Raw genomic sequence first — 72,089 nt, 5'->3', positions numbered from 1 at the left:
CAAAACCATAATATCTAAAAACGTCTGAATTAGATGAAATAGCACTTGCCACACTGACTGAAACCATCTATAACAGTCAGAATATTGTACATAGTATATTTTTTACTTTAATTCAAGGCTGAAGGATGCTAAAACAGATTTCTTTCAAGCAATCCTGTTGTTCTCACAATAAGGCTCGAAAAATAATTATGTCCATACCTATCAAATGGAAGGGGCTGCCCACCATCCATAAGCAGAATGTCTCCGAGTGATATTTGAAGTTTGTTTAAGTTGAAAGGGACTGTTGCATAGCCAGCAGCACAGGCAATACGTCCCCAGTTCGGATCTCGTCCGTACACAGCAGCCTTGAAGCATAGGTACAACAGACTAGGTAAGGTAAAGCTTGATTAATAGAGACATGAATTCAGTATGCAAGACGTGACAGATATATTACCTTGACAAGAGAAGAAGATGCTACAGAGCGTGCAACTTTTGCAGCTTCAGCCTCATCACTGGTACCTTTTACATATACCTGCAGGCATATTTAAAATAATATTTAAAAACTTGTGATATCAGTGTATTACAAGCTGCAAAATAAAGAATCTAATGATTATATTATGTAGTGCAAATTAACCATATTACCCACACAAGGTCTTGAGGAGGAGGGGGAGGAGGGGGCAGGAGCAAGGGAATGTTAGTAAGGTATAAAACACTTCCAGAAGCGGCATAGTATTGGAACAGACTGAGTCAATTATAAGAAGATAAAAGACTACGTGAATCTTTTACTCAATGCAGTCACTGCATTAAATCACAAGGGCTCCATAGATTGACTTTATTAAGGAACCTCATCGCTTGATCCTCTATCTTATACTCTCTTTGCCACATCAGTTTTCTCTACTTGATAAAATCCAATCATTGCCCATCTCCAATGAAACTTCCACCCTTGTTCCTCCAAAGCACATATAATTATCAGCATACCCTTCAACCACAGGATGGTTGTGATGGAAGCTATGGCTCACAGGATAGTAGAGAATAGAGATACTTGTCCTGTCATCCATGTGTAAAGTGATCTGCAAATGGAAAGAAATCTCGCGAACGATGGATCAAGACCAACTCACCCTTAAAAGGTAAATTTCATAACATGGGTTTTCTTTTAGGGGTTAAGTTCAGTTAGTACACTATATTTTCTGATTTGACTGGACGACAAGTGAATTTTGTTAAGAATTAGGTGGTACTGCGAACAGAGGTCTAGGAGAGTGTTGAGATTACTGACAATGGTCAACTACGGTTAAATCCAAGCAAATCTCACAAATAAACTCAAAGAGTTTGTATTTGATTATAGGGTGAAAGGCATCAACTATAGACTTACAAAAGATAACGCGGTGTACAGATATTGGAACCCCACGGAACCAGCCTTGAAGAGGGTTTCAGAAAAAATTAGATACATAAAATCTTACAGTTCGGGACACATGAGGTGAGAGTGTATTCCCAAGGGAGCATATAGTGTAAGTGAGGCTTTTGTACTCATCAGTCCAGGAACCTGTGAGGATGATGGTAGTATTCATACAGGTATTTGCCCCAGAGATTGGATCCTCAATATAACTGGTCTGGTCTCTGGTTCCACAACAACATAGTACAAGATATGGGGCATACTTTTTCTAATAGCTTTCACCACTTGCAAAACGACCATGTTAAAAATGATGGAGACAAGAGCAAGCTGGTAACGAGACTGCAATTCTTCTAGGGTTGACACATTTACTACTCGGGTACCATGTCTTGAATGCTTTCACAGAATAAAATCAAGTAGAAAACCCCATGTTTAAGATCGAAAGGCTATACTTGGGAATAATCAATCAAAAGGCTGAGGCCAAGGTAAAGGCTAGTTTGTAAAAACTTTTCCAATATTCTAGGTGGACTGAACAAGCTGGCTTCTATCGTGTGACTAAATCAATCAATCAAAACCTTAATCCCATAAATAGGGTCGGCTACATGAACTAAATTTGATTATTCCGTGTAATCATCGAAAAAAGATCCTCCTCCTCCATCCCTCCCTTATGATCCAATGCCTCATCCTCATGCAAATCCAAAAACTTCATATCCTTCCTAACTCCTTCCAACCAAGTCATTTTCGGTCTCCTTCTCCCTCATTTAACCCCTCTATGGTCCCACACTTCCACTCTTCGTACCGGTGCAGCTTCAGATCTCTCTGCCTTACATGCCCAAACCAACGTAGACGATTTTCCCTTAGTTTGTCTGCAATGCCTACCACACCTACCTTCTTGCAAACAACCTTGTTTCTGATTATACTTGTTATAGTGTTTCCACACATCCACCTTAACATTTGCATTTCCATAACCTCCATCTTTTTTATGTGCTCCTTCTTAGAAGCCCAACATTATGTACCATAGAATAACACTCGTCTTATGGTAGTCCTGTAGAATTTTCCCTTTAACTGTAAAGGAATGCTTTGGTCACATAAGACTACCGTGGCCGCTCTCCACTTAAATCACCCCGACTTAATCCTATGGGCCATGCCTTGATCAATGTCACCATTTTTTTGACCCAAGATATTTAAAGCATTCACTCATGGTCAAGTCCTTTCCATCCAAATTCACCACCTCATTGCTTGTCCCCCTCTAAGTACCAAAGCGGCATACCAAATATTAAGTCTTACTCCGACTTAGCTTAAACCCTCTAGATTCCAATCTTTGCCTCCATTGCTCCAACTTGGCACCAACTCCATCTTTAGTTTCATCCACCAAAACGATATCATCCGCAAATAACATACACCATGCGACTTCATCATGAATTGCTCTAGTTACTTCATCTAGAACCATGATGATTCAAGGGAGCTCATGAGAGGAATTTCCAGGAGCCAATTATATAAGCATGGGGTCTTTGTCGTGGCTTTGGCATGGATTCCATTTGCTTCATCTACGAAACTGCTCAAGATTCTATATCTACTTTACAAAATATCAAGCATATACTAGACCAGTAAAATAACCCACAAAAATAGATTAAAATGAGAAATCAAGAGTATCTTCCATTGGATTCCATAGCTCCACCTCCATCTACAGTTTCTCAAGGTTCTATCACTTATCAAAAATTCAAAATGTACAGTAAAAGTGCAGACCTCTATTAGACAGGTTGCTCCTTCTCCATCCCAAGCAATCGACTTTGCAAGACCTTGCATTACCTGATAAAGAAAGTATGTTCACATCAAACGACAACTGCTATGGAGTAAAACATAACTAAACATTCAGAGTCAAAAGCGGTTTATCTTGATGCTGCCAGTTTATCTCATTTTATTGTCCAGAAAAAAATTCTTTGATTTCTTGAGTATTAAATAAAAAAAATGCTACAAAAGTTCAATTTTTTTTCAATGATGATTAACTCTAAAAAAGCTAGCAAGAATAATGAAGCAAGTTGTAAATGAAAGGGATCAAGAGCCGCAAACATATTAAGGACAAAGATAACAACCAAAATTCATATGTTTACATGATCATCAATAAAACAACTTACCAAGAGAAAATAACAAGTTTGGCTGTTGAAAAAAAGGTGGGTAGGGGAAACAAAACAAAAGATGTTATTGAAATTGGAAGCATGGAGCATCAATTATATTAGACAACTCTTAATACACAGAGATTTGAAGACATATCATTTTTAGTATACATAATAAAAAATAATATAGTGGAAGTTCTCATACAGCATCAAGGCATGACTGAAGTTGTGATGCTTCAGGACCATTCAGGTTTGATATCCTTGACGCACCAGAAAGCCCACTAGCCAAAGCAATAACAGTGTCATTGGTACTAGTATCCCCATCTACCTGCAATTTATGTAAACTTTTCACAGGCCTGGAGCATGTGGTATAAATCACAAGTATAATGAAACATATATCACTATACTTCACTAAGCATGTTTACAGCACAACAAGAAATGAGTATGCATCCCTACATTGAACTTAAGAGTAAATGATGTATAGACAATGCATTATGCAGAAGCATACCAGTCAAAGCATGTCTTCCTAATACAAGAAATCTGCCCCATCGAAGATTTTATAGTTAAGGCTTTTGAAGAATGCCTGAAGCTTATGAAGATTATCTTTCTACAACTTTCATTTCTTGTTAATACTCTCAAAGAGTCCTATCACAAACCCATTACTAGCATTTCAGCTTTCAGCCACAAGCAATGTCTTTCAGAAAACATATGTAGGAGCAGAACACCTTTTCTCAATGAGTAGATTGTTGAACAAATTGAGAGATTACCAAGGAGAAAGAGCTCTTTCAGATTTACTGAAGAACAAGTTTGGTCCCTTGCAAACTGACGCATTTATTTTAAGCCAAAGCAAAACTCTCATGTGGCTGATAAAGCTTAGATGGATCAAACATCACATTTGTTACCATATATGGAATTTTAATTGGTTTTGAGTAAACCAAATGCAATTCCATTCAACCCATTTAATGAAGTCAGTAAAGTAAGTCTGAAAATGGAATGGAATGATAGACAATTAAAACTCTCAGTTAAATATTTGTATAAGAACTTTGACTCATAAAAGTTGTTATAATTTGGTGCATGAGATATATAATGTTTCAGTTATTCTCTTAGGGTGTCCATGTCAACAAATGATTAGCGAACTCATTTTTGTTGTGTAGTAGTATGAATAGGTATTTCTTGTCTGTATTTTTGTAGGGTTTCCATATTCAAATTCACCATCAAAAGGGGGAGATATTTAGTTTGTAGTGCCCCAAGTATTAGCAAGCAATCATAGAAGATAGAAAAGATATGGCAATGTGAAACGTGAGATGAGAAGACCAGGGTTAATAACTATTTTCTGGTAAACTCTTCAAGGGAAAAAAAGAACAAAGGAAAATTCATTCGTTAATGAAGAATTGAAGAGATGCTCAATCTCTTATCAAAAACACAGGCCACATATTAAAGACAACGTTGCAACTAACCGTAATTTGGTTAAAACTTCGACTAACAGCAACCTGCACCATCTTCCTCCAAACGTCACTGTCAACTACAGCATCAGTTGTAATAACCTGAAAGTCATATCGTAGCTTAAATGCAAAGTACAATTTGAAAGAAAAAACATATAAGAGCATCCAAATAATACATACCCCAAGCATAGTTGCCATATTGGGGTGGATCATCCCTGAACCTTTAGCCATGCCTCCAACTCGGATACTAGTCTCTCCAACCTTGAATATCCATTTATTGGAATTAATTAGGAAAGAAACATTTATCAAAGAGAGGAAAAATTTAATAGTTAGGGTAAATGAGATTATCAAAATTTCATGCATAACCAACTGACAGAAGAAAAGTATGGTTGGCAGTAATTTGATATGCAAAAATGGTTACCAACTCCGCATACAATGTTGAGAAAACCCCTATTGGGCAATTTTCAACTTTTGAATTACAATGGCCTACATAAATGGTCTCTATGAATAAGAGGCCTATGAGTTGCCTAAAGAGTCTCTTCACAATTAGCAAAGAATGGCTAAAAGTGAATCTTTGCAATTGTGTAAGTTGATTTCTTACATTGAAAATTCCCCAACCTCCCTCTAGATAAGGGCCTAGTAAGAAGCATTGGACTAATGCTACAGTATGGTATATGTATTATATAAGAGGCAGAGAAATTCATCATAGGAAGGAGGAAGCTATTTTTAAAGCATTTTAAATCGCATTAGTCACTGATGACTGATCCTAAAATTCCCATGCTCCACCCAGAAATTAAAAATAAAAATAAAAAATAAAAATAAAAATAAAAAAAAAACATTAGTGTGTCACCATAGCATCATCTGCTGCACATTACAGATTACAAGACATATCTTAGTTTGATGAACATGTACAAGAAAACGTAATGTTTAGAAATCTAAAATAACACATACCAATAAACTATGGTCTACGAAAAATATTCGAGATAATTGGTCCTGCATTGCTAGACACAAATTAAGAAGAAATCTTTAAATCTCAGGCTTTACTTCCTTTGATCAGTACAATGATTTTCAACCCAGTAAAAGCTCTCTACTCCTCCCACTCCTGAAAACAAGAAATCTCTTACTCCATATTTGTTTTATTTAACTTCCAAACGACATATACACATCAAGAGTAAGACCACATCTTACTCACAAGATATTCCTCATTACCATACCAACTCTTTCCTCCTGTTCTTTTACATCACTCTTTCTTCTGTAAACATAATAGCCCATTAGCCCCTCTTGGCCATGCCTTTAGAGTCAAAACATATTCACTAGTAATCAAGATGGAACTACGAGCACATGTGTCGTTAACATTTTTAAGTGATCCACAAAAGCCATACCCGGAAGTGGCTTAAGTGCTTGACTAGCTCCTGATGTTAGGTTGAGCAGCCTTGAGCCATGTTTTCCCTAATTTACTTCATATGTGCCTAGTGAACAACTTAGAAGCATAAAATGCCACGTGTTATCCCCTACAAATTGGCCCTTGAATGCATCTAACTTTTGCAGTGATATCAAAGAAGTATAAATGAGAATAGAGGAAACACAAGGGGTTAAGAAGCAAATCACTTGAAGTATTACTCAGCTTCATGTAAACCGACATCCAAGTATTAATTCTAGTTGCCTATCTGAATATTCCTAGAGTATCCAAGACATCCTAAAATTTACATAATATGACTCCCAATTGCAATAGGACGATGCAACCATACAAGTTCTGCACAACTTATACTTCCTAACAAAGCCATTTGGATATACTCAAAGCCACTGATAGTGATTTCACAAAGATACGATGGAATATTGGAATCCCTTGGATATTCTAAAGACATCCTTATGAATATCCCCTAGAATGTCCCAAAGATATCTCCATAAAACCTCTTTAATAAATTGGAAGTGCCCCAAAAATATACCCTTAAAAGTTAAAAGTCCTTCATAAATGAGGAATATTCCTTGTTTGATTCCGTAGTAAATCTATCAGATCTAGCCTCATATTCATAGTAAGTGCTTAAACACCTTTTTGATATGTCCAATATGTGAATCAAGTATTTCTAGGTAGAGGAAGTTTTAGGCATACTTATTCCTAACCATATGTTTGAAACTATGGGGATGGCCATGCCTAAGAACTACGACATCGTTTAGCTTGTGACGGGTTACAATAGTGACATACCCATGGAAAGGCATGTTCATAAGTAAGGCTCCATTCACTTCGCCTTATTTTTGCTGAACTAAAATTATTTTTACTGAATTGAAATTAATTTTTCTGAACTTAAATTATTTTTAGTGAACTGAAATTATTTTTTCTAGGTGAAATTAATTTTACTAATGTGAACTTTTTTTGACCGATCATTAATTTTTTAAGGTTAAGTAAACAGGGCCTAACATAATAAAGATACAAGTGAAGATTTTACAATTCAAGTAACTGCAACACTTGCCTTCTTTGAGAAATTGAATTAGGCTGGAAAAATATTGACCTTAATAGGGCCAAATAAACCTTATAACTGTTATAAGTTTTAAGTGAAAAGAATTAGAACCTAAGGGGAAAAAAGCACACAAAGGATATTAATTATAACACAAGAGCTTCAAATTTTTGCTCCAACACTTTACAAACACCACTTGGAAGATTTAGACTTCTTAGAACTTGTAGTTTCCAACTTCAATTCGATGTAAATACCATCGAGTTTACAATTTTTTTTTTTTTTTAGTAAATAAACAAATCTCATGGTTGCTAGAGTGAAAGAGGTGTCTTTAGTACTTAACTTTCAGCTATGTAGATCTAAAACAGTCTGGCTTATGACACGGCTAGTGCAGTAATCTTATCTATAAATAAGAATGTCATCTACCCCCTCTGGTTTCAATTATCTGCAACAAAGACAACTTTTACGGACTCCTAGGCAAAACTTTTAGGGAAGTTTAATAACAAGTTAGGGTGTTTAATTAAGTTGGAAAAAAGGAGGGAAATAGGAGAGAGAAAGTGGTGCACGTGACTTAATTTTGCATGTGGGTACATTTGAGTGGGAAAAAGGAGAGAAAAGGTGGTCCCCTTTGTGTATAATTAAGATAAGTTAAACAAATTTAAAACAAAAAAGTAAGGGTAAGGATGTCTTTTTACACTATAAATTTTACTAAAAAAAGAAATAAAAAAATTTGTTGCAAATAATAGGTAGCTCCCAATTATGGTAAATGTTGCAGATAATTGAATGCGGAGAGAGTATTCAACTTGTAAGCACAACCCTCCAAACCCTTTATCCTGAATTTCTGTGTAGTGCGCAGTCTGCGGCTCTGCACACTCCTTTATTTTTACAAAAAAAATATTAAAACAAAACCATTAACTTCCCATAACTTTCGCTTTTACTGTCAACATTTTTTACTTTGCAAACTTGATATATCCTGTGCATTAGCACGGGAGCATTTGGAAGGAAAAAAAAAAGAAAAAAAAAACATCTTGTAAAACAGAACTACAAATAAAGGATTAACTTTGTACATTTGGTTAATAAACCAGCAAATATCAAATTGTTGTAAGAAAACAAACAAACCAAGGCCATCATGCTATAACGCAGAAGTGAGAAACAATGCTACATTTGCTGGCTGTTCAACACTCTAACCGAGACCAATATTATAAAAGTCACACAAGTGATGAAGGACAGATAAAATATTACCTACCTTGGATTCAATGGCAACACTTTTCCTCACAAGATCAGTAGTCGTGATTGCAACTGCTGCAGAATCTGCCCTATAGATCCTCTACGTAAGTTTAAAAACATTTAAATAAAACAGAGGAAATAAAATTGCTAGTTGATGATAGGTGCAACGAGGATACATAAGAATCCTCTACAAGATTGGGCCTCATAACCATATGTCAACTTATCAACACAAGTTCTGAAAAGGAAACAAAAACACATACCCTTCAATCGTAGGCGACAGAGAACCAACCAGCTTTGGCAGTGCCTCAAGAAGAGCTTTCTGCAATACCAAAAGCCAAAATAGCTATTAATACTTTCATAATAGACCACACTAATTACTTTGCATGAATAGGTCCAGCCAAACATATTGGTCTATCATGAGGTTTGTTAACATCTGCTTTGCAGTATAAATTTCAACAAGCAAACCAATAAAATTGTACCTAATTATTTTCTTTCCTTACCTTCTTAATCCTGTGACCAATTACACCCGTTGATTCAATAAGTATTTCCTCCTGCCTTAATTGTAGCATCTGCAATCGTAGAAAAATATCATCAGAACTCAGAAGATATAAGCAGGAAACACATAAATTTTTTTTTATAAGCACCATGACTAGTATCCTGCAATTGACTGAAGCATCTACTGACCTACCTCAGCCAAGGAACTTGCACATTCTATTACATCTTGGAATCCAGCATCCCCCTGCAATAAGAATTAAGAAAGTATTTAGCCATCACATATCTTATCCACTGCCCATTTTTGCAAATAAAGATGAATGAGTTAGAGATTTTTAATCAACGATCACAAAACAAAAGGATAACCTATCAGTTTAAAGTCTGAATGCAGTGAGGAAAAAGACTACAAAGTGCTTACCGTGGCTGCATTTGCTTGACCAGCGTTGATCAGTACTACACGTGCCTAGCAAGGGAAAAAAGTTAGGACATTAACTAAATGAATTGAGATGCACTCAAATGTAGAAATGTCAGTAAATATTGAAGGCTTCATAAGAAGATAAAGGTGGATAAGTTCTATGGTAAAACAAGTTTATTTTTCCAGATAAGTTATTGAAACAAAAATCTAATCACGAGAAACATCAAATATTCAAGTGACAAACTTATAAGCCTTAAAGAAAGTAAAGCCCATAGCTCTTCAACTGGTTAGTTGATCCTAAAAAAAAATAAAAAAATAATAAATTCAACTAAAGGCCTAAGGCACCTGAAACAAAAGTTGCATACCGTTTTTGATTTCTCTAAAGCTTGTTTGCAATACACAACTGGTGCAGCAGCAACCACATTGGTAGTAAAAGCGCCTGAAAGCAAATAGATAGTAACTAAAAAATCAGTGACAGTCTTAGCCTCAAGAATACACCAAGACAAAGAGTATGAAGCAGCTTTAGACTTTTCTTATATCCTACAGATACTCTCATAGAAAATAATTGCCCAAATCACTCCACTAGAATAATATACATGATAGCATTCTAAGAACTGAAAAGTAATGCTATTCTTTGAAACCAAAAAAAAAAAGTAGGGATCGGGCCTATCAGAACATAGTCTCAGCCCCTTTTTTAAGATACAAGGCGTAGAGAAACTCTAGTATAAAATGAAGGAGCTCGAATATCGGATGGGAAGAAGGTTGAGTTCAGTAACCAAAACATATCAGAATATAGAAACAGCCATGTCAATCACAGACCACATCTAAGTATCTAACCAAAAAAACCCAGTGGGATAGGTCCATAGAGAGGCCAGGAACACCAGTTAATCTCATAAGGTTCCATGAGAGGCAACGCACAATGCTGGAAAATGATTTCTTAATCTTTATGTTTCCAGTACAAAGCACACAACAAACTCATCACAGGAAATTGCATCATCTCAGAAATTCACAAAGAAAAAGTACTGCAAACAACATAACATCATGGATATTACATGTAAGACTTGTAAGAAAGAAAAACCACCTGCAGATATAGCATCTACATCACAACTGACTAGGGCAAGGTCAGGTTTCTCTCCTTGGGCCCTCAAACCACCATAAATACCGGCAGCCTTGAATCCCTTCGCAGCTGTAACTCCCCCAGAAATCTACAAAAGAAACTAAATACTGAAATTTCAAGCTTTTCTTTCTTCATTTCAGATATGGAAATAGACGTCAGAATCTGTCTTGCTGTCCTTTTAACTCAATATTCAGGATCGGCATGACCTAATCGCTAACCCCACTCCCCCAGCCCCCTCAAAAACTACGATCATAAACATGTGAATTGGTACAATGAAACACTTAAGAACTTATAAAATAGTGACACTTTTGAACAAATAATATAAGTAGTAAACTGCATTCATGTACCATTCCATGTGCTGCAAATTAGATAACATTGTTCAGGATAGACAAGAAAACACAAATATAATTCGGAAATCAGTAACCTGCTGCCACGGTCCTTCAGGGATAAGTATAGGAGCTGCAGGTATATAATTCGCTGCATGTACGTCCTTCACCGCATCAGTAGCAACTGACGACATGGAGACTATTGTTAATTCCCTCCTAGACCCAGACGGTCTGCAAAACTGATATAAACCATGTATTTGAAATAAAATGATTCAGGGTAATCCAAACACCATACAAATATCATTTCCAAACTGAGCAACTTAATTATTAGCTGACTATTATAATAATCTTACAATCAAAAAATTATCAAACAAACAAATTCACAAAAACAATTGCAGACCTTTTTGTTGTTGAATCCTGAAAGTTTGACAGAAATGTGATGGAAACAAATCGACATTGTTGAACAAATTTGGACTTGCTGCATTATCAGAAAATGTGCAAACTTCTAGGGTTTTTCATATTAAATTCAAAATCTATAATACTGGAAAAGTGGGGAATGCAGAAAAATATTAATAAAAAAGGAAAAACATAAAACATCAGTGTCTTAGAGCTAAACAACCCACAAATTGAGGAACTAGTACAACTCAACAAGACAATAATCAACATACTAATTCATTCAATTTAATCACTAATTCACCAAACCCATTTGAATTAATCACCAAATTTGACATAATAAGGAGAAGACAATCCATATTAATTTATGTTTCATTATAAAGTTCAGAAATTTAAAATCCATTTGAAAAAAATCAACAACATAAGTTGCAATATATTAATTAATTAATTACTAATTAAAACAATTAACCCCATTTTAGTAGAACAAAAGGAAAAATAAAGGAAAGAGAGGATCATACTTGTATACCGGTGGTGGAATATGAAAGATGACAGTTGCGGCAGTTGACACTGGCTGTAACTGTTAGGGTCAGGGTGAGAGCTTAGGGAAAAAGGCTGATTTGTGTTTTGTTTAATTTTTGGATAGGAGATGACAATAGTGGCTACATGCAACTATGCAAGCTTTAAGTCTTGTAACTCCCTCTGACTTTTTACTCCATAAGAGTTACATTACTAAATTAGATACGGTGCAACGCATAAATTTAACAAAATTTTACTCCGTATAATTATCTACAAGTATAACATTTAGGCACCGTTCACTCAGTAAAAATCAATTAAGTTAAAGAAGAAATATTATAAAATTAGTAAAAATAATTTCACTTCAGTAAAATTGATTTCAATTCAGTGAAAATAATTCAATTCAGTAAAAATAGTTTCAGTGCAGTAAAAATAGTTTCAGTTCAATAAAAATCAGTAAACTTAAAGAATAAATATATTAGAAAAACAGTAAAAATAATTTCAGTTCAGTAAAATTAATTTCAGTTCAGTAAAAATAATTTAAGTTCAGTAAAAAGTTCAGCAAAAATAAGATAAAGTGAACGGGACCTAATTTAAGTTCAGAAAAAATAATTTAAGTTCAATAAAAATAATTTCAATTAATTAGCTATTGTATTATTAAAACCTCTCTCCTCTCTCCTCCTTCCTCTCTCCAAAACCGTAGCCTCCATTGTTGAATTTTAAAGAAGCTTTCCATCGGTTTTTACCGGTGAAAAGCCCCAATCCTAGTTTCTTTATAACTTTTTTAGGTTTTCTAATAATGCTTCCTCCTTTTGGGATGAACTTTTCTCCCTCAAAAGAAAGGGTTTCCGACCTCCTTCGAAAGATAAGGTTTTTTCGACCTCCTTCGAAAGACAAGGTTTATCTCCTCTTTTCGAGGGAGAAATTTTTTAGTTTTGAATCCATAATATTAGATCTAATGGATTGTCGTGAAATTATTTCGTTGGTGAAAAAGTTATCAAGTTTTCGAATGCAGACAGATGAATCAAAAGAAAAACATCCTCACGGCTACAAAGGATCGTTAGATTGTCTCTCCAACAAGGCTGTATTTTCCAGCGATATAAGCGGGAGACGTTCCACAGTGTAAGATCTACTCGACGATCGTAGTTTTTATGAAGGAAAATTTTATTTGATTCAATAACTTATGTATTTGTTAACGTCGAATCTATATAGTAGATATCGTATGACTTTTAATTAATGAAATATTTTTGCTATTAAAAAAAAAAATCAATTCAGTAAAAATAATTTCATTTCAGCAAAAATAAGGTGAAGTGAATGGGGCCTTAATTAGTTACACAATAATTTACACAAAAGTGAGAATTATAGTTTTTTTTCATATAAAAAAATTACTTAATCTTATACCTCTACTTAAAAAAGTTTAGTAGCCAAGCACTATTTCTTGATGACAACATTAAGTTAGTTCTATAATAATTTACCAAAAGGAAAAAAAAAAGTGATAGGGAAATACAATTGTATAAAATACTTCTAGTGATTAAACTAAAATATAATAACAAATTACTATGTAGACTTGTCAATTAGGGTCGGATCATGAGTCATATCGGATTGGATCGGATTACTTCAGGTTACGAGTCAAGAAATGTTCAACCCTTGCCCATAGTTTTGGGTTCGGGTCAACCCAACGGGCTTTGAACATCTATTGAATTTAATTTATTTTTTGCCCCGTGCAATGCCCAGGTTGTTTATTAAATTTTAAGATAAATTTTTAATCTATTTATCAAATTTTAAAATATATAATTTATATAAAATTAGTTAGGGATTAGTGATTAATAATAATGTTGGTGAAAATGCTCGATTTAATACATTACAAAAATAAAAAAAATTAGCAAAAAAAATAAATTAAATAAAATAAATGTTCAGCGATCAAAGCCTGTTGGGTTGACTCAAACCCAAAACTTTGGGCAAGAGTTGAACATTTTTTGACTCGTAACTTGAAGTGACCCGATCCGAGATGACTCATGACCCGACCCTAACTGACAGATCTACATATATAGTAATAAAATTCTATTAGATTGTGAAGTACATTATTTTAACTCATTAGTAATAAAATGTTTTGTTGAAGTTTAGCTTTATATATTAGTTATATGATTTGTCGTTTAAGTTTTCTATTAACAAAAAAAAAAAAAAAAAAAAAAAAAAGATTGTTGGAGGGGAAAAAACAACACTAGGTTATGACACGTGTCATTCTTGGAGTCTGTTTTAGACCTTTTAGTATTATGTTATTGATGATTAATTGATTGATTATAAATTTTTTAAGATGGTCACCTTGCATTATTCTAGAATCTATATAGTTTAAAATTATATTTAGGAAACTAACTGACACTTTTTTTTTTATTGGTGCTTAGAGAGTCACAAGGGAGGGGTGATGAAAATCAATCCCAGAATCACCTGGAATTGAGTGGAGAGCTCTTACCACTTGAGATATCCCTCACTCTCAGCATTAATATATAATAGGAAACTAGCTGACACTTGTTTTTTTAGTGCTTACACTAGTGTTACGTGATTCGTGTACTAACAACCACTTATATTCGTTTTTTGTCGACCTCATGTCAATCTAGGTTGGGTATGGTAACTATCTCTATACAGTCCTAGTCTAATCACATCATATCACTAATATATAAAGCTGATCTCGCAGTCAGGTCACGAGACAACAACACTTGACATTCCAGCTTTTTGTCAAGTGTCGAGCCACGTAGGCGGCAAATAGATATTATTGTGATTAAATTGGATAAATTTATTTAGAATTAAAAAAGTATACATAAAATAATTCATAATTTTTTTGAAATTTTTTTATCTTTTATTAACAATAAAATTTTCATTATAGCAACACACTATATATTATAATTAATATGAATATCTAATTAACAATAGAATTTTACTTCTATAAGAATAACAACGTAAATTTTATTATACATATGGCCATGTATCATTGAATTTTTTTAAAGAAATCTTGTAGCCAGGCCACGAGACAACAATACTTGTTTTTCCAGTTTTTCGCCAACTTTTGCGTCACGTACGTATGTGACAAATAGATATTATTGTGACACACATGATGCTAATTAAGCAATTTTTGGATAGATTTTTAATAATACCTCCATTAATTATTATTTGCAACAAAGGGGTATTATTTGTGAGATATAAAATATTTTTTTGTTGTAAATAATAGTTAACGGAGGTAGTAATAAAAATGTTGTATAGAGTTTTATTATTCAAAGGTTTTTCAATATGGCAGGCCACATGGTGCGGCAGGAGTTACTTGTAGGGTGTTACTGGTTTTATCAAAGGTTACTTATAGGTATTACTTGTATTTTGGGGTTACTTGTATGGGTTACTTGTATTCTCAATAACCCCTACAAGTAACCCCAGACCAAACCCGCATACCAAACCAGTAACACCTAACCAAAACCAATAAGACCATACAAGTAACCCCATAATACACTATACAAGTAACACCTTTACCAGAACCGGTAACACCCTACAAGTAACCCCAGAATACAAGTAACACCCTACAAGTAACCCCTATCGCACTATGTGTTACTTGTAGGTGTTCTTGTATTTTAGGGTTACTTGTAGGAGATACTCAGAAACCAAACTCCCATCCCAAATCAGTAACACCTGACCAAAACCAGTAAGACTATACAAGTAACCCCAGATTACAACACCTACAAGTAACACCCTAACCAAAACCAATAACACCCTACAAGTAATCCCATAATACAAATAACACCTACAAGTAACTACAAGTAACCCCTGTCACACCATGTGGCCAACCACATACAAAAATTTATATTTATTATCACTACACTTTTAATATTTTATATATATTAAATAAATCATAACTTTTAATAAATATCTTACAACTCGATTTTGTTTTCATTATATAAAATTTGTTTCAAAAAGTTATTTAAAATAAGATTTATCTATAATATATTACCTCCGTTTTTATTTAGTTGACATGTTTTGACTTTAGCACTATTCACACAACTCCCTTTGACCGTGTTTTGTGCTTTATACGTAATTAAAAATGTAGTCATGTGGGATCTTCTTGTTACATTCGTCACGTTATATACTTTCAAAATATCAACTTTTCATAATTTTTGCTTATCAATAATTAAAGATATTAATGATAGAATAAGTGCATTGACAAACGTGATTAAAGAAACGTGTCAACTAAAAAGAAACAAATAAAGTATTTAATTTAGTTAGTTAAAAAAATAATGAAAAATCTGTAAAAATAAGTGTTAATTAGTAAAAAGTAATTTTGATTTGGTAAAAATATTTTCCATTCTGTAAAAATAATTTAAATTCAATAACAATAATTTCAAGTCGTGCAATATTGACATCCTAACAGTTTTACATGTCATATAACATAACAACTAGAAGAAAAAAAATTATTATTGAAGATGAACAAGTTATACATGTGGGCATACATACATAGTCTAATCACATCATAAACATCAATGAAAACAACTAAACCATACACAAATCTAATAAATTAGAGAGGAAAAAAAAAAAGAGGATTAAACTACTTACTTATAATAGTAGAATAATTAAGAACTTCCAAGCAGAGCTGAAAAACGAGAGAGAAACAGAGGATATAAGTGTTGTGCAAAGTGTATGAATGTTAGAAAATTAATCGATTGATAATTATAAGTATTCAAGGGTAGCTAACAAATAACAATCAAAGGAAAAGTGGGTAGGTAAAGCTTAAAATAGATTGGCAGGTTGCTCTCTTTTCTACGTTCTCAATTTCTGGTCAATAAATTTGTGTAGCAATTTATTAGTGTCCTTTCTTGGTCTTGGTGGAAGCCGCCGCCTGCCTGGTTCTGTTCTAAGCTTCATAAAATCGCCCTCCTTTAATGACATTTTTATATTGGTGGGAATGTGGGATACTATTAATAAAAAGAAATTTTGACAATTATCACCTTCTGTTATGTCCATTTTAGCAATTACCACTTTCTATTTTTTTTTGTTTTTTGAAAATTACCACATTCTATTTTCAAAATCATCAAAAGTTACCACATTCTTGCCCCTCAACTACCACGTAATGTCATTTTGGGTCCATTCTTTCCCTTCCCTCCCTATTTCCCTCACATTTCTCATTCCTATGTGGATTCTCATCTCCCCTTTCTCTTTTTTTCCCCTAAACCACCAATAATTGTTCGTCAATTTTGATTTAGAGGAGTGAATTGAAGTGTTTTTGATTGTTTGGGGGAAAAAAAGTAAAAGGGGGGATGAGAATCGAGTTAAGAATGAGAAATGTGAGGGAAATAGGGAGGAAAGGGAAAGAATGAGCCCAAAATGACATCATGTGGTAGTTGAGAGGCAAGAGGTGGTAACTTTTGATTTTTTTGAAAATAGAAGGTGGTAATTTTCAAAAAAAAAAAAAAAATAGAAGGTGGTAATTGCTAAAATGGACATAACAGAAGGTGGTAATTGTCAAAATTTCCTTAATAAAATATAGAAAGATCATTCTTTCATGAGTTTAGTGTTCAGGTATTAATGAAAGACGGTCAACGAGCTCATTCGAAATTTCACTCATGTTGATTCGCGCCACTTTTATAGAGAATGTAATAGAACAGCAGACTATGTTGGTATAGTCTTGAGAGAAGATTATCCTAATTTCTTGTTTATCTTTTCATTTTAAAAAAAAAAAAATTATTTAACAGGGATGTCAGTACCCCTAAGTCCCTAACCCTGTCCCAGTGGGGCAGGGTGGGTCTTGGTTTGGTGGGTGTTGGGGCGGGGGTGGATTTTACGTTGTACCCACCCCCATCCCGGTCCTGTTCCAACCGCCTCATCTCCACTTCACACCTATATTTATATATTTTTTAAAACAAAATTACATAGTTTTATACTCCCTCCGTTTTTAAATACTTGCTCCACTATTCTTTTTCGACCGTTTTTAAATACTTGCTCCATTTTCTTCTTTGGAAAGTTTTTACAATATTTAACTAATTTCTCATCTAGTGGACCCACCACATATTTTCTCTTCTCCAATCCTCTCTTATTCTTCCACTTACCCCACTATCTCTATATATTATTATTTACTCTAATTTCCCCTAAAATTCCGCGCATGGAGAAAGGAGAAATGGAGCAAGTATTTAAAAACGGAGGGAGTACTATTTTATACTATTACATACTTCCGTTCAAAAAAAAAAAAAAACTATTGCATACTTTTACACCCCATTATTTTTTTTTTTGACAAAGGATAAAGGAAAGAAAGCTAAAACATATGACTATTATTAAATCAAATAGAATGGGTGGCAGCCTCCCCTGCAATTTGGTGCGCCCTGTGAACTCGCTCCCTATCTGCTTTGTAAATACTACAGTGTTGAAAGGTAGACCCTAGAAGTTGAATCTGTTGCACCAGCCATAAGTACCGGATATCTCCTCGACCATCACCACGTAACAGAGTAACAAGATTAAAAGAATCTGTAAAAAGAATAAGCGATTGAGTGCCAGCATGTGAAGCCCATTGCAAGGTATATAAACAGGCTAAAGCCTACGCGTGAAGAGAAGAGGAACACAACCCAAAATTACTTCCACCAACAATCCTTTCATCCAGAGGATCTGCGTTATCAAGACACCAGCCCATTCCTGCTTGCTTTGTGTCTTTGAACCAAGAGCCGTCAACCTGAATCTTAACTAAGACTGCGCCAGGGAGATGATGCCCTAGATGGGCCACGTGAAAACCAGGCGGGGGCAAACCAGGAAGATTAGTAGAAGAGGGAGAAAGCTCCAAACTTGTGGCAGCATCCATATAGATAGTATGAGAGTGTAGGACATCCAATAGTTACAGACCAATTGGTGTTGTCACCGAAGTATCGGGATTGAAGACCCTGTAATTTCTAAATAACCAAAGACCCCATAGAGTACCAACAAAGGTGCTAATTCTGGGGCTAAAAATCCCATCCGGACTAATGAAAAGTCAGATATAGTCTCGGATCCAATCTGAGAGAGAAAGGTGTCCATGTAATTTTGAGCGGATGCCCAAAGCTCCACCCCTCCAAGATGTTCTAGCAATAGTGCAATCCCTAAACAGATGGTTGAAATCTTCTAACTGTGTACTGCATTGATCACAGGAAACCTCCTGTATGGGAATTCCCCTGCGATGAAGCTCACTTTTGATTGCTAAACCGTTATGGAATAACTTCCATAAGAAAAGTTTCCACTTTGGTTGTAACTGCAATGACCAAAGTATTTTCCAAAATGGATTTACTAATTGAGAAGTAAGCGGTTGAATGAGCAAAGCATAACATGTCTTGATCGTGTAATTCCCTGAAGTAGTCCGCCCCCAAAATCGGAAATCCTCCTTTTGTAAAGCAGGGTTTTCCATAGCGAGAATTGTGTAGGCATCCTCGGCCTGAAAACACTGTTTAACTTAGTCGATGTCCCAAGTGACAGTCTGAGGATGAATGAAGAAATTAATTGTCCAATCCATCGCAGCGGCAAGGGGGATCCCTGATTGGAAACCTGGTGTGGTGCCGTTGACCCAATTTGAGCTCCCTGCAAGAATGGATTTTCCATTGCCTACCTTCTAAATGCATCCCGTTGACAAAAGTGCATCCGCGTGAAGAAGTCCACGGAGGCCATAGGAATCACGACCCGAGTAGCGTCTACCCTGAATTGGGATAGGCGACAAGAAGCAGGCACGAGTTGTGTAGACTTTGGAAATGAGAAGCTGAGGGTGGTTAATAATTCTCTACACTTGCTTCATAAGAAGAGCTTTATTTAAAGTTGAGATACACCGAATTCCTAACCCACCCATCCCTCGAGGAAGATGCATTTTCCTTTTTCCCACCCAATGCATTCCTTGATACCTAGAGTGTGACCAAAAAAATTTCAATAATAAGCCATCAATTTTTCCAGAAATTGAGATTGGGATTTCAAAGCATGAAAGGAGATGAGAAGCCATGGCCACCTAGATCGAGTTAATGAAGATTAACTTTTGTGATTGAGAAAGCCTGACAACATTGAGCGCCGTAAAGCGACCAACAATTTTGTCTACGATAAATTAGAAGTTGTCTTTCTTCTTTCCCATGAAATCAATGGGGGAACCCAGATGGTGATCAAAACCTTGAACATGTTTTATACGAAACATCGCCTTAAATTCATCCTTAGCAGCTATTGTAGTGTTAGGACTGAATTTAATCAGTGACTTGTGGAGATTCAGTTGTTGTCCAGAAATCTTCGTAAAGCGCTGAATAATATCAATAATATTCGAGCATGAAGGAGAAGAGGCTCTGAAGAAAATCATGGCATCGTCGGCGAAGAAAAGATGGGAAATAATGGGACTTTCCTTGGAGATTTTTATTCTCTGAAACATATGCAAGTCCTGACCCAAATGTAGCATTCTGGAAAAAATTGTTGGGAATTATAGGTATTACGCAGCGGAAAAACATGAATCATATTCATACAATACCTAATCCCAAGATCTAATGCATAACACATAAAGAACATATAATCGTACCTTTGAAGCGTGATTCCACGTGCGATCGATCAAGAACAATGGGAGATAAAGAACCCCAAGCGTGATTCCTCTACTTAGTCCACGAGCATGGATTAAACCTCCACTAATACTAGTTAGTTGTGACTGAACACTTCAATCAACCTTCAACGGTGATTTGAGCCACGAACACACCACAACACCACCCACGCGCCACCACACACGCCACCCGGGGAGGAGGGCCATACGGACAGGGAGGAGAGAGAGAGGGCCGAGTAGAGAGAGAGAGAGTTAGGGTTTTTGGGAAACTCGGTTTCTTGTGTGACAATTCATTGTATGTCAATTGTTGTTATACAACCCTAGGCATGGTTTATATTTATAGATCATATCTAGAAATAAAACCATGTCAAGTCCAAAATCCATTAGACTCTTCTAATTATCCAAGCCCAATTATCAATATGGTATGTCATGAACTCATGAGGTCCAATAATGGGCCTCTAACTTGTTTAACCCAATACTCTTATGTGTGACCTTGTAGGATCCATTCTATAAGGCTTTGGGCCATTAAGCTAGCCCAAAGATCAATTGTCATATCTAGCACCAAACATTGACGACCCTATAGAATGAACTTATTATCTCCATAATAGTGATCCTTGATATATCTAGTAATTGCACTTATCGAAGACATAACTCCTTCAAAAATATCCATGCAGAAGAGGAAGAGGTAAGGGGATAACGGGTCCCCTTGACATAGACCACAGTTAGGCCTAGAAACCTCAGAAGTGTTGTCGTCGATGAGGGCTTTATAAGACACAGTAGAAATGCACTGGTGAATCATTTGAAGCCATCGGGCTGGAAAACCATAGGCTTTAAGGACTCGAAAAAGGAAACTCCAGCTGTCATAGGCCTTACTCATATCGATCTTGAGCGCAGCCTACCAGTTTGTACCAGTCTTAAAAGAATTGATCTTTTCTTTTAATTCGTGGGACAATAGAATATTATCTGAAATAACCCTTCCTTGTACAAAGGCATGTTGAGAATCAGAGATGAGAAACGGCAAATACAGACGGATTCTGGCTACCAAGCATTTGGAAGCACATTTGTATATTGTATTACAAAGGCTAATGGGTCGAAGGTGGGTAACCGTTGTGGGTGAGGCAATCTTTGGGATCATGACCAGGAGTGATTGATTCCATTCTTTTAGGAGGAACCCCGTCAAAAAAAAACTGTGGACAGCTGCAACTATCGAATCCCCCACCGTTTGCTAATGAACTTTGAAAAATTCTGCCATAACTCCATCTGGACCTGCGGACTTACAATTTCCCAAGTCAAACATAGTATCTTGCATCTCAGTCGCATTAAAAGGCCTTTCTAGATTACTAATCTGAGAAGAATTAAGTGAAGGAAGATGCAGTTCTTGAAGGACAGTATCAATCTCAGGATCGTAAAGAGGAGTTGAATCACATTTGAAAGTCTCCTTTAGCGATTGAACAACAACCTTTTGAACCTCCTGTTGACCATGTTGCAAAATCCCTTGGTCATCAATCAGGGAAGAAATAGTATTCTTCTTCTGACGACATTTAACTTTTGAGAACATGAGTTTAGAAGAGCAGTCTCCTTTAAGAATCCAGTTCTTTTTGCATCGCTGTCTCCAAAATTGAAGTTGTAACAATATATTTTCCTTAGAATTAACTATATTTGACAAATAGGTCGACGCTTCTGAGATAGAATGTACTGTCTCCCCTTCAACCGAAAGGTCGTAACTGAAAATTTTCCAGTCTACCCCCCAGAACTTCTTGATATTAAGACACCAATTCCTAATTAAAGGACGAACATAGCTCAGTTTCTTAGAGAGAGAAAACATAGGGGAACCTTTAATATTGAGCTGCCATGTTTGGAACACAAAGTCATGGATCTGTTAATAATTAAGGCACCAATTATCCAATTGGTAAAGCCTGTTTGAATGTTGTTGAAAAACAGAATCGTCAAAAATGATTGCAGCATGATCCGAAACAAGAATAGGTTGGTTGAGCAACCTACTTTCAGGGTAGTTTGTAAACCCCATTATTTATAGTGACAACCATATTCAATTTTTTTTTTTTTTTTTTTTGAAAGACCAGCTATCAATGTAGCTCAATAAAAATGCTCACTTATTACAAGTCTAATGAATTCATAAAAATTTAGATAACTGAAAATTAATTATTTTATGTAAAGGGTTACTCTAAGTTCAAATAATTATAACTAAAATATGTTTATACAAGTTCTATTAAGTACCTATAGATTCAGTTAAGGTAAAAATAGGTAAAATACATACATTGCTTTTGTGATTACATATAATTGTGATCTCCTACATTCCTACCTATCGATAATTTAAAAAGTGAAATTGTATTTTTCTTTTTTTCTTTTTGGCTGTTTTATTCAACTACTATACATACATACTTTGCTTTTACGGAATATTTTTTAAATCCTTTATTAGTTATAACCCGTGCATTAGCAAGACACACACTAGTTCAGAATAATATGAAAAAAAAATAAAAGTAGTAATTATGTTGTCATCTTGCACATCTCAATTATTTCTTTACTATCCCAGCGACTGTTTTTTTTTTTATTTATTTATTTTTGGAAATTTTGACAATTACCACCTTTTGTTATGTCCATTTTAGCAATTACCACCTTCTTTTTTTTTTTTTTTTTTTTTTTGAAAATTACCACCTTCTATTTTAAAAAACATCAAAAGTTATCACCTTCTTGCCCCCCAACTACCACGTGACGTCATTTTGGGCCCATTCTTTCCCTTTCCTCCCTATTTCCCTCACATTTCTCATTCCTATTTGGACTCTTATCTCCCCTTTCACTTTTTTCCCCCAAACCACCAATAATTGTTCGTAAATTTTGATTTGGAGGAGTGAATTGAAGTGTTTTTTATTGTTTGGGGGAAAAGAAGTGAAAGGGGGGATGAAAATCGAGTTAGAAATGAGAAATGTGAGGAAAGTAGGGAGGAAAGGGAAAGAATGAGCCCAAAATGACGTCACGTGGTAGTAGAGGGGCAAGAAGGTGGTAACTTTTGATGTTTTTGAAAATAGAAGGTAGTAATTTTCAAAAAAAAAAAAATAGAAGGTGGTAATTGCTAAAATGGACATAACAGAAGGTGATAATTGTCAAATTTTCCTTTATTTTTTTATTTTTTGTCCCATCAATTATTCACAATTTCGCACCACGGAGTACAATATTGAATTTTTTTTTTTTTTTTTTTTTGGTGAAGACGAGGGGCAAGCCCCAAAACAAAGCGAAAGCTAGAAACTAGAAAAAAATAAAAGAGCAAAAAGCATAAACAAAACAGAAAACAAAAAATAAAAAAAGAACACTAAAAAGCGAGACTAAGCCTCATCACGACGAGGGATGCTTCTCGGAATCGCCTTTCCACCCAAATCCTCCAATAAAACAGCACGAAGGTCCACCGGGACCGCCTCAAAAATCACCAACTTTTGGTCAAGAGAGACACCAAAATTGGCAAGCCAATCCGCCACCCTATTCGATTCTCTGTAGCAATGACCAATAGTTACATCCCAACCCTCCCTCGAACATAAAGCCTTACACTTCCTAATGAGGTGAATGTAAGGTGAGTTGGCTGGAGTATCCTCCACCAACATACGAACTACTGCCTCTGAATCGACTCTCACTTGGACCTTTCAGTGTCCTCCATTCCAGGTGATAGCCAACCCTCTCATAACAGCTAGAAGTTCAGCTCGGGTACAAGAACAATTACCACAATTCATAGCAAAGAGCTCCCGAACTTCACCAAACTGATCCCGCACTACCCCACCTGCCCCAGTTGGGCTGGGTTGCCTTTTGCTGCCCCGTCAGTGTTAAGACACACCCAGCCCTGGGGAGGGGTGTCCCATCTAATGAGAACCTCTTCTCTTTTCCTCTTACCTCGTTTGCCGGCCTCCTGCCTATCATAGGCTATTCTGATATCCCCAACACGAGCCAGGATGAAACAACCTTGATCAATAGGGATGGAAGGATTGTTGTCAAAGCACCTAACATTCCTCCACTTCCACATCCACCAACACGCAACTGCAAACACGAGAGGCCACCCCACACTTCCTTGGGCATCAAAACGCTGCAAATTATCAATTAACCATTCAGAGAAGGGCTTACGAAAATCAGGGGCATTAACATCAACTCCCAATTTTCTCCATACAGCTCTAGCAGCAGGGCATTCACGAACAATGTGCTCTGAATTTTCTTCAACATAGCCACACACCATACAGCGAGGATCATCTGTCAAGTGTCTCAAGAACCTAGCCGCATTAGTCATCAACTTGTTTTGGTATGCCAGCCACAAAAAGAAGCAGATTCGCTGAGGAGCACGCACACCCCAAAGAATTTTCCAGTGATTCACATTCGAGTCTTGCACAACATTCACATTCCTAATAATTTTCATTGCAGATTGCATTGTGAAATTTCCATGAGGGGCTCCAGTCCAATACACCGAATCAACCGCCTCATCATCTTCAATTAACTCATACGATTGAATAACTTGAGAATATTTGCGGGCAAGTAGTCAGCAAACTTCTCAAATTTCCAGCCCCTAGTGGAGTCCCATAAGTCATTGACTGTACTCTGCACTAGCTGTCCCGTAGGTTCAACCAACACAATATTGAATTATGAACCACAATTGTACTAGATAGACCAACCTTATTAAGACCCTTTTTGGTTGAAGGGATTTGTTTAGAAAAGAAAAGAAGGAAAAAGTTTTAATATGTTCCTATGTTTGGTTTGATGAATGTCATGAAATTTAAATGAAAGGAAGGGAAGTGATAGAATTTGTTATATACACCCCGAGTGTATTGTCGTACACCCAACTAACCCAAGGTTAGTTTGCTCTTCATTTGATAAATTAAATAATAAACAATTATCAGAATAAGAACAAAACACTTACGGGTGTATGGTACACTCAGGTGTATATACACAAGCTCTCGGGAAGTGATAGGAAAGTCTCTTTACAAATTTTCAGCTTTCCTTTCCTCCAAAATTTAGAGGAATTCAATTGGAAATAGAAAAATAAAAGCATTTTTCCTGGCCTTTCATTACCTTCCATTAACCAAATTACTTCCCTTCATTACCTTTCTTTTTCTTTTCCCTTCCTTTCTCTTCTTTTCCTTTATTAATCTAAAGAAAGCCTAAAAGTTTTGGTTAGTTCTTTATGAAAATTACTTGACTAGATGCATTTTCTTTTGTAATTTGTACTCGTATAATGTTTGGTATACTTTTGTAGGCAAGTTTAAGAACTTTCAAGTGTTTCTTTGAATAAAAAAGGAATCAAATTTTTTAACGAGAAGTAAAAGGTGGGCATCATCCTTCGTGCTGTGTAGGGCCACTGCGGGTCATGGGGTGGCTCGTGTCGTGCCTATTTATGGCGGGTCGTGCTGTGCCTTCTTTTGGAAGACCCCAGTTGCGGGCTGCCTCGGTTTTTCCAATTTATTTATTTATTTTTTTTATTTTTAAATTTGAAAAACAATTAATATATATGTTTTTTGAACAACTTTAAAAATGAGTATATTTAAACAATATGTTTTTGTATTATTATATTACTCTGTATTATTTAGCAAAAAGCAACAATTTAAATAATTAAAAAATTTACGAGAGCGATAAGCCGATAACTCAAAAAATTGACGAATAACTTATTTTATTATATGTCGGTACGATAAATCGATAATACAATAATTTATAATAATAATAGTTAAAAATCGTACAATAATTGATGAATAACTTAATTTTATAGTTTATTTTATTATACGGAATACGGGGTTAGAGAATACAAAAATTCTAGAATAACTTTGAGCGGGTCGTGCCGTGCCACAGGCAGAGTGATTGTGCCACCCGCCGGGTTCGTGCCATGCCTGTTTTTCAAAATTTTGTTCAAGGCACGGCCCACGACCCACAAGTGGGCCACCGTGCCGGGCTCGTATCGCTCACGTGCCGAAACAGCCCATGTCCACCTCTAACGAGAAGTTAGAAGTTATTTCACGTGTTAATAAACTTCCTAGAAAATAAGACATTTATCGAGAAATTGACATGGAAATTTTGGTTTTGTAAAGAATTGGGAGGGTAGTCACCTCATGTCTCATAGGAAATTTAACTTCTAAAGGCCGTCTAACTAAATTTAAAGAGACATTCATATTTTGGATCAACCAAATTTCTAATTTAACAAGAAATTAAAATGTTCAATCGTTATTTGAAGTGAGTTGGAGACCTTGGAGGGACCAAAATTAAAAGATACGGAAGTTTTATTTTATTTTCTAAAAATCATTTATCGCATCATTTACATTACATTTTCGTAATTTTTTTCCTAACGTTTAAAGTTAGTATTTTGTAAATTGCAGCCATTTAAAAAAATAATTGTAAATTGCAGCCCAAAAGTTGTTATAAATTGAAAATTGCAACTTGAAATTTTTTTATTGTTTTGAGTGTCGAAAAATGTTCGGTTAAAGTTTAGCAATCATTTTAGTCTTTAAGCGTCCAAATTGAGCTCAGAATTGGTAAAAAAATTAACGTAAGTGTCTCATTAACAACGTAAAATAGTTTTCCACAAATCGATACATTTTTCTTACGCAAAACGAGACACTATAAATTTTTTTTTTCCAATTTAAAGCTTATTCGGACCCATAAGGCTAAAATAACCCCTAAAACCTTAACCGAATATTTTTCAATACGAAAACCTGTGAAAAAGTTGAATTGAGTTGCAATTTACAATTTATAAGAACTTTTGGACTGCAATTTGCAATTTTTTTAATTTTTTTTGTAAAAATAGTTGTAATTTATAAAATACAAACTTGGCTGCAAATTTGCAATTGGCAATTTTCCAAAAGTTATTGATATTTAACAAAAGCAAACATAAAAATCATGACTTGGTTGTAAGGTACTAGTAACTAGAAGTAGATTCAGAAAAAAAAAAAAAAAAAAAAAAAAGTAGATAAACAATTGAGTTAGGGCCTGTTCTCATACGTTGAAATTCAGTTCAGTTCAGCTCAATTCATTTCAGTTCAGTTCAACTCATGTGTAATGATATTGCTAATGATATAAAGCCAAATTTCATTTTTTTAAACTCTTATTACAACGACGCTAATAATGATGATGATGATGATGATGATGATGATTATGATAATTAAATGATAATAATCAATAAATAATAATAATAATAATAATAATAATAATAATAATAATCAATAAATAATAATAATAATAATAATAATAATAATAATAATAAATAATGATAATAATAATAATAATAATAATAATAATAATAATAATAAATAATGATAATAATAATAATAATAATAATAATAAATAATGATAATAATAATAATAACAATAATAATAATAATAATCAATAAATAATAATAATAATAATAATAATAATAATCAATAAATAATAATAATAATAATATATTTTTCTTAAATATTTAATATGTATATTTGTATATACACATATGTATAATAATAAATAATCAATAAATAATCAAAGATCACTAATCCGTAATTAAAAATCACTAATTAATAAGTTCAGTTCAGCTTTGTTCAGTTCAGTTCAGTTCAGATGAGTTCAGTCAATGAGAACAGGCCCTTAGTCGTACTCGTACCGCTTGAAGCAAATTACAGACTAGAATAATACGTAGTAGCATTAATACGAAGAGTAACAAAATAATTTCATCAGTATCCCAATTCTTTCAGAATCACATAAAAGTACATGAGAGAAACTTAGCTAATTGGAGGATGGAGGATGCGAAAAATTCCCTTTTTTTTTTTTTTTCCTTTTTCTCTCTTCTCTCTCCTCTCTCTTTTCGGGTTTTAGTTTTCTAGGTCGTTTAGGCCGAAAATAGTCGAGTGATTTCCCTCTATATTGTTGGATCAAAAATTAATTCCCATTATACATTGGTTTAAAAATAAATTCCCAGGTACCGTTCAAGTAGGATCGGTGCTTGGTTCAGCTTAGAACCGCTAATGTCGTTAGCGGTTTTATAATAAAACCGCTAATGACATTAGTGGTTTTTTTTTATTTTTTTATTTTTAAAAAAGAGATCCGTTGTTACAGAAAACAGGTATCTTTGTTCTATGAAAAGGACACCTTGTCGGTTGTTGTTTGTTGTTTCTCAAAAGAATACAAACCTGTTTTTTCAAAATGTGGTCTTTTTGCACAAATAAAGGGCCTCTTCTCATACGTTGAAATTCAGTTTAGTTCAGTTCAGTTCAGCTCATCTCAGTTTAGTTCAGTTCATTTCAATTCAATTCAGGTCTGCTCCTAATTTCCTTCTCTTATAAAATATTTAGTTTAGTTTAGTTCAGTTCAGTTCAGTTCAGTTCAGCTGAGTTTAGTCAATGAGAACATGTCCAAAGTGTTCAATGCATTTAAGGAGGGAAAGAGACCTGTTCTTTTCTCTTTTTAAAACCGCTAATACGAGTAGCAATTCTAATACAAAAACCGTTGTTGTTATTAGCGGTTTATGGTGAACCAAAATAAAACCCCACACCAATCCTACGTGGACGGTGTTTGGGGAATTTATTTTCAAAATGATGTATAAAGGGAATTTGTTTTCATTTTACATTATTGTGGGAAACCACTCGAAATAGAATTCCGACCCTTTTTCTTTAATTCAATTTAGTTTTTTTTGTTTTGTTTTACGTTTTGGTTTGTTTGTTTTCTACATATGTCCCAATTTTATGGGTTTTCCCCAATTTTCTCTAAATATGTGGTTTTAGATCTTTATTATTGTAGATGCCATTTGACTATTATTTAATGATATTATTACTTCCCGATTAAAAAAAAAATCACCCTTAGCTAACATAGTCACATAATCTCATTTTCATCAGAAAAAAAAATGCAATAAAATTTGAAAAGTAGTGTCATAAAACAATAGCACAAGTATCTGATGGGAGAATAGCAGCAACTGCATCTTGAAGAAACATACTTCTAAAACTGCTGAGGCAGGGTCCTAGAGTGAGATATAAGCCCAAAATTTCTTGGACACTTAATTTTGTGACCGAAAAGAACAGAACACGAGTACATGAAATGAAAATTCACAACTCTCTTCCAAGTACCATTATAAACATATAGATATAAAACAACAGAAGATCACTTCTTGTTTGGTTTATTAGCAACAGCTTATTTACGTCGTTAGATAGTAAAATCAACCCATCAGAAGAATTAGTTTCATCATTGGATTAAGTAAACATCTTGAATGAAAAGTGAGGTTGGTTAGTAGCAAAATATTATGTATATTAGTGAAATAAGTGAGAATCACAGGAATCAAAGATTGAGTGATTCTTCTTCATCACAAACTAGCAGAGCAACCCAATAAAATACAAATACACTAATTATTCTATTTACATTACTTTCACAACATATATTCTAATAAAACTTTTATAACTACTAAAAAATTGGGGAATTAAAAATTGAATAACTAACCTGATTAGAATGCAACTTGATCAGAAATCAATATCATAATCATCTTGTAAATAGTGTTTATGTAGTTACTATGAATATACTCAACCTTTTATATCTTTCTGATTGTTTACACATGCAATCTTGTAAATAGCTTTAACATAAGGATCCTATTCTGTTTCTTTGAGTATTTTTTCTTGATTTCATCTTTAAGAAGCTGCTCATACCATGTAGGTGTTTTTAGGATGAAAGTTTGTGTTATTTGACATCATAGAAGTGCCATCAACCAGATTTCTGGAAGAACTCATAAGAGCCCAAGTCTCTAGGATTGGAGGGACTGTTGCTTCTGATCACACTTACAGCTTAATAAACCTGGCAGAGACTCGATTTCACTGGTGGATCTAATATATGATTTTTTTTTCAGAAAAAGTAAGAGGTCTAGTGGTTTAGAAACAGAACGGACCCCATTGATCTTCTGGTCGTAAGAATGATAACAGCATGCAACTAACTAGTTGGGTTAGTTCTACCCATTGAATCAAATTACTAGATTGACAACATTAGTATGAAGAATAACAAAGTAAATTCATCGGCATCTCAACTGTTTCATAATTGCACAAGAGTGCACCAGGAAAACTTAGTAAACATGTGATATAATCTCATACAATCTACCCAGAAAAGAAGAAAAAAAAATGAAAGGATAGCAAGAACAATTGGATAATAATGTATTAATACAAAAGTAAAACATTACAATTTTCTGATGGGAGGATGGCTGGCTAGTAGCAACTCCATCTTCAGGAAACGTATAGGTCCAAGTAGCGAGTCAGGTCATGTATAAGTACAAGATTCCTTGACACCATTTCATTCATGAGAAAAACCAGAGCATCAGTATATAAATATTAAAGCTGAAGATTCTCAACTCACTCACTCCCAATTTCACAACAGAGATGAAAGAGTTGAATAGTTCACCTGATCATAATCAAACCACAGGAGCTAAAATCACCAATCCCTGACTAAGATGAAAGGAATGTGTTGAATGTGGGGCCAGTCCTCTCCATTTGGTTCTTGGCATCTTTCTTTCAGTTGTGTTGAACATAACAGGACTATAAGTTTTGTAAGAGAGGTGAGTTTGGACATCCAATTCGGCATTGATTCCATTTTTTTGCATCTGTAAATATGAAGGGTTTGGAGGGCAGACAAGTACTGTATCCAATTTGGCATTGATTCCATTTCTTTGCAATCTTCGATATAAAGGGTTTGGAGGGCAGTCAAATACTGTATCCAATTGGGCAACAAGCTTTCATATAATCTCAATTTGTGAAGGGATGGACAAATGGATAATCCCTCTACTTCTTCTGATAAATTCAAATTATTGCAACCAATAAATTCCAACTCCTCCAGGGCAGAGAGATGCTCTAATCCTCCACAAACGACTCTATTTAATTTTCAGGCATTTAAGGGAAGCCGAACAATTACAAAACACCTCCATAGCTTCTCCCAAACTCTCCATCTTGTCATCACCACCTATAAAAAGTTCCGCACAATCTTGAAAAGAGTTCGTGGGCAGCGACTTAAGCCATGACACGTTGTCTATACTAACATTCCTTAATTTGGGACCAATTTCATCAGATAAGGCCTCTCTCCCAAATATTGTTTGTTATTTTCAATCGTTCATTAAAACGAGTTAAAGTCAGGTTTTGCAATACGGGACACTCCAAAATAGCTATTAGGTTAGAACAAAAGAACAAACGTAATGTTTTCAGTTGAGAAAGCCGTAATTGTCCCAAATACTCCAAATTCTGACAATTATGCAAATGCAATTCAACAAGATTAGGGAGAAAGGTTGTGAAAGTATCTTCCCTTGCCCAGCGTGGCATTCTCACACCGTTATACCCCAACACTTCCAAACTCATGAGATTAGAATGTGGCTGGAACTCCTCCATCACCGCTTCATACTCCTTTATTCCATGATGAAAAACAAGAGACAATTTTTTCAAATGTTCCTTGTTCCTCAGGCACCCACCTTGCTTTGCACCATTTATTTTATAACCTGCCTTCATGAATTGAATATGTATTTGAAGATAACCTTTCAGGTTATTTAGAGATTTTAGATCTTCTAGCCCATCACATAAGTTGTTCTTCCTTGAACTCATGTCTCCCAACACAAACCTATTAAGAGTGTGAAGGCAACTCAATTTATGCATGTCCTTTGGCATATACCTCAGCTCATAACAACCTTCTAAATCCAAGACCCTCAAGTTAACCATCTTGCTCAAATCTTTTGGCAATTCTCTCAAATTTTGACAATAGATTAAGTTTAAAGTCTGGAGATTATATAGTTTTGTGATAGATATGGGAAGAACTTCTAGACTTGTAAAGCCAAGGAGGCCTAGATACCTTAAGTGTATCAGATCACCTATTGAGCCAGGCAAACTCTTGATTTCTGACCACTGCAAGTCCAATGCCCTTAAATTCTTCCAATTACCTACTAATGCATCCACACAAAACTGATCCATCTTGAATATATTATCCTCATCAATACAAAGACATGAACGTAGGCGACTCTTATTAATAGAAAAAAAGAGATTATCTGTAAGACTAATAAAAGAGAGATGACGAACTTTTTTGTCTACATCCCCATTCATGGTTTCCACTGTGGAAATCTCCTTTCCCACAACTTGTTGAGCAAGATCATGCATTAAATCATGTATTTTACATGATGTAATATTACCATCTTCATCTTTCTTTACATCTTGGAAGAAACATCTCTGCAACAAGATTGAGAAATATTCCTCACCAAGATCTTCTGGACTACGAGGATCATTCAACGGGACGTAGCCTTGTGCCATCCAAAGCCTTATCAATGTATCCTTCTTTATTACATAATCTTTGGGGAAAACTGCACAGTAGCTAAAGCAACTCTTTAATGGAGATTCAAGCTTATAGTAACTGAGCTTCAATATAGACATGATTCTATTTTGGCTTTCTCCAACTTGTGCTAATCCCAACTTCTGAATTGAAAGCCACTTTTGTTTATCTTGGCCATATAGAAGACTTCCCACCACTCTAATTGCAAGAGGGACATTAGCACATCCTTCGACAATATCTTCACCAATTGTAACGAAGTCTTCGGGAGGGTTTGAATGTTGTGATCCAAATGCTACTTTCCTAAATAAACACCATGAATTTTCCTTAGACAAGCCTGGCAGATCATGTACTGAACCGTCTCCAATAATTCGTGCTGTCTCCCGCGAACGTGTAGTTACCACAATCCAACTTCCCTTTCGGCCTCCCATCAAAAATTGTGTCAAGTGACGCCAACAATCATGATTTTCAGTCCACACATCATCCAAAACAAGCAGGAATTTTTTTCCAGCAAGTTTTTCTCGAAGTTGGATTTGCAACCCATCCATGGTATAACCCTCATTCATCGTATGCCCCGCGGTTGAAGCTAGAATCTTACTAAGAAGCCCTTTTACGTCCAACGACTCTTGATTTTCATCAGCAACACAAGTCCACAACCTCAAAGGAAATGAAGTTGTGACTCTAGCATCATTATACACAAGTTGGGCAAGAGCAGTCTTCCCCAATCCACCAATCCCCACAATAGAAAGGAAGGAAACATCTTGTTGAACATTAGAATCGAGCAAGACGCCAACAATCTTCTCTAAGTCAAGCTCTCTTCCAATGATATCATGTTCGTACACATAAGAACAGGTCTCGATCCTTAAAAGGCTTAGGATCAATACTAAAGCTGAACTGACTATTATAAGCAATAGCATCCAACTTATTCTTGATCTTTTTAACCCCTTCAGCCATATTGTAAGCAGTACCAAACTTGGTAAAAAGAGACAGGACACGAACCTTGATACCCTTGGAGAGCTTATTGCGCTCAGCAAGAGTGACAAACTCGTCAAAGAGATCATCGGCTTCGTAAACTGCGTCCTTGAGTTGCTCAATGTAGAGCTGATCTTGCTCAGACAACTCTTGCTTGGATTCGGCATCCTTAAGCACAGCTTTGATTCTTGCGACGGTGCCACGAAGTCCATCAAGATTGGATTTGTAGCCAGCGATGGAGCAGATCTCGTTCAGCTGATCACAATTCAGCGCAGCAAACAAAGTTTGAGCAACAGACATCATTGTTCCAACATCCATTTTTGATTTGCTGAATTTTTAGTGAGAAAAAGGAGAAGAAGAATAATAGTAAGAGTAAGGGTGGAAATGGAGTTGATGACCAAAGAGTAAAAGACCATCTAAGTAATTGTATTTTAATAATGATCCGTACAATAATTGGTTCTACTGAATAATATATTATTGGCATCTTAATTATTGAATCAAACAGTAAAGGTACTGACAAGCAAGATGTAATTGCTATTACAGATCCATGCTTGTTTGTTTTATTTTCATTTTTACACTAGTGTTATTGATGAATGTGGCAGAGTTACCACTGACGTATAAGCTAATAAATGACTAAATTAAAAATGAGTGGGAATGGTGTTAGTGACTCCAACATGAAATCCGCATTTCATGGCAAGGTTCCACTAAATAATCTTGGTTTGAGGTTAAATAATGGAACAACAACTCTATTTTCAAGAAACATGTGAAGTTGTGAATAACTAAATGTAACTTTTAAGCAACTAGTTTATTAGTAAAAGGCTAGGGGTACACTAAGTGTACAAGATTCCTTTTGTACACCACCAATAAAAAAAACGCCAACTCATTAATGTAATAATGGATACTAAAAAAAGAAGATGGAAAGGAAAAAAAAGAAGAGGGAAAGATAAGCGCCAAAATTTTCAGCCTAGGCGCCATTGTGAGGAAGGTGAGCGGCAAAATTTTTAGTGGGCGGCAACAATTAATGGATAATACACCATTAATTTCCCAATTAAGCATCAAAATTTCCCATCCTCTCCCCCAAAATTTCATCTTTTCCTCCAAAATTCTTTGGCGATGAACACATCCAATTTGAATAAGGGAAGAATTGTGAAGAAATTATTCAAGTGTGGATATTAATTTCGTCAATCAGTTACAAATATTCGCAGGTAATCTTGTTAGTTGCTGAATTATTTCGTTTAAAATTCCTAGTTTGATGATTTTGATAATTTAGGGTTTTCATTGTTTGATTTTGAAGTAGATGATTTTTGGGTAAAAATGAGGTTTTTATAAAGATTGAATTGAAAGGGTAATTCGTTTAGATTAATAGATTGATTTGTATGTTGTCTTTATTTTGTTTCTTGTGAGATGTTATTTAATTGAAGGAGTTTTCTGGGTTCCATTGTAATGGAAGCAATTGTTAAATGGAATCGAAGTTTATTTGCTGTCAATAATTTTATAGCATCTGTTTTTTATACGTAGGATCATTTTGTCAATATTAAATTAAAATATAATTTTATAGTATCTTTTTTTATTTTGTTGAATCTGAAATAAATAACAGTAGTGTGTTTGACATTGTGGCAGTGAAATGGAATGCAAAAATATGTCCCCTTGTTTGAACATTAATCTTAATAAAGTGATAAACGATGTGATTAGCTCAATTGGAGATGCAGATCGAATCAAACGATGTAACAGAAGAAGAAGCAACAACGCATGCCAGTCGATTATTAATGAAGAAGCTGAGGTTACTAACATTATTAATGAAGAGATTAAGGTTGAGGTTAATAACAATATAAATGAACATGATTCTCATAACCAGTCAAACGGAGATGAACAAGTCAGTCGTACTCTGGTTGTGGGTATGTATTTTGCAAGCGGTGAAGAATTTACAAGGTTTTGCCATATGTATGTCTTTGAGAAAATGTTTGTATTTGTATGAATTAGATATGAATCAGTAAGACAATATTTAAATTGATCCTGTTAATACCATTTTGATGCTGTTTAAATACGGAAAGATGTTGTTTTATGGAATTTGATGCTCAGTAATGCGAAAAGGTTTTGGGTTTGTAGTAGGAGTTTCATAATTTCAGATTTAAAGAAACCAAACCTCGAACTGTTTTATTGACGATTCGTAACATTAGTATTTAAAAGTACTAATTTATATTAGGACGTTACTATCTATGGGTAATAGGTGAATGAAATATAAAATGCATACAAAAATAATTATAATTGGTATATTGAATTTAAATTAATCATGATTCAAATTGTTTTATTGATAATTAGTATCATTGGTATTTAAAAGTCTAATTTAAAATGGGAAACATTAGTATTTATGGCTATTATGTAAATGAAAACTAAAAATAAAACCCAAAAAAAAAATGGAGTAGTTTGGATTCGAACACGGATCACTTATACATAATAGGAAAGCATTCACCAACTAAACCAAGGGGTATCAGCACATATATTATCGTACTATTTATTTATTTGTACTATTTATATTTATGTCAAATATATTGGATGATTCTTTTTTTTTTTTTGACCCGATGGATGATTCTATTAAAGACAATATGATTCCTTAAATGGTAATAATACGCTTATTAATATATATTGATGATTATTGTATGTTGTTGTTTGGTTTAATAATGTGTTTCAAAAAAAAAAAAAAAAACCCTTAAATATATTAATCAAAGTGAGATATTTTAATAGGCGGTCAAATTTAAAACTATTTCAATTGCACACCGTCATTCGCTAAGGGTTTGTTCTCTTCGCCTTATAAAAATAATTTTTAGGTCTAATAAGTTCAGATAAGTTATAATAATGTCCAATAAGTTAAATAAGGTCTAATAAGTTACATTAAGTTAAATAAGGTCTAATAAATTTCAATAAGTTCTAATCAAGTCTAATAATAAGGTCTAATAATAAGTAGGAGTGTCCATTCGGTTTTTGGTTTGAATTTAGCCCAAATCCAATCCGATCTGAAATAAATTTCGATTTTCAATTATCAAATCCAACCTGATCTGAATTCCTCGCCAAATCCAATCCGATTCAAACAGATTTAAAATTCGGTTATTTGGACTCGTTACGAGAGTGCAAATTAAAATACGTTGCATATATTTTGGGCCTAATGCGATAATAAAAATTAAAATACAATAATATAAAAAATTATTTATTAAAAGTATAGTTGTACACGATTAATAGAAGTATTGAAAACGTAAATAGGTTACATGATAAATAGTAATAATTATAATAATAGTTTAGCATGATTATATTAACAATACTTATTTATAAACTAACGATTTCATATTTAATTTATTTCGGTTATTTGGATTCAAACAAGGTCAATCCAATCCCAGTCGAACGTCCGAATTTTCAAAAAAATTCAAACCGATCCGATCCGATCCGATTCGATTTAAAGTTTGGATCCGATCTGAATTAATAATTCAGTTTTGATTTGATCTAAAGTTCTGGTATAGTGAAGAATCGAACACGAATCACTTGTTTACAATAGAAAAGCATTGACCAACCAAGTCATGGGGTATCAACACGTACACTTATAAATATTAAATTTATATATGTTATCCACTACCAAGTAAGTTTCAATTTATTAAGTTGGGTTTGAAATCATACATGTATATATTAAATTTATCATATTAAAAAACATCCACTAAAATGAACTATTTATATAAGTTATTTGGGAATTAATATAATCGTTTTTGTATGTTTCGCATCATATCCATCAACATAGGTTACATTTATTGTAAGTTGGGTATTAAATGAAGTGGTTATCTTTTTTAAATTTGAAAAATTGTTACTTAAATAATACTTTTTTTTTTAGAAAAATAAAATACTTATTTAAGAGCACTGTGTAGATTTGATTTAATAAAAAATAAAAATTAAAGATTATTTATAGGTTCTTTTTTATTATATATAGAGAGTTACACATAAAAGTATAACTTTATTCCCTTAAAAGAAATTTTTAAAAAATATGACTTTGTTATTTTGATATATTAAAAACAAATATGATTACGTAAAATTGGAAAGTTATCAAACCAATGTACTGTCATAGAGTTCGAACAAATATGTTTGTTAATTTTGATTTTTGTAAAACATAAATGATTCGTTAATTTCTTTTGTTAGTTATGATTCTATAAAACCAAAAATGATTACTTAACATTTAAAATTTTGCTGAAAATAAAATGAGGGAAGATTTTCGCTAAACTCACATTCAATGAACTCTTAATGGCGGTAAAATTTCATGTGCCACTGACATTTAGCTTTGGAAATAGTAATTAGGAGAGAAAAAGTAATTTCCCTTTTCACCATTAGCGCATACTTAAAGTTTCTTCATCTCCTTCAATATAATAAAATTTGATAAATTCATTCGTCTACTGATTCTAAACATATTCAGTGAATACTTTTATTAGTAACTTGATACCAAGAAATATAATTTAAAAACAAGTCTATGGCACCACTTGACTCTGCATCTTGTTTCATTCAATATCGACTACATACAATAAAAATATAAATAAAATGAATGTATTGAATATTTGATCTCATGACCATTATAGTTTATAAGACTAGCAATGCAAAATTTATTATATTGTTATTTTAAAAACTAATATACTAATAATTCTTATTATAATTAATATTAAAATAAGTCACGGTGGACTAAAAGTAAACTAGGAATAGCTGAAATAAAATTAAAAATTATACCAATGAAATTAATTAGGGCTCTATTGTCATAAAAATATTTAGATAATAAAATACAAAGTCTATTGTACGCACACTTTATTGTAAAGGAAGAAACAAAAGTTAAAATGGTAAGAGATATTAACATGAATTTATCATTATAAATACTCCGCATATAAGTCAAGAAGGGGTAAAAATATAACATTAGTGAAGGGCTAAAAAGAATTGAAAAATGATGCTACTAAAATAAGAATTCATTTTCAAATTATAGCCTAGAATATATACGAGAAATTGAAATATGATTTGATATTAATAAATGTGTTAGGATCCTGAATTCATTTTTCTATCTTAAATATATTAATCAAAGTGAGATATTTTGATAGGCGGTCAAATTTAAAACTATTTCAATTGTACACCGTCATTCACTAAGGGCTTGTTCTCGTCACCTGATAAAAATAAGTTTTAGGTCTAATAAGTTCAGATCAGTTATAATAAGGTACAATAATAAGTTAAATAAGGTTTAATAAGTTACATTAAGTTAAATAAGGTCTAGTAAATTTCAATAAGTTCTAATCAATTCTAATAATAAGGTCTAATTAGTAGGGGTGTCCATTCGGTTTTTGGTTTGAATTTATCCCAAATCCAATCCGAAATAATTTTAATTTTCAATTATAAAATCCAACCCGGTCTGAATTCCTCACCAAATCCACTCTAATTCAAACCGATTTAAAATTCGGTTATTTGGATTCGGTATGAGAGTGCAAATTAAAATACGTTTCAAATATTTTGGGCCTAATGCGAAAATAAAAATTAAAATACAATAATAAAAAATTAATTCTTAAAAGTATAGTTGTACAGGATTAATAAAAGTATTGAAAACGTAAGTAGGTTACATGATAAATAGTAATAATTATAATAATAGTTTAGCATGATTATATTAACAATACTTATTCATAAACTAACGATTTCATATTTAATTTATTTCGGTTTTTTTGGATTCAAACAAGGTCAATCCAATCCAATTCAAACGTCCGAATTTCCAAAAAAAATCAATCCAACCCAATTCGATTTAAAGTTCAAATCCGATCCGAATTAATAATTCAGTTTTGATTTGATTAAATTTCGAATTTTAATCCGAATGATGGATACTTGTACTAATAAGGTCCAATAAGGAACAATAAGTTCAAATTAGTTTAGTAAGGTCTGATAAGTTCAATAAGGTATAATAAGTTTGATAAGGCGTTACAAAGTTCCAATAAGTTTCATGACTTTGAAATACGGTGTAAGTTTTGATTTTACAAATACAAATATGATTCCTTTAAAATTAATACTCCGTATTAATTATTTTTGAGTTTTTAAATACCAAAATGATACTTAAAATGAAAATTTATAAAAAATAAAAGATCAAAACGTGTTTCTTTATACCTTCATAAGATTCGAACACATGACGACTATCCATAGTCATTCAAGGGGCTTGTTCATTACTAGACTAAGGGGTATCAACACATACATTGGATGAAAACAAATTAATTTTTTATAGTGTATCTATTAGACTAAATTTCCTGGCTTATGCCCATAAATAATTGATTGGACACATTATACAAATAATTTACGTGCAAAACATTTAAAATAAAAAGAGTTTTTTGATTTTTTTTTTTTCACTTTGAAATATGGTGTATGTTTTGACTTTATATATACAAATATGATTTCAGGAAAATTTGATAATTACCACCAACTATTGTTGCCAAAATTGAAAATACCTCCTCAAGTTTTTTTTTTTTTTTTTTAATTTTACCACCTAGTTTTTTCCAAAAGTTTTCAAACTCCCACCTTTTGTGAGACATGACGTCATCATGGGCCCACACTTCCGTTTTCCCTCGATTTCTCTCTTTCTTCCCACGATTTCCTTCCAATTGCATCCTTAAGTTTGATTTCAAATACAAAAATTTTGCAAATTAAGTTATAATTGCTACAATCTAACCTACGCCGAACTGAATTGAGTAGTTTAATTAGGGTTTGAGTAATCAATTTGGGGGATTTTGCTCAATTCAAAAAATTAGGGTTTATGAATTGATTAATTGGACAATTAAACATGTAATTGGGGGGAAAAACATAATTTAAACATGTAATTGGGCGAAAACACTAACATTGTAGTGGTGATTAATCATTTTGAGGATCATGTTCTTGTGCAACACAAAACCCACTACTAACAACAGCATCAAAGTTAGTGTTTTCGCCCCCAATTACATGTTTAATTTTCCAATTAAACAATTCATAAACCCTAATTTTTGGAATTGAGCAAAAACCCCAAATTGATGCTGTTAACCCTAATTAAACTACTCAATTAAGTTTGTTCAACGTTAGATTGCAACAATTGTAACCTAATTTGCGAAAATTTCGTGTTTAAAATCGATTTTTCAGATTCAATTGCAAGGATATCGTGGGAAGAAAGAGGGAAATCGAGGGAAGAGAGAGAGAAAGAGAGGGAAACATGTTGCGTGGCACCCAGATGACGTCATGTCTCCCAAAAGGGGGGAGTTTCAAAAGTTTTGGAAAAAACTAGGTGGTAAAATTAAAATAAAAACTTGAGGTGGTAATTTCAATTTTGGCCACAATACTTGGTGGTAATTTTCAAATTTTCCTTATATTAATAACAATTAGTTATGATTTTTTAAATACAAAAATGATACTTAAAATGAAAATTTATAAAAAAAATAAAAAGCAAAATGTGTTTCTTTTGTACCTCCACAAGATTCGAAAACAAGATGACTATCCATCATAACTCAAGGGGTTTGTTTATTAGACCATTGGAAAATATTTTTTTTAGAAGAAAAATAGTTATTAAAGATTAGTTATACATCTAAAAGTATATCTTTGTTCCCTTCAAAGAAATAAAAAAAATTATGTTTTGTTAACAACAAGGTGTTCTCCATCTTTGTACTTCAACTTAGGATAATTTAAAAGCCTCCCCCCATGCCAGATTGTACACCTTATGGAATTTGAACATGTCATTCTGATCTTTAAAATGCATGTACTAAAAATGGATCTAAGAAAGAGAAAAAAAAATGTGTAAAAGGGAAAAAAAAGGGCAAAGTGGATTGGGAGGTGATGGCGGTTGGAAGTCTGGTCAACATATTCCACAACACATACCATTAGTTTTATTTTTTCATTTCAAACTACAGTGTGTACTAGCATTTTAAACATGTTGTACGGAGATCTCATAGTGACACGTTTATCAATCAAGATTTTATTAAAAGAAGAATGATTCTTTAAAATAAAAAATGTTTTTAGGGGACATAAAATAATTAAAAACTAAATAAAAGATATGCGTATAACATTGTTTCATTCACTATTTTTTATGTTATTCTGATATTTTAAAATTAGATATGATTCTGTAAAGTTAAAAATAATTAAAACCAGAAAAAAAATACAATCTACGCCGTCATAGTGTTCGAACAGTGGTTTGATGTATGCACAAGCAACTTTCAAAGTTAACCATTGGACTAAGGGGTATCAGCACGTTCATTTTGTGGGAAAAAAACTATATATTACAATGTTTGTAAAACCATCCCAACAAGTCGTTCTCTTGGAGTCGAATCAAATTCCGGATCGTTTGTTTTGGGTGAAATGTAAAATATAATCTTTAACCAATTTTGCAGCTAATAATTCTAAATCTGTTTTTGTTTTTTACACCTTCCCCAAACTTTCAATCAAATTAGTTTATTCTTCAAATATATAATCACTACAATTCATTTTAAAGATAGTAAGCCACACCGCGAAGGGCCGGAATGTACATGAACATTACAAAAAATTCACCGACGCCGATAGGTTGTTCACCGGCAACATATTCACCCACGGCGTTCGCAATTTAACCGACTACATATCGCAGCGACAGTAGATTTGTATACTGTTTCACGCTGAAATTAGTTTCACGCCATTTGAACCAAATTAGTTTATCGCTGAAATTCAAAAACTCATTTTTGTATATTGTTCTTCAAGAGTTATTTACCCAGATACATTAGAGGGGAAACTATAGGAGAGAGAAAAAAAATGAGGTCAAAAAATCTGATTTTTTTTTTTTTGGGATTATATACTACATTAATTTGGGTAGGTGAAAGGATAGAAAAATTTGAAATTCAAAAGTTGAAAATTTAAAAAACATGTTTGAATTTCAAATGAAAATAAAGTTGGCCCACATAAAAGGAATACTCTAATTCCAACCAATAGGAAACTTGTGTACAAGATTCCTTTTGTACACCATGTGTACCTTAAATTGCTCCCAGTTTATTAACTAATCTTTGTTTTGAATTTAGTAATTATGTATGGCTCTTAACCTCTCATTTTTCAAAAAATGACACCATAACATGATGAGGTGCCATGTTTTGATTGGTCCATTATTTTTTTTTAAATACCTTAATATACTATACATGTATGTATATTCTAAATACATGTATTTTTTTTATAGAATACGTAATTATAGCTTTCTAAAATCTATCTTATCTTATTAAAATCATTTTCGTATTATAATTAAAATTGAGAAAATAAAAATTTCATCATTGTTCATCAACGTTCTTCATTCATGTCATAAATTACCCACTCATTCCCAAAATCAATGTTATTTGTTAATGAATTCTCAATTTCAGCCTAAAATCCTCATAAAAATTCGTAAATGAATTAGGTTGTAGAGTTTCTTTTTTTTTTTTCCCGTTTTGATTTAGGTTTTTGTTCATAAAAAAATCCCAACAACAATCTCATTTTAAAGTAATTATTAAGAAAGAATTATGTGTTTTATTTGTTTTGCAATATCACAATGGCTGTCGGCATAGTGATTTAGGTTGAATGATTGGCGTTCATTCTTCCGATTGTGTAATTGGAGAAGATGACCATTTTATTTTTCTTTTCGAGTCCCATCAGTTTGATCCACAAAAATTAATTAATTTTTCGTGAACTTGTTTGTAGATTAGGTAATGACCTAAACTACTTTTGGTTATTACCATATAGGAAAACAATGTTTTATATTTTCTGTTTATATTTAGGGCAATTACCTATGTGTACTTAGGCCATCACCTCATAATTTTATACAAAATCGTAGCACTAATGGCTACAAATTAGCTACAATCAAGGGGTCAAAGCTATAAACTAGGAAAGTATATCTACAGCCAACTAATTTACAATTATACAAGTCAAAAGCTATGAACTAGGAAGGAGAACAATACGCCTAATGAATTTACATTTACAAAGATATATATATATAAAATATATTTAGAATACAATATATTTAATACTTTCAAACATAAATATTATATTCATGTTTTCAACTAAATCTTTTAAAATGAAAGATCGTGACATCTTATCTTTTTTTTTTTTTTTTTTTTTTGACGGGGACATCTTTTCTAAAGATATAATAACCATTCCTTAAAGAAACTATTTGATATATCTTTCTACAATTTTATTTTATTTTTCTCAAGTTTATAAAGAAAATATTCTTATTTATTTTATTTGCAAACATACATATATGTTACATCCATCTATTTTCAACTAAATCTTTTATAAGTAGTATGATATATATTTGCAGATTAAAAAAAGTACAAATTATGAATTATGACATATATTTCCACAAAATTAAATGACACATAAAAAATATGAAAGCTTAGTTCAATTTTATTTGTAATCACTGTGCATTGCACGGGATCTAAACTAGTAATATAATAAGGTTAATACCAGAATATAAAAAACATTGTTTTTCAGTGTAATGACCAAATATAGTTTAAGTCATTACCTAACCCACAAACAAGTTTGAAAAAACTTAATTACATTTATCAGATCAAATTGCGACCACTTCATCTTCTACATAAAAACTTGATGCTCCTTGTTTTTTTAACAAAATTACACACTTTAAGTCACAAATATCATATTTTCGAACTATTCAAAGAGGAATTCGTCCTTTGCAAATACTTATGAATGAGATTATTGTTGAGATTTTTTATCAACGAAAACCTAAAATCAATAACTGCAAAAAAACACAATTTGTTTACGAATTTTTATCCCGATTTTAGTCTGAATTTACAAATTCATCAACAACTAACATTGATTTTGGGAAGCCTTTTCACAAAAAAAAAATATTGATTTTGGGAATAGGGGGCTAATCTATGACATGATTGATGAACATAATTGATGAACAATGATGAACACTATGAGTATGAACAATGATGAACGATTGTGAATAATATGAACAATGTTGAATGATTTTAATTTTGTGATTTTTTATTTATAATTACAAATTCGAAAATTAATTAATATAAAAAAATTATAATTTATGTATTTCTAAAAAAATACAAGTATTAAAAAGAATATAAAAAATACAATTTTAATACATTATGAATATTAAAAATAATTCAAAATGAAAATAAAAATACTAAATATAGGCCAATCAGATTTTGTCACATCAGCAAGTTATGGTGTCATTTTTAAAGAATGACATTGTAGAATTTTTATCTTGACAAGCCATATATTATTATAGTTATTTCGATATAGGCATATAGCAACAATGGATCACGTGAGGGCATGGTGACTTGCTCTTCCCTAAAAGTTGCAATAATATAAAAAAGTAGTAAACTTAAAAGAAAGCAAGCTTCTCTTCCCAAAAAATTGCAAGTACACATTTATCCTTGTGGATGGATCAAAAATTTACATTCGTACCTTATTGTTTGCACCATTTAACTCAAAAAGCTCTTACAAAAAATGGATTTACAAAATAATTTACATTCAAAGAAACGCAAAAAAAAATAAATAAATAAAAATAAAAAAAAATAAAAAAATTGTATAATTTACTCTTTGATCTTCTGATCGGATTATCAAACTCATAAGTATGTGATGAGAATTTAGCAATGGGAAAGCCGATAGGACTTTAATTTTTTAATAATGAAGATTAGATTGGGTTATAAAAGGGTAGTATAGTCTTTAACAAGTTTAATTGTTATTTTATAAATCCTGCATTTAGGTTATTTTATACTGCATTTAGTACTTGTTAAATGGTGCAAACAATAAGGTACGAATGTAAATTAAAGTTCCAAAAGGATATAAATTAATTTTTTTATAAATCCTGCATTTAGGTTATTTTGTACTGCATTTAGTACTTGTTAAATGGTGCAAACAATAAGGTACGAATGTAAATTAAAGTTCCAAAAGGATGTAAATTATCCTGCATTTAGGTTATTTTACTCTCTTACATTTTTTAATTTTTTTTTTGTTTTGAAAAATTGCTCCCATTAATCTGAACTTTGCCTCGTCCGCCGAAAATAATCCCAACTTTCGTTTATTATCTATTGCACCCAACTTTGGGGGGGTATTAATCTTCGTTGCACCCAAATGACTTGCAACCGGTAAAGCAGGTAAACCTTTGTGAATTTTTTTTTTGCACACGTGTCAATATGTAATTGGTTGAGAAAAATAAAGAAAATTAAAAAAAAAATTAAAGTAAAGAAAATTAAAAAAATAAAGAAAAATGTAAAAAAAATAATTAAACTATAAACAGAAAAATAAAAATAAAAAAATAAAGAAAAAACCCTAAACAGCCCAATTCCACCACTGCCACCACCTGTGCCCCCACCTCCGACAACCCTACCCAGGTCGTCGGTACCCCTTCCCACCAAAACCGGCGAAACCCTTCCTTCCCTCTCCCCGAAAACCACCCCAGCTCCGCCCTACAGCTCCAACAACATCAGATTCGCGCCGAGCAACCCCCGCAACCACCACCGCCATTGCTGTCTTCGAATTCCCACACCCCCAGCCACCGAAAACCTCCTCTAACACACCCCCAGCCACCGAAAATCTCCTTCTAACACCACCCCAGCCACCGAAAACCTCCTTCGACACACCCCAGCCACCGAACTACTCCCCTCCTTTCCCCACTCAAAACCACATCCACCACCATATTTCTTCTACTCGCGGTTGAGATCGACCAATTTAGGGTCGAATTGCGAGATCGGGAAGGGAAAGGGTGGCTGGGTGGCGGTTTCCGGAAGCGGGGGAGGGGTTTTCGAGGAAGGGGCTGTTTTTCCGGCGGGGTAGGGGGTGGGGGTGTGGTGTTTTCCGGGATAGGGTGGGGGGCTGGGTATTTTTCCTTTTTTTTAATTTTTGTTTTAATTTTAATTTTTTTTTGGACCGATCATGTGTTGACACGTGTCTAGGTAACCTGCTACATCAGGTTAGATGACCTGTTGGGTGCAACGAAAATTAATACCCCCCAAAGTTGGGTGCAATAGATAATAAACGAAAGTTGGGATTATTTTCGGCGGACGAGGCAAAGTTCAGATTAATGTGAGCAATTTTTCCAAAATAATTTACATTCAAAGAAACGCAAAAAAAAAAAAAAAAAAAAAAAAAAAAAAAAAACCAAAATGCAAAAAATTTGAATCAAAACACAAAATTAACAAAAAAAATTACAAAATATAAACCCAAAATAACCCAGAAAAAACTCATATATTATCAGCTGAAAATACCCCAAAAAACTCACTTAACACTCAAAAACACCCAGAAAAAGCCATAGAAAAGTCCTAAAATAATTTTGAGATCTATAATTATAATTTTCAACCAAAACAAAGGCAATTTAACATGAATAATTGAATCAAAACGCAAAGCTAAAGAACCCAGAAACACTAACCTCAAATTTTTGATTATCGACGGAGGGAAGTGGTGGTTCGTTGATGCTTGCATGGTTCAAAAAATTGACCGACGACGCTTGCAAGGGAGGACGACCGACGACGCTTGCAAGGGAGGACGACCGACGACGTTGCAAGGGAGGACGAGCGACGACGCTTCAATGGAGAGAGAAGGGAGTTCGAGCGAGGAGAAGAAAGGGGCTTAGGGTTTGGGTTGAGGAGATAGAAGGGAATAGCGAGGGACCTTTCCATGAAATTTCCATAAAAGGCGTATACAGATGGATATCCTTTTTAAGGAGCTTTCCAATGGTATATTATAAGCCCAATTTCGAGTTAAAACGAAGAAGTTATGATCAAAATACTAAACCGGACCCTGAAATCGACACCCTTGGACTTAAACGGCCATATTTTTCAATACACATTAGATTTTAACCTAATTCTAACGACACTAGAAAGTAGACATTCATAGCTTTCCAATGATATGTTACATGCCTTAATCTGACTTTGTAATAAAAAGTTATGGATGTTTTAAAAACGCGTTTTTGTATAAGGCAAACCGCACCGCGTGCAACTCTAAGAGTTACGCGTGCCTGTCTGAGGGCTGCGCGCGCCACCTAGACCCGGCAATCTTGACCCAAACCTGAATGACCCGACCCATGACCCATAACCGACCCGAAACCAGTGACCCAAAACCCGAATCAACCCGACCCAACCCATACTCGACCCGAAGTGGAACTGACCCAACCTTAACCCGAAATGACCCGACCTGAAGTTTGCCCAAGACCCGAAATGACTCGACCCGAAGTTGACCCGACCTGAAGTTGACCCGACATTTAACTTGAATTTATTGACCCAAATATACTTGAAACTAAACCCAAGGGAGTATAAGAATAATACAAAGAAATAATTACAACAGTGACAATGTAATAAGAGTATTAAAACTAAGATCAATAAGAGAGTGAGGTATAACTCAATTAGTTAGAGCATCCCTCTTAGTTTCAAGAGATCATGAAATTGATTCTCAATCTAAGTACAAAAAAAAAAAAAAAAAAAAAACAAGGTCAATTAAAGTTAAACAATTACTATATTCCATGAAAAAAGTAGCCCTAATAAATATAGTGAGTTTTTCGTCAAAAAATAAATAAATGTATATACAGAGTTGAATTTAACCTAATGCATCACTCGAATATGACACGACTCGAAGTTGACCCAAAAATTGGACCCGAAAATTGACCCGACCCCAACTCGATCCGAAGTTTTGACCCGAAACCCGACTCGAATCGATTATCAGTCGACCCGAAATCAATCCGAAACCCAAAATGACCCGACCTGACTCGAACTTGACCCGACCCATACTCGACCCGAATGACCCATTTTCCTGGTGTAGCGCCACCTAACGTCACGGCTCTAAAACCCTAAATCTAGATTCCTACTCCTATAAATAGGGGTCTTCGTTCAACCATAAACAGAATAGAAAAATTAGAATTCTGAACCATAGCATTCTTGAATCCTTATCACTCAATCTCTCTTATTATCATACTACTTTTCTTCTTTCTTCCTAAATACTCTTCAGCCCTAATCCATCCATTGAAGCCCTTGGAGATACGAATAAGAAAGAAAGTCTATAAACGCATTAGACGAAGATTTAGCATAAAAGAAGAATGGTTAGTTTCCCGAGCACTTAAATTAGATAAATCACCTTCCTTTTATTGTTTAAATAACTTTAACTGATTAATTAGTGTTGTTTGATCACTTTAAATAATTAATTAATTTCACATAGATTCTTGCGTTAATTAAAGATTATAATTAAATAATTAATTGTTGTTTTTATAACTTAAGTCAAGGCGGATATTGTTCATTTCACGAATTTAAATAACATAGAATAACAACATTCGTTTCAATGTAATCTTTATGTGATAAACGCTTGTAAATAAAATCAACTACTCCCTCCGTGTTTTTTAAGTGTTACAGCTTGACCGGCACATAGTTTAGACAATTTAATTGAATTAAATAAAATAAGAGGTAAGTGAGGTAGTTGGAGTATTAGAAAATTGTAAAAGAAAGATAGTGGGGTTAATAGTTTATTGAAAAGTAATGAATGTGAGAGGAAAGATATAATAAAAAAAAGTAGTAGTGGGTTTGGGTGGGGATCATAAGAAGAGAGAGATATAATATTTTAATGTAGCTTTTTGCCAAAATAGGAAGTGTAACACTTATTAAATCACGGCCGGATTTGGTAAGTGTAACACTTAAAAAACATGTAGGGAGTAACTTAGTTTTTAGGAACCACGTTGCATATATTGTTTGGTATGAAATTGTGAAAAAGGAAGAGCTATAAGAGAATGCACTAGGGCTAGAATAGCGATTCCCCACCCCCCCCCCAAAAAAGAAATGTTATCTTAGTACCCTTGCTCCCGAACTCATTTATAGTATAAGTAGACCAATTTGGGCCTCATTTATAGTATAAGTAGACCAATTTGGGCATAGGGTAACTTATGATTCATGCTAAATATCCCTTGAATTCTATTAGGAAGAAAGGCATGAACGAGGTTTATGGGTTTTCTTAAAACTCATTAGCGACTCCTTACTAGTTTCTTACAAAAAAGCATAATGATAGGATTAATCTAATTCAAAGGTCTCCTAAATTGTCAGAAATTCAAATCCTAAAACACCCTAAAAAGTGTAAATTTATAGGCTTTTAAAGGATCATGGGCATAGAGGAGAAGGATCCCCTATGATGGGCACACCCTCCTAGAGCAAGTTCATGAGTACGAGAACCTGGTTGCTGACATTCTGGCCGAGGGTATAAAGATGTGCGAGGTGTTGCAAGCCAATGTTCTGATCGATAAGTTACCTGATTCGTGGTCCAACTACCGCAACCATCTCAAACACAAGAAGAAGGATATGTCACTTGAGGAATTAGTCGGTCATATGAAGATTGAAGAAGCCAATCGCCTTAAGGATAAGGACTCTTCCCCTTATGAACTTTCTGTTAAAGCTAACATTGTGGAATCTTCTGTTCCAAAACATGACAGGTTCAACAAACAAAAAAGCTGCTGCAAATTCCAAGAAGAACCAAAATCAGAAACCGCTTGGAGTTCAAAACAAAAAGAGCAATAATTTCAAGAAAACCAACTAATCAGAAAAGAGTAATGGTGGCTGCTATGTCTGTGGAAAGCAAGGCCACAAGGCATGGAAATGCTACAACCCCAAAGATGCATCTAACAATGGGAAGAAATCAGAACAGAACAAGATCCAAGCCCATATAGCTGAAGAATCTGATGATGTCATTGCTGTCGTAGTTTCAGAAATCAATCTCGTCGGCAACAAAACAGAATCGGTCGTTGACACTGGAGCCACCAAGCATTTCTGTTTAGACAAAGACCTTTTCATCGAGTTTCATGAGTTTGCCAAAGCTGATCAGGTGTTCATGGGCAATTCTAGCAGTTCTGAAGTTCTCGGTAAAGGGAAAATTCTCCTTAAATTAAATTCTGAAAGGTCTTTATCTTTGCAAAATGTTTTGTATGTCCCTTCCACTCGTAGAATTTTAATTTCTGTTGCTCTTCTTAACAAGGCTGGTGTGAAACTTGTTTTTGAAGGCGATAAGTTAGTGTTATCTCGTAATGGGGAATTTGTGGGGAAGGGATATCTGTCGGGTGGGCTATTTATTTTAGAAACTGTATTTGTTGCTGATTCTATTAATAAAGCTTCTACTTCTGCTTATATTGTTGAGACTTTTGATCTTTGGCATGCTTGATTAGGACATGTAAATTATGGTTCCATGAAACGCTTGTAAAACATGTCTTTAATTCCTAGTCTAGTTTGTAATGGTCATAAATGTGAAATATGTGTTGAAGCTAAAATTCCTAGAAACCATTCAAACCTGTAATTAGTAGACAAACTGAATTGCTTGAATTGGTTCATACGGACTTAGCTGACTTTAAGAATACCGTAAGCAGAGGCGACAAACGGTATTATATTACCTTTGTTGATCACCATTCCAGATATACCAAAGTGTATTTGTTAAGAACCAAAGATGAGGCGGAAAACATGTTTTTAATTTATAAGGCAGAAGTTGAGAACCAATTGGACCGTAAGATTAAAAGACTTAAGTCAAACAGGGGGGAAGAGTATGGAACCACCTTCCTAAAAGGACTTTGTGAGAAAAATGGAATTATCCATGAACTTTCTGCTCCATATATACTCCCCAACAAAATGGCATTGCTGAAAGGAAAAATAGAATTCTTAAGGAGATGATGAATGCCATGTTGATTAGTTCTGGTTTGCCTGATAATATGTGGGGGGAGGCCATTCTTTCTACTACTTATGTGTTGAACAAATTACCTCATAATAAGCTTGACAAAACTCCCTATGAACTGTGGAAAGGCCACGAGCCAAACCTTAAATATTTGAAAGTGTGGGGGTGTCTTGCTAAAGTTGCCTTACCTTCCTTTAAACGGCAAAACATTGGACCTAAAACGTTTGATGCTATATTTGTTGGTTATGCTGCAAATAATGCAGCTTATAGGTTCATGTGCTTAAATGACAAATCTATGTGTGAATCTAGAGATGCAGAATTCTTTGAACATGTTTTCCCTTTGAAGAAAAACTATGTATCTCTTAATGTGACTATTGTTGCTCCTTCAAACTTTTCTATGCCTGTTTTTTCTCCTGTTGTTCAAAATGATGATGTTGTACAACCTAGGAAAAGTCAGAGACGTAGAACTGAGGCTAGCTTTGGTCCCAATTTTTTGACTGCTTTCTTAACTGAACTCAATGATGTTGATGAATTAGATGAACTTGTTGTATGTTATCATTTGTTTCATGATGAGCCTAAAACGTTTGAAGAGGCCATGAGTTCAATTGATCCTAGTTTTTGGAAGGAAGCCATTAATAGTGAAATAAAGTCCATCATGTCTAATCATACGTGGGAAACAGTTAATTTACCTAAAGGTAGTAAGGCCATTGGTTGTAAGTGGATCTTTAAAAGAAAACTTAGAACTGATGGTACTGTTGAAAGATATAAGGCGAGACTAGTGATTAAAGGGTTCACACAAAAATTTGGTGTTGATTTGTTTTACACTTATTCACCTGTGACAAAGATCGCCACTATACGTGCTTTACTTGCATTAGCTTCTAGCTATAATCTTATTGTGCATCAAATGGATGTAAAAACTGCTTTTTTAAATGGCGAATTAGAGGAGGAAATTTATATGGTTCAACCTCCAGGGTTTGCGGTTCCCGAACAGGAACAAAAAGTGTGTAAGTTAAAGAAATCTTTGTATGGGTTAAAACAAGCCCCAAAACAGTGGTATGAAAAGTTTCATTAAACCATACTCAGTTTTGGGTTTGTAGTGAACCGTGCTGATACGTGTGTGTACTAAAAAATGTTTGGATCTGATTGTGTAATTGTCTGCTTATATGTAGATGATATGTTGATTTTTGGTACACATATTGATGTTATTAATGAAACAAAAGAATTTCTTTCCTCCCAGTTTGAGATGAAAGACTTAGGTGAAACTAATGTTATTTTGGGTGTTAAAGTTACTAAAACTAGTAATGGTTTCTCCTTGTCTCAATCTCATTATGTTGAAAAAGTGTTAAAGAAAATTAATAGTTATGATGTTGTGCCTGTTAAAACTCCTTATGATGCTAGCATTCACTTAAAAAAGAATTATGGCAATAGTGTGTCACAAACTGAATATGCTAAATTAATTGGGAGTTTAATGTTTCTTATGAACTACACTCGACCTGACATAGCTTATGCACTTAGCAGACTTAGTCGGTATACCCATAACCCTAATAGAGAACATTAGAATGCTCTTAGACGCCTATTAAGGTATCTTCGTGGCACAATGGATTGGGGATTGCATTATGTTGGTTCACCTGCTGTGTTTGAAGGATATTGTGATGCAAACTGGGTGTCTGACAATGATGAGGTAAGTTCCACTAGTGGATATGTTTTCACTTTATGTGGAGTAGCTGTGCCTTGGAAATCTTCAAAACAAACTTGTATTGCCTGGTTAACTATGGAGTCTGAGTTCATTGCTTTGGACTTGGGCCAGGCAAGAGGTGGAGTGGTTAAGAAACTTATTAGCAGATATTCCATTGTGGGGGCGACCTGCTCCGCCTATTTCTTTACATTGTGATTCACATGCTGCTATTTGTGTTGCCAAAAACAGTGATTACAATGGCAAAAAGAGGCACATTCATGTGAGACATGAGTATGTGAGAAATTTGATAGTAAGTGGTGTTATCACTATGGAATATGTAAGATCTGAGAGGAATCTAGCAGATCCATTAACTAAAGGACTAAATAGAAGACTTATCCTTGATACGTCGAGGGGAATGGGGCTAAAGCCCGTTAGTTGAGGAATTCATGGTGGATACCAGACCTTGTTCACGCAAGGATTCATGTGGACTAACGAAACCATGGAAAGACTCATAATTGTACACCTCCCATTCCTATGACTTGTACATTTGGTGAGGTTAAGCATTTAGCTTTTAATAAATTCATAGCCTAGGTTTTGGGTGTTCCTAATGAGACGGACTTGATGAATTCACCACTTTGATAATGTGAGGTTGAGTAAAGGCTCTTAATGATTTCATATCCTAGGGTCTGGGTGGCCTATGTGATAGACTTGATGAAATCACCTACTTGGGTGTGAAGGTTTGGCCACCTTCTATGAAAGACTTGGGCAGTCTTTTTAAAACACTCATGAGCATCCCAAGTTCAATGGCCAATATTGGTGGTTGATTTTTATCGCGGAACTCACAATGTTTATGGTATGATATGTGTTATTAGGATCTAACTTCAAAGTTGAGTGAGTTCCAGATTCGTTCACTCGCTTAACAAGGAGTTGCCTAATTATCACTATGTATTGGTTTAATCGAAAGATACCAGTATTTAAGTATCAAACCTATTGAAATGGTCAGAACAGGTGTTTTGTTTTTTAAATCCTTTTCCTTCGCATTTATGGGGGATTGTTGGAAATAATGCAAAGGAAGGTTTCTTATTTTTGGAGGAAAACTCTTTGTCCCACATTGGTGGGATAAGGAAGGTTTTACTTGATTTAAATATGTGTGTTTATACTTTGATGTTTGAAGTGCTTTCCCTATTGTTGTGGGCTAGAAGGGGGCATCTCCACGCGCGCGCCGCCGTCGCCGTCTGCCCGGTTCGATTCGTGGCACGTGCGCGGTGTGGTGGGGCTACCTTTTTAGGCCAATTCGTAATTGACATTCTAGTTTTATGATCGTTCAGTTACGAAATCCCGCAACAACGTTTGACTCGGTTTTTAAACGTTTGTAACTGCCCCATCTGCTTGCTCAAAGGTTTTTGATGTGGATATTTATGGGGATCATGTAGTGTCATGTGCTGGGATGGTGGGTATTAAATATCGGCATAACGTTGTTTATGACACCCTTGTTGATATTTGTTTCGGTCTGGGATTTCTGCTCGAAAGGAGGTTAACGTTGGGTTGACTGTTGGGAACGACGAGGCTCTTCGACCAGCAGATGTGTTGCTTTCTTCCTGGGATAGAGGCCTTGATGTATGTGTTGACTTGATGGGGTCTTCACCTTTGACACAATCGGGGTTGTCTGACTTCGTTCCTGGTCGTGTTGTGTCTGCGGCAGCACAACGGAAGCGGGACAAGTATGGGGCGCGTTGCAGGGCTATTGGATATGGTTTTCTTCCTTTCTCCTTTTCTTCGTTGGGGGAATTGAGAAGGATGTTGTTGCGTTGCTAAAGCGGGTTCAGGCGTTCACTAAGACTCAGGATATTGGTGCTTGTGCAACTACTAACATTTTCAGCAGGATCGGGTTCGCTATAGCTAAAGGGGTGGGGGCGCAGGTTGTATCTCGGCTTCCCACTAATTTTTTGAAGGTTGTATGACTTTATCTATTTTTGAGATAGTTCAAGAGTTTTTACTGGGGATATTTACGGTGATCACGCGGTGTCTTGTGCTGGTATTGTGGGCATCAAACATCGGCATAATGTTGTTCGGTATACCCGTGTTGATGTTTGCTATCGGTTAGGGATTTCAGCTAGAAATGAGGTGGACATTGGGTAATCTGGAGGTAACGACGGGGCTCTTAGACCTGCAGATGTGTTACTTTATTCGTGGAATCGTGGTCGCGATGTCTGTGTTGACTTGACAGGGTCTCCTCCTTTGACACAGTCTGGGCTTTCTAACTTTGTTCCTAGATGGGTAGTGACTGATGCGGCCAATCGGAAGCGGGTCAAGTATGAATCCAGTTGTCGAGCAATCAGATATGGCTTCTGTTGAAGCATAAAGGTTTGATGATGAGGAACTTATTAAACTAAAGCAAACTCAACTAATAAAGGTTTTCAAGTGTTTGATTAGTTTAGGTGAAGTTGATTTTGGTGATGGAAGAAGTAGCTGGAGCTAAGAAGACATGAAGAGATCTTTATTGAAGGAGTTAAACAAATTAGAAGAAGAGTTATCTGACAAGAACTAAGTTCTCTAACAAGAACTGAGTTCCTTAACAAGAACGTTCCCTAACGGGAACTTGAAGACAGCAAGCCTAAGTTCTTTGGTGGAACTTAATAAGCTTGGAGCCCAAGTAACCTACCTGAACAAAAGTGCGGCGCAGCAATTATATTTAGTTAAGGTTTTTATCTTCTAGATTATTGTTAATATGTTAAGTAGGTTAATGCACAAAATTTATTAGAAGCGTGACAAGTTTGCTTGGTAAATAAAATAATTTGGAAAATTATAAAAGATAGATTTTAGGAAAAGATTTTCTAAAAAGTTTATTTCCTTTAAATCGGTTTATCTAAAATCTTTTTAACAAATATCTTTTTAATCTTATTTTCTGGAAAAGATTTTATTCCACTTGATTTACATAAAACCGTGTTTAAAGATAAGTTAAGTTAACTTATTTATCTTTTAGAAAACCTACTTTCTATACGAGTAATACTTGTATAAATAGTAGAGAGCAAAATGGTTTTAGGTTTTTGTGAGTTTGTGCGTGGAGAAATCACAATGTTATAATTGAGTAAGTTTACCGAGCTTCTAACTTGTCATATTAGTTTCGGATTTCGTGCATTGCTTACCTATCATACTAGGTATCATACATTTGTATTGGTTGGGTTATTTGGGTGAGTTTATAGTTTGCTTTACATACAGTTTTGTGTAAGCTTCTTGGTGAAGCTGTGAGTTTTGTACTTAAGTGGTACAAGTAATTTGTACTTTGGCAGTACTTGTAGTACTTTGGTGGTACGAGTGAATCTAAGTGTGGTACTTAGATTGGGTAGTATAGGGTCCTATCAAGTAGCAAGTCCAGTGAGGAACTTGTGAAATAAAGGTCCGTGTCTAATAGGTTGTAACTTGGTGTTTGCCCTATTATAGTGAAGTTTGTGTCTTTGAAATCCTTAAGGTAGGGTCGAGGTTTTACTTTCCAGTTGGGCCCTGGAAGGTTTCCTCGTAAAATCTGTGTGTCTTTACAAGTTCCTATATGCATTGTTTATTAATCCGCGAAAAGTAGTCATTAGGAACTCCATACAATTCACCCCCCCTCTTGTATTAATCGTCTCAACTAACAGCTTCCTTCCTTTCTCTTTCTCTTCTCTTGGGGAGTTAGAAAAGGAGGCTGTTGCATTGCTTAAGCGAATCCAAAAGTTCTCGAAGACTCAAGATATTGGGGCGCGTGCTGCAACTCATATCTTTATTAGGATCGGCTTTTCTATAGCTAGAGGAGTAGGGGCCCAGATTGTATCTCGGCTTCCCACTAATAAATAGTAATAGTAATAGTAATAGTAATAGTAATAATAATAATAATAATAATAAAATAATAATTAAATAAAAAATATTAATAATAAAAAAATTAAATAAAATGAAAAAACAGAAGCCAAACTACTGATAAAGTGATAATAACCCAGAAGGGCCAGATCTCCTGATTCCTGAAGTCAAAGTTTAATCTTTTTTGTGACAAAGTGATGACAACTACTTCCTCACTCCTAAATCCTTTTAAATTATCTGTTTCTCTCTCATCACAAAACCCTTCAAACAAATTCAACTTCAAAACTCATCAAACTCTTCAAATTTGCAATAACAAAACTCCTCGATTTTCACGCCCCAGTAGAATTATAGCAGTGATGTCAACAGAGGCTGCTGATCAAAGCAGAATAATTGTTGAAAAGATGAATAATTTGCTTTTTGTTGAGATGGGTGTTGGTTATGATCAACATGGGTGAGCAAATTTATTGCTAATTTCTCTTCTTTTATAAATATAATTAATTTATGAATTTTTAATATTAATTTTAATATGAAAAATTGTTGGGTAATGGTGAATTCAGGCAGGATATTACTTCTGCTGCAATGCGTGCTTGCCGGGATGCTATTTCTTCCAATTCTATCCCTGCTTTTCGTAGAGGTATTCTCCGTCTTTGTCAAGTATTTAGATTGATCAATCTCACACGTATGAATAGTTAAATTGCGAACTTTTTAATGGTTAGTCTAAATTAAAGTAGCTATTACCCCTCCGTACCTTAAATATTGTCCTTGCCGCGTTTGGTAGCAATGTAGCATGTTATGAATAGTGATATGAAGTGTTTATGATGTGTTTAGACACCTTTGTGGCTTTGTGCTAATGTGAATATGTGATGATTGCTATTCTCTATTTATTGATGTGAGATTGTTGAATTTACAATTGTTTGAACTTTGAAGCATCAACTCGTTTTCACTGAAGCAACAGCACTACTCCCTCCATATCGTATTAGAGACCTCATATTTTTAGGCCTCAAGGTTTTAGAAGAGGACTTGTAAAAGTGTAGAGCGGTATTGTTGATTAAAGTTGAACTAAAAGGGAGTGTGATATAATTTATTTATTTATTTTTTCTAGGGGAAGAGAGAAGATATAGAACCATTACTCCATTAGGAAAGATACATGATTAAAAGTGAATAAAACAGTAGTGAATGGTGTATCCTGCCCAAGTAAGAATGAGGCTTTTAAATGGGACAAGAGTTTAAGGAGAACTAATGACTTTGTTTAGTGACTGAGGAAGTATTTGAATTCACTGATGCAATCGTGCAGCATATGCAAAGAGGATTCCAAATCACAAGATATACACCCTAGCTTGGAATTATCAAATGGCCTGTTTTTAATGTAATGCTACACTGGCCAAGTAATTAGTGATCTTCTTGCAAATATTGACGTTTTGAATAAATCGAGAAAACTTTTTTTTATCTTTAACATACTCCTGGAAGACGAACAGTCATGAGGTGGTTAGAGCACTAGTAGCTCAAGTTGAGCTCTATGAAGGGACTTGCAAAAAGCATCGACAAGTTGTTCTTTGCCAAAACATTTGTGACCAAGCGGAATTGTAACGCAGGACACGATGCTTCATGCATGATATGAAGATAACTTGGCATTGTAACACAATATATGATATGTTTTTGGGAAAGTTTGACACCAATTTCAAGGAGAAAATCTAGAGACGTCTCTATATCTTGTATTAGACTATTAGTAGAAAAATTAGGTATTTCTCAAAGCTTAAAGAAATAGAATTGCACCTAAGATAGATGAGATATATGGATGTCCAGTGTAGACATAGTCGTTAACTTGTTACTGCCTCTGGCTATATAAAAAGACATGAAGCCCCACATTGGAGAGTTTTTTTATGGAGGAGAAGGTGATGGTTTCGAGTACCCGACTAAATGATACTAATAGTGACCTTTGGTTGGCTTATTTGTAGTTTTGGACTATATGTGCATGGTAAGTTCTGAGTGAGAGAAGGGTATTGCAGGCTGTCAACGATAGGAAGATACTTGCTGGGGTTGGTATGAGAATATCTTGAAAAATGAGAGATAAAGGGTATGAGAATATCTTGAAATATGAGAGATAAATGAGTGACTATAAGAGTAGAGGTCTCATTTAGCTTCCAACTCTTTGGAGCATCAGAGGTCAATAATGTACTTCTGTTGGGTTAGGAAGATGCCTTAGGGTGCATAACAACTTATTAGAAGTTGTTTGAAAAAGTGGTGAAGTGGTGAAGAAGTCATTGGCAACAACGGGGTATGGTCCAATGATAATTGTGTCATCTATGTAAACAAGAACATAAATAGAAGACATACCTTGTCAGAGAATGGAGGAACATCGGACATGGAGATGTGGGTTTGGTGGGCTTTGAGAAAAGTCCAAAGCTGTTGATACCAAGCTCGAGTAGCTTATTTGAGGCCGTATAATGAGTTTTCGGGGAACGCACATGAGAGGGATGACTCTGAGAGGATTCAATGAATCTGGGTGGTTTAGCTATGTATATATCTTTCGTCGAGGAACAAAGGTGGAGGATTGCTTATATAATTCAGAGCTTTACAACCCACTCAATAAATTGTCTCAATTCACAACATTTTGCATGAAATGCGGTGGAAATCCTATGTCTTGCAGCTCCTAAAACTCTTGGGCGAAATCCCAAGTAAAAAAATAGTGGATGGTGTATCCTACCCAAGATAGATGAGTGGAGTTAGAAAAGGCATGTTGGTATCCCATGTCTTGTAGCTTTAAGAAACAACAAGCACTTGCTACCTCATAAATTGATACAAACATATATAGAGCCATGTATCTCAGTTAAGTCCGTGTTAAGCTTTCTCCACAACCTAGCAGTGTGACAGTCTCTTGTTTTTTCACTCAAACATGAAGCATGTTGTCTTGTCAATTCACGAGCAGCTTAATCCTCTCGCTTGTTTTTGACAACTTGTGTTCTAGATTGGACTCAATGACTCACCCCTATGGTCGGCTGTTTTGCAGGAGAATGTTAAAGATAAACTCATGTATTTCTATTTTGTTTACTAACTCCATGTTTGTTAAGATGTTACAGTATAACGTTATTTAAACCACATATTAAGGTAATTCCACTAGCTCTTGGAAAGTATATAGGGTGTACTCCTGATATCCTCTTTATATATGATGTACATTTGCTTCAATAAATAAAATTTGATCATATCAACACTTCTTTTCTCTTGATTCACATTGTTTCCTGACTTTAGAAGCTAACCCTGTGTGCTTTTAAGGGGATTGGTTAGCCTTTGGGGCTTGGGCATTAGATTGGAGCTCAAAGATGTTAGCCTCATGTGTTGGTGCTTTGTGTACCCTTCGTAGAATAAGCAGATTAAGCACACCAAAATCACTCTTATGAAAGGTCAAAAGTTTTCAGAACGAGTTATCTCATTGCCAATTTTTAGGATTCATATAAATATCCTATCTATCTCTTTTAGATAACCAGGCTTGCAAATCAGATTTTTCTACCAAATTACCAATCAAGGGTTTGAATATAATGAAAATAAATGTGAAGAGAATGAAGGAAACAATTGATATTTGGTCTGGCAGTTATTTGGATGTTATCAGTGTAAAAGGAGGGTGGCTTTGAGTAATGTAATTCTAATGATAATTGTTTATTTATTCTAGGCCTTGCACAGAAGGATACTTGAATCTGGACATGTACATTTATGTAAGATGCTTATTATCCTCTTGATCTGTCCGTTTGTATTCAATGAGATGCTTCTCTGTTGGAAAGATAAATCTAAAAATAGGAAATCTACACAAGCTACAAGTTTTGCTTATAGGCCGAACCGTTTGAATGCCATGCTAATGACCCACCTCTTCTTCCTGGTTATGAAAACCGACAACTGAGTCACCACCTTGAATTTCAAATGTGTTGTAATATCATGACTGCCACACACTGTTGTGAAATTATAGGTGTCAGAGTCCCTTGGTTTTTGTATGTTTGATGGGTGATTTATAATTTGATGGCAGGCTCTATACCAGGTGTTTCATTTGAGCAAATGAAACTGCAAATTAAGCTTGGAGTACCCCAATCTCTTCAGCAATCTCTGGACATTGAGAAGGTCAAATCTGTGTTTCCATAGTAAGTATTAATATTCTAACTTCATATCTTGCTTTTTAGCGCAGTTGTAGATAAAAGTTTTGTGTAGTGATATTTCTAATTCTATCTGCATTCTGGTAATACTATTCTAAAGGGAATGCTCTTGTTTGCTCATTCCAAAGGCATTAGGAAATTGGGACTGCAGTTAATTGACATATTCTTACAATATATGAAGTATGAGATGCATTCTTACTCGTCAAATATGTAGTCCCCTTGTTTTATTTGTATAATTGTTTCATATTGACTTTAATTGTTTGCCAATGCACAACTTAGACCATTAATATATCTAATTATCTAAAATTAAAATTTATAAAATTTGATAGTATGCATTGAGACATTACATATTAACATTTGTTTATATATACTTCAGAGTAGTAAAAAAACATGGTCCAAGTACGACAAGTGAATAGTGCAAAAAGTCAGTATGGAATCATTATTAAAAAAAAAAAATATTTGGAGGGAATAGTTGTTAGGTTTGGCTTAATTTCTTTCAATTTTGTTCTCTATGCATAGCCAACACCTTGCAACAAACAAGATGCTACATTATGAGTTTTAATTTTTGGTTTATTGTGCATGTGACTAAGTTTTATAGTCATGAAAGCAGCTAATTTGGATGCCTTCTTATTTATGGTAATTTCAGATACTTGTAAATACTAAGGGACTGAGAAATTTACTGTTGGAGATAATGCAAATAGCAAATTCCGTTTTCACAACATTAATGCTAAAGTTTGGCTTGCTTGTTATTATTATAAAATTGTAATTTGGATCTGTTTCAAACAGACTGTTTATATTGTGTTGGTTTTGCAGTATTTCTTAACTTTTTATGTAACTTGCCGAAATTTGGCTTGGCAAGTTTAAACTTGTTAAAAATGTTACTGATATTACATTGTGCTATTACATAAGAATTAATTTTTTTGGTTTCATTGTTTTCTGCAAAAGCAGTGGAAAAATCCTGGATGTTGAAGTTGTCGATGGTGGACTCATATGCTCAAGTGGTGTTCATGTGGAAGAAATGGGAGATAAAAATGATGACTGTTACATTGTTAATGCGGCTGTTTACGTTGGTTACTAAGAACTATATATTCTTGTCTGGCTTTCTGATACTCTGAGGTTAGTTGTCATCTGACATTTTGATATAAAACATTTTGTAGTACTAAAATATATGCTTAGTTGTGCATTTATGACTATGAAGGTTGGCAAATGAAGCTGGTAGTGTCACATATCACCAAACTTTATGCTATTTCCTATTGATTGGCTATATTTCTGTTTCACATATCTGGTGGTATGCATGTTAGGCTTGTGATTATTTACAGTCATTTTTGTCTTTTCCTTAAATACATGGAAAATCGTAAACCATGTGTTCACAAGGGTGAATAAGTCAATAAATTGTAATCTTCTCAGGGTTTTGATAACTATGCCAAATCAATTCGGAAGAATGAAGATGGACTTGCTGTACGTGTGTGTCTGTTTTGCATGTGAACATGAACATCACTCTCTGTGGGTGTCTGTTATTTTTTTAGTTACTCTGACTTTTTCACATTACTCCATATATAACATGTATGTTCATCTCATTGATGCAATTGGAAAAAGGCGTTGCCATTCTGATACCTATTGATCCCTTTCCTGCATGGGCTGCATCTTGTTGGTTCTGAATTGAAGTTTTATAGAATTAGTAAATTGGGCAAGAAACCACCACCCCTCCCCTCTCAAACAAATAAATAAAACTCCATAATTTACTTATGCAATACACAAACACAGTACAGGCAGTACCATAGCATCAAGTACTCAATCAATAAACATTAAGTTTTGTACAGCAATAGTTATTTGTGCCATTTCTGATGACAGCAGGAGAAGAAAAGAAAAAAAAGGAACATTGTACTTTTATTTTTCACCCCCTCCACTCTTTACTAGGGAATGCGAAGAAAAATAAAAATATTTACATACATTGTCTTCAGCCACTTTACATGATTTTACCAATCAACAATCAGTTTGTGGAAGTTTCTTTTAGTGTATAGTAGTGAAAATATGACAATTTGTTTGGATCGTGTGGAGAAAAGAAAGCTTGAATGACTATATAGGATGGAGGATGTAGATTTTAACCCGAGAATTATAATCTCCTCCCCCCTCTCCCCTCTCTCAAAAAAGAGAAAATGTTGCTGCTTTATTTGTATTCATGTACGTAGAAGCTTGTAAGTATTGAAGATTTTGAGGAGAGCCTCAACACCCTTCTAGAGAAGTATGAAGCCGATGAATGTGTAAAAAATAGGCCCGTAGGCTGGAAAAATGCTTCTGATAACTCCTTTGTCATTTCTGGACGTATTTCTGGTCACTTGAGGGGATCTGCAATAGAAAGGAAACCATTTGAAGATAGTTGGAAGAGTGTTGGTTTTGCAAATCCTAATTACTTACTAATTCCTGTTCTCTTTTCCCTGACATTATTTAGGGGTTGAACTGTTGCAGTTCAAGTTGCAATCTGTATGTTTATGATGCCTTAAATGTAGTAAAGTTAAATATGTCAAAGTGATGCTGGTTGTGAAACTTTTGAGTTGTGACAAAATTGATGATGCTGCTGCTTTTGGTTCAAATGTTCAATGCACATTAAACTCAATTGCGAGTCTTTCTGTTAGATAATTTTGTGATAGATGTTATTTAGTAATATTAGAAGTATATGGTGGTGCCATGAGAGATATAGCTGGGGGATGCATCCTGGAAAGTGAGATGGAGATTTTTGTTTTCGAAGATAATTTGATTTGGACAAGGATTATTTCTGACAAAAGAGTAGGATTCAAATGCGATATTTTCTGTATTGGACCTTTGGAACATACAGCGTACATCAATATGGACATAATATTGTCACTCATCCTTCGAGAGCAACATATCAAGCTAAAAAAACAATTTTTACCAAGATACACCTATGAACTCCTTATTTCCTATGATGACAACATGAAGCATCAATAATATCTTTTTTCTTTCTATATTTTCCCTTTACCTTTCTACCATCTTAATGATTTGATAAATCAACATAAATTGCAACCTAAAGAAAGAACAAAAAGACTTTGTTCAGAGTCTGGGGTGGAAATTCACATGAGTAGAGCGGCATATAAAAGCTCATTCCAAGTGTCTGGCAATCCAGGGAGGCACCAGTGGCTGCAGTCTATGCCACTGTGATCGCCGCTGTAGGCCTCTGGATGAGCATCTTTCCTCAACTGTGATAACGTTGTTATGTCAAGCAGGAAAGCTGGTTTCTTCATTGTGCTGATTACTTTCCTCACTATGTCTGCTGCTGGAGGTGAGCCTCCAGGGTATATTGAACCTGATAGTGGTTCTGCCTCCCCACTGCAGCTCTTTGAGGCCCCATGCCACTCTCTGGGACTGTCATACAAAAGAAAATTTGCATTATTGAATTGTTCTAGCACTCTTATCAGTAATATCATAAATATCCTGTTTTCTAGCATATATCTGATCAACAACAGGATTCAGCATAATGATTGGTTGATTGACTGATTGTGTTTAATGCAGTGGTTGGCTGTCTGTAAAGACAGTCATTAGAACACAAGAGGGGCAGGGGGTAGAAGTTTGCTTAAAGATATGATTAAGGAGTTTTACCAAGGTTTTCTGCAGTAAACATGTGTTTTGGAAATTACGATATACAGTATAGCACTATAGCTTAACTTATTGCCCCTTCCTCCCTCCTCTGGGATTCTAAGACTTTAGTGTTGGATGTAATAAACGCAGCAGCTATGAAACAAACACTTAGGGATGTTGCTATCTTTGTACTAAAAATATATACATTCCCTTATCAGTTATAAGTTATTCCCTTTTAGCATGTATGGTTGCTGTCCCAATATAATGTACTCGTAATTGCTTTCTAAGTGGGTTCCTTTATCTTTTGACTGCAATGTCTGAGTGTCCTGATTGAGTTCCCAACTACCATGTCACTTCTCTGCTCCATAAACAAAAGGAGAGATAGGACTAAAATAAGGTATAAGGGAGACAGAGAAGCAGCAGACAGAAAATGAATGATAGATGATTTTCTGCTGCTGTGTTCTTAGTTCTGTAGGGTACATAGACAACCAAGTCCAGGTACATGTAGACCTGTCCATGAGCTGGTGAGCTGAAAATCAAACCAGTGCAGGCACACAAGCCAATTTTGGCCATGGCTCACAACTAAAAAAAGCCCTGTTTCAAAATCGGTTCAGGGCAGCTTCACGCTGCACCTCACCTGAACTGTCCTGTCGATTAGGAGCTTATTAGTATAGTTCATGGTTGATAAATGATTATCAAGCCATGATAGGGGGCAATTAGGCAAGCTGTCATAGAGCAGCACAACTTGTAAAAGAGAGAAAAAGGCATAAAACAACTAGACAAAATGAAATCTTACTCATAATGGGTAGGAGAAATGCCCTGGAAAAAGACTTTGGTTTTGGATGGATCAACATTGTTATCAACCCATCTAGCCCATGTGGTTAACCCTTTATTGAAGGCGGTTAGCCGGTCCATATCCTTAACAACTTTGGGCCCATCTTGTATATAATCCCATCTGCAATGTATATCACAATCAACAATTTATTAACATTAATTAACATATAATTGGGCAAGAATTAAATAAGCTTCTAATGGATTAAATTTGGATAAACTCTTTAATAACTGTCTTTAATTTTGAGGTGGGTCCGAATCAAACAACCTTAAATATTAGTCGATTTGTACTGGTCCACTATCATTTCCTTGGACAATTTGTTTTGCTACTTTACAATCTTGAAAATATGATCTTTGATCTATCAACGTCGAATTAAAATTATCGTTTTCGAACTAGTGATGTTATCCCTAGATCACATGCCAAACAATGGAAAATAGTGACTTCTTTAAATATTTACTTAGTCTATACATGATTTGATAATGATTATTTTGATATAAAATGTGGAAACACTTCTTTGACAGTAAGAACATAATTCATTACTATATACACACCCTTAATTTCGAATTAGATGTTATAATGTGTCCAATTATTGATTTAATTCTTTTGAAATGTTGACGTGATCAGTTCATGTTCCCATCTCTTTCTAAACGTTGTAACAATATATGTGACCATTGTATGAATAAAGCGCGAATAAAATAACGCATGAGTATATGTTATGCAGGGTGCCGAGGGTGAGGGGGCATAGGATAAGAAGAGTAGGAAGTTACCCTTGTGATGCTCCGGTGTGAAGCCACCAATGCCATGTATTGAAGATGAGTACATCCATGTTTTTCCATACACTGCCTCCTTCGATTGAGTCTAACTTGAGAACTCGTCCAATTGGCTCTTTAATTATGTCTACTATGTAAGTTGTATGGTACAGTTGCACACTCACTCCATATTCCTGCATCATCCATCACATATTGACATTAAGCATTTCATTGTAGATGTAGGTAATTGAATGTAACATTCACATGGATAATTAATGAATTGACCAAGTTTTTGGCGATACTATCACACGCTATGTATATTATAAGACAATAAAAGCTACTAACAAATTAACAATAGAAGAGTACGTAACATTGATTATGAAATGAAAGGTCACGTTGATCTTGACGAGTAAAAGTGAGATCATCTTATATAATACGTGCTTTGTCTTCTATTTCTAATTTTCTACAATTGACTACGATATCTCAAGGTATCTATCAAACATTTACTTGTGAAACTAACACAATATTTTTTTGAGCATCTTATAAGCTTTTTTTTATAGAGTCTAAGGGTCTGTTTTGATTGACTAAACTGAGCTGAACTGAACTGAACTTATTGGAGCTGAACTGAACTGAATATTTTATGAGTGAAGGAAATTAAGAACTGAATTGAAATGGAAATTATCTAAAGAGAACAGGCCCTAAGAATTGCATTTGTACACTTTGGGTAGGAAGTTTTTTTCATTTATTTTCCTAAGTTGTAGAGGTCCAATTCAATCGACTATAGCTTGACCTAAAACAAGTTTATTTTAGGTTTTTCATTTATTTTCCGAAGTTGTAGAGATCCCAATTCAATCGACTATAGCTTGACCTAAAACAAGTTTATTTTAGGTAGGCAGTTAATACTTAACAATTAGAAAGCTATGAAATCCCTAGTTGTGGTAAATAGATCAGCATATGGTCATGTGAATGAAGGCATCTATTAATTTTGGATCAGTTTATCATCAATCTCAAGATCTAACAGTAAAAATTGGTACTTAACTATGCATTAATCTCCACATGTTTAATGAACAAGAGCATCTTCTTCTTAATTGCTTGAGGCATTATGTATTGGATCGGATTTTCTTGACTTGAAGAGCCATAACAAATTAACTATAAGACACATCAAGAAAATTATATTAAGAGTTTCCATCCAAATAAATTTTGGTTACTTGCTCAATGATTGCATAGCGAAGGTTCTCCTAACCAATTATACCTAAAGAAAAAATGTACCACAATCTTAACAAATTCCTTTAAATAGTTGCATCATTATGACGCTATTCGTTATCATCATTCTTTATTCATAAGGGTATTTTAAAAAGCTGTAAATTGCCTTCAAATTGTTCCTAGTTTTCGTTCTAGGCTTGTAGCACGTACATACTCTCGTCTAAACATAACAAATACTAATTCGTTCCTTAATCGTAGATTATAAACCGATCCAATTTTTCATCTTTGAAGATTTTTGTGGGATATAGGAAAAGAGTAATATTATCATGTCGGCATTAGTGTTGTGTTTGTGTACAACCACTAGTCCACTATTTTGCTACAAGTCACTTAACATAGAACGGGTAATTTTTGAGCCCTTATAATGGACCACTTGAGCACATCTTACTAGTAGTGGTATTATACTAGTATACTACTTTCTAATAATAGTATACTACTCAACTTTCTAATAATTCTAACAATCACTTTCCTTTCTTTTCCCTTAAAAATGCATCTCTTAGCTTGCCTTTTCATGTCTAGACCACTAAAAAATACGAGAAACTCCAAATTTATGACAATGATGAACGAATTTTATGTGTCATCGTTCCATACTTTTATGTAATAAATCCAAAAAGGCCTCCATATCACTCTCAATTGGTGCAAATAATATCTTCTTTTCGTTTTTGTAATACAATAGACCTCGTCCGTCCCATTGAACTAAAAGACTTATCACTTACACACTCTTAAGGTCCGAATCAAAACCCCAACAACGATCATTGAGTTATCCGTAACCCCTACCCTGTTAGTCTATTACTAGAAAGATCAAACTCTGGACTTCCTCACCTTGTAAGGGAGATGTTTTTAACACGCTAAAATTGAATTATAACACAATTGTTTATTAATACATTGTTCTATACTCTTCTCATATGGAGTAATGTCAATATTAGTTTTCGTGCAAGCACTACTTCTAACAATTATGATAACTTTCTGGTAATGATATGACATCGTTTAAGATAGATATAACAAGAGTGAGCATCACAAAACACAAGTTAAAGAACAAAAAAGGATGCAACCTTGATACTTATGAAATATCATGGTGTATAACATAAGATGGGGGTTGCAGCTTTAGACAGAAAGATAGAAGCCTTTGGCTGTTTATAATCTGTTATGAAACAGTGGACAGTAGCACATATGAATAGTGGATGGACCTAACTTAATTTCCATTTTAGCTGTCCTACATGTTAGTATGGTTGCCCTTTGTCTATTTGTCGGCAGTTCATACTTGTGTCTAACTACTAGAAACTTTTATGTCACACTTTTTTTTTTTTTTTTTTTTTTTTTTTTTTTATAATAATACGTATAATATATAGTTGCATCTTTATTTGCTAATTAATTTGTTACTTATTACAGTATATTATCATGCATGTTGCTTTTGTCTATATATTAATGGCCTTGTTATCCAATAGCATAGTGTAAACTTAGCTGTATAGAGAGCTTATGGCCTCATATTCATATTTATTTTATTTAGAGTGGATTTTCAATCTTCTTTTAGAGGAAAGTTAAGCTTTTACAGTATGTTATAAAATATATGACAATAATAGAAATAACTTGTAGCGAAATCGAATGTTAGATAAGATAGATAGTAAATGACAATAATTAGCATAAATGACTGTATTTGTAATTCTTTTGAACAAAGGTTCATGATATTAGAAAGTTTACTTTATAGCGCATGTGTTTCTACTATTGTTTTCATTTTTTTCCACAAAAATCACCTATAATTGTAGTCCATGGATATTAACATTTAACAAGATATTTTTACAAGTTTACGTCTAATCTATACTTAGAATCATACCATTCTATTATTTAAAATCCCGTACTAAATAAGCTATTAAGAGTATTAACTCAATTCTATGTATCAAGGGACTTTCAACGTGTCCAAAATTGTATATATGGAGGATATTCTAAGAAAAAAAAATGTTAATCCACGCTCTGAGATGGGGTAACCTTTCATTATCGCATGGTTAGGAGTCCAAGGACTAAAACAAACCTCCCATAATTGAACCTTATACTATTCTATGGCAAATTTGCAACACAAAAATACTATGCATCCAATAATGATCTATGTTGGTTGGGTCTACCATACCATTGCATGGTGTAGAAGCTACATAAACATAATATTGCTTGATATGGGCAACTTCTATAATAATATTGGATGCACGAGTATTTCTCACTTCAAAATCATGCCGATTTATTATCCATGAACTATTATCTTATTCTTAGTGGAATTTAAAGTGAATCAATTACAAATTGCAGAAATTAAGGAAGTACAGAATAAAGTTATTCTTCTATGACTAAATATCTGATATTGTAGCAGCCAAAATGGAATTATATGTTTGTATACATATTGAGCAACTAACTTATTAGATAACATTATAGGGTAATTTTACGGAATTATATCTATGAACTGATATTAAATCTTGTCTATATCATTGTCTTTTATAAATTTTAATTAATTTTTCTAAAAACATTTAGCTAGTAGGGGTAGAGACGTAAAGTTTTGACTCTAATAAAAAAAAATAAAAAAAGAAGAATAAAGAAAAAAAACAAGATTAATATGCTAAAGACAATGGTAATTAAGCTTTTGGACCTAAGATGTGTACCTGACAGAAAATCAAGGGAGAAATTCGAAAAACGACAACTTGCAACCTTATGATTGAACCATTGAAAAATAACATATCTAATTTACCAATATACCCCCTATAACTTTAATAATTACTTGTATTTTTTTTATTTTCCTACTAGTAAAAACATTGTAGCATAATTTGTGGTCCAAGTTACAACTATATTTGTAGGATTATGGTAAACCCCTATAACATGGGTATTATTTGAACTTACGCTCTCTATCACTTAAGTATGGAGAGAATGCTATGCGTAAAGCGTAATCATTACTCGATATTCATTTCTTTAAATCATTGCCGTTTATGGCTCTCTACTCGTAATTGTTCACTACCCGTAAACTCAATACGTAACGAATTGTTTACCTATCGTTTTCCGATAAACTGATACATTTCATACCACATTCTAAAAGTAACTGATAGTAGTAAATCACTATCAGTAAAACATCAAGTAATAATTTTATGACAAAAAAGTTGAAAAGCAAAAAAATTGAACAATTAAATAATAAAAAGTTAACTGACCTCAAAATTGACAGAGTAAATAGCGCCCTTCCTCCCCATTGTATACTTAACTTGAGGCGCCGACGCATGAACCATACAAGTTAACGAGTTCCATTGATTCAGACTCAGTGAGTCACCCACAAACATTATAGTCTTCCCTCTAAATCTCGTCAAAAATTCCACCCCGTCAAATCTGCCAATATCACACAGGTCGATAATGTAATTTGAACCAGTAACGTGACAACTAAATAAAAAAAACCCGAGCGAGTAATAAAACAGTACGTACCTCGGGAGCGAGCAATCGTCGGGGCTCCAAGCATACTGGAGGTAAACCTTATCGGGTCGACCATACTTAAGACAGTCAAATTCAGGGTTAATAAAAGGGCAAGTAGAGAAATTATAAAGAGGTGAAGAACCACCATTAATGTTGAAAACCCATTTTCCTTGGAACAAATTACAACTACCCATTTGCTGTCTTCCTCTTAAATGGGAACCTTTTTTGTTAGAATGGTGAGGTTTTTGTGGTTTATGATTATAAAGTGCAAAACTTTGTTGAAAAACAGAGGAAAACAGAGAAATAATTAAGAAGAAGAATAAATGAAGAATTTTATTAATCTTCATTTTATTCTTCTTCATTGGAGAGTGAAGTGGGTAGTAGTAGTATAATAGTAATGGTATAAAAAGATGTTGGTTTTTGGGTTTTGAGCTTTTTATAGAGGTTGGAAGTTTGGGTTTTTGTTTTTAATTATTTTTTTATGGAATTTTTTTTCTTTTAATTTTTTTCTTTTACTTTAATTTTTTATATTTCATTGATTCACATGGGGTTATGTTTGTTAAGAGAGACAATGATGATATTTAATTTTTTTATTTTTTTTTTATTTTTTGGAGGGTGTGACTTGTGAGTTGGGAAAGTGTTGGTGAAATTTTTGGAGGGGTATGAGGTTGTGTGGGGTTTATAGTGTGGGAAAGATGGCGTGGGATTTAAATCCACGGGCCGTTAAAGACCTGGATTTGTAGCTGTTTAGCTCTTGTTCACTAGTGTCTTTTTATGGGGTACATTGTATAATGAATCACTTTATTACGGTGTTATAACTGATAGAGAATATACGTGAATAAAGATTAGTAACGAGGTAAGATTCAAAAATTAAGAATTAGGTAAAAAGAAAAAAAACTAATGTTATATATTTACACTTAGACAGTTCTGTTTTATATATTTGTGGAATTTCCTTAAAAAAAATATAATTGTTATACGGAGTAATATTTAAGTAAAGAAAAAGCTATTAGTTAAAATTTCAGATGAGGTGATAATTTTTGTGTATGTTATTTTTTATTTTTTATTTTTATTTTTTATTATTATTTTTTTTTTAAGAAATGTGTATGATACTAATGCACCAATTACCATTTACACATTTTCAATCAATTTTTATTGAACTTTTTTCTTACACTTACTCACCTTATTTTTCCCACGTTCTTTTTTTTAACCATGTTTTTCTTTTATTCACTCCTTTCAAACTTTCTTATACAAACAAAGTATACAATAATTCTATGATTTTGGAAAATGATGGGATGGAGTATAT

The 72,089-nt window shown here is 34.1% G+C and overlaps 4 protein-coding genes across 9 annotated transcripts in view; 1 reads left to right on the top strand and 3 right to left on the bottom strand.

Moving 5' to 3' along the window:
- Positions 1-11,995, bottom strand: part of LOC145611077 (arginine biosynthesis bifunctional protein ArgJ, chloroplastic-like) — a 13,545-nt gene extending 1,550 nt beyond the window's left edge. Inside the window, exons 1-16 of one of the 3 annotated variants that reach the window (XM_081666312.1) lie at positions 11,861-11,932; positions 11,350-11,427; positions 11,048-11,188; positions 10,588-10,711; positions 9,872-9,945; positions 9,510-9,554; positions 9,288-9,338; positions 9,100-9,168; positions 8,860-8,918; positions 8,619-8,688; positions 5,103-5,183; positions 4,938-5,024; positions 3,686-3,808; positions 3,113-3,175; positions 434-511; positions 199-344 (exon numbers count right to left, since the gene is read on the bottom strand). In XM_081666312.1, the coding sequence (XP_081522438.1) occupies positions 199-344; positions 434-511; positions 3,113-3,175; positions 3,686-3,808; positions 4,938-5,024; positions 5,103-5,183; positions 8,619-8,688; positions 8,860-8,918; positions 9,100-9,168; positions 9,288-9,338; positions 9,510-9,554; positions 9,872-9,945; positions 10,588-10,711; positions 11,048-11,188; positions 11,350-11,406 (1,268 nt within the window). In that variant the 5' untranslated portion in view covers positions 11,407-11,427; positions 11,861-11,932. Of the gene's footprint in view, positions 1-198; positions 345-433; positions 512-3,112; positions 3,176-3,685; positions 3,809-4,937; positions 5,025-5,102; positions 5,184-8,618; positions 8,689-8,859; positions 8,919-9,099; positions 9,169-9,287; positions 9,339-9,509; positions 9,555-9,871; positions 9,946-10,587; positions 10,712-11,047; positions 11,189-11,349; positions 11,434-11,860 lie in introns of those variants that run through there. The other 2 variants (XM_081666311.1, XM_081666310.1) reach the window with 2 other exon arrangements.
- Positions 11,996-23,738: 11,743 nt separating this feature from the next.
- Positions 23,739-33,958, bottom strand: LOC145610838 (putative disease resistance protein RGA1). Its single transcript, XM_081666116.1, has 4 exons — positions 33,568-33,958; positions 31,554-33,470; positions 24,185-24,903; positions 23,739-24,047 (listed from the first exon to the last, which is right to left on the bottom strand). Exons 1-4 carry the CDS (start codon positions 33,956-33,958, stop codon positions 23,739-23,741), a joined length of 3,336 nt encoding a protein of 1,111 aa, XP_081522242.1.
- A 22,990-nt stretch (positions 33,959-56,948) lies between these two features.
- On the top strand, positions 56,949-66,209 carry LOC145612588 (uncharacterized). 4 transcript variants are annotated; one of them, XM_081667932.1, is made up of 5 exons: positions 56,949-57,240; positions 57,347-57,423; positions 60,802-60,913; positions 61,871-62,041; positions 66,070-66,209. In XM_081667932.1, exons 1-4 carry the CDS (start codon positions 56,987-56,989, stop codon positions 62,001-62,003), a joined length of 576 nt encoding a protein of 191 aa, XP_081524058.1. In that variant the 5' UTR covers positions 56,949-56,986; the 3' UTR covers positions 62,004-62,041; positions 66,070-66,209. The 4 variants fall into 4 exon arrangements, with proteins under 4 accessions (XP_081524058.1, XP_081524057.1, XP_081524056.1 ...); XM_081667931.1 differs by lacking the exon at positions 66,070-66,209 and adding an exon at positions 64,451-64,626; XM_081667930.1 differs by lacking the exon at positions 66,070-66,209 and adding an exon at positions 62,333-62,540.
- On the bottom strand, positions 63,711-71,220 carry LOC145612587 (protein trichome birefringence-like 38). Its single transcript, XM_081667929.1, has 5 exons — positions 70,799-71,220; positions 70,534-70,705; positions 66,116-66,291; positions 65,313-65,471; positions 63,711-64,303 (listed from the first exon to the last, which is right to left on the bottom strand). Exons 1-5 carry the CDS (start codon positions 71,146-71,148, stop codon positions 64,012-64,014), a joined length of 1,149 nt encoding a protein of 382 aa, XP_081524055.1. The 5' UTR covers positions 71,149-71,220; the 3' UTR covers positions 63,711-64,011.
- Positions 71,221-72,089: the final 869 nt, after the last annotated feature.

The sequence above is a fragment of the Chenopodium album genome, chromosome 24 (genome assembly GCF_948465745.1).
Source record: "Chenopodium album chromosome 24, dcCheAlbu1.1, whole genome shotgun sequence".
Classification (NCBI taxonomy): domain Eukaryota; kingdom Viridiplantae; phylum Streptophyta; class Magnoliopsida; order Caryophyllales; family Amaranthaceae; genus Chenopodium; species Chenopodium album.
Note: the sequence above shows the minus strand (reverse complement) of the source record. Positions and strands in the feature narration are given on the sequence as shown.

Coding starts and splice junctions, on each gene's coding strand:
- LOC145612587 (XM_081667929.1), bottom strand. CDS start 71,148: ATGAAGAAGAATAAAATGAAGATTAATAAAATTCTTCATTTATTCTTC. Junction 65,472..66,115: donor CACACCGGAGCATCACAAGG/GTAACTTCCTAC, acceptor TATACATTGCAG/ATGGGATTATATACAAGATG. Junction 64,304..65,312: donor ATTTCTCCTACCCATTATGA/GTAAGATTTCAT, acceptor TTTGTATGACAG/TCCCAGAGAGTGGCATGGGG.
- LOC145610838 (XM_081666116.1), bottom strand. CDS start 33,958: ATGGATGTTGGAACAATGATGTCTGTTGCTCAAACTTTGTTTGCTGCG. Junction 33,471..33,567: donor GGATGCTATTGCTTATAATA/GTCAGTTCAGCT, acceptor AGCTTGACTTAG/AGAAGATTGTTGGCGTCTTG. Junction 24,048..24,184: donor ACCCAGCCCAACTGGGGCAG/GTGGGGTAGTGC, acceptor GGACACTGAAAG/GTCCAAGTGAGAGTCGATTC.
- LOC145612588 (XM_081667932.1), top strand. CDS start 56,987: ATGACAACTACTTCCTCACTCCTAAATCCTTTTAAATTATCTGTTTCT. Junction 57,241..57,346: donor GTTGGTTATGATCAACATGG/GTGAGCAAATTT, acceptor TGGTGAATTCAG/GCAGGATATTACTTCTGCTG. Junction 60,914..61,870: donor GTCAAATCTGTGTTTCCATA/GTAAGTATTAAT, acceptor TTTCTGCAAAAG/CAGTGGAAAAATCCTGGATG.